Genomic DNA, 72,089 nt, shown 5'->3' with positions numbered 1-72,089 from the left:
TGCACAATACTTCATTTCAACATTCATTTCAGTATTTTTCTTTTACAATCTTTAAAAGTTGACAAATAAGACATATTTTGTTTTGGGATAAATTAAACACTATATTCAGTTTCTTTTTTTTTTTACTTAAATGAAAGTTTCAATAGGTTTTCACTGCAGGTTAATGTGGAAATCATCTGTCGTTGTTGCTGTATTTTCATGTTAACTATCCAGTTTTGTTGAGCAATTTCTAAATCTTTAGTTGTAGTTCTAACGGCATTACGTTTTAAAAATAGTATTAATTGGAATGCAGTCTTAAATTCCATAAACCCAGAGATTATTCATGGCCCTAAAGTAATACAACATTTGGTAGTTCAGGGGTTGTATAGGTTAGAGATAATTAATTTGACCACAATATCCGTGTTGGAATTCCAATAATAAGAAAATGTGATTTTTAGATGTCTAAACATTCTCTTCACTGTTCTAGTTTCTTTAAGGCAGTCAGAAAGACTAGCTATGTGAATCAAGTTGTTTAAAGGAAAATGACATTCTCTTTCTATAGACATTTTAAGATTTTCCAGTTGGCCTATAATTACAGTGAGAAGCAGAAGTGCTCTCTTTGTTCAGAGAAAATTCCAAAACCGTTAGCGTAACAAGAAGTGAAAGATGTTTCTATTTCTACTGAAAGAAAACATTTTAACATCTGAAGAGAATTTAGACTCAGTATTTCACAATATCTTTAACAACTCATATTGACATTTTAAGAAAAAATATTTGTATTTGGTGGCACATTTTTTAAATTCCTCTGGTTAGATTAATTTTAAAAAATAGAAAAATATCAGAACTGACATTTTCTAGTGTCTATTTTCATAATAACGTATATTCCAAATTTGTGTTCATGTGTGTTAAGAAATTTTGAACAGCTCTGTTACCTAACTATTAGGTACACACAGCATCTCTCGTTATCTTTTTTACACTGGACAAGGACAAACATTGCTTTGCATAGGTAGTATTTTCAGTGGTGATAACTTTTCTACCTTAACCATTTGGAGCAGAAAGGAAGGACTATAAAGGAAAACTGTGGTTAGAGTTTCTGTTTGCCCTAATATATGTGTTAAAAAATTGCCCAGATCGCTTCTTCAGATTGTACAGAAAATTTCTTCAAAGTTTAACACAGGGTAATTAAAATATTTAAAATCCTATTGGTGTTACAGGTTTGCCAGCCCAGTAGCTGCAACTGGAGGAAGGAAGAAGTCACTTGAGAGATTCTGAACCTGAGAAGCCTACTAAACTCTGCAGGTTTATCTGCAACCTGCTCAACAAACTTGCGCCTATCAGAGATGAGAAAATGTCATTTCGTGTTTATTCAGGGACGCCATGAAGGACAGAATACTGCACAGCCAGTTGAGGAATTCCAGCAACATCAAAGAGACAAGAAATGAGCAGCAATCATTTCCTTCAGTATGTTTCTTCTCTGCATGCTAGGCACTTCACTTTGAATGCAAAGAGCTTAGAGGTGGGACTTCTGGATAGATACCAAAGGTTATAAACCTTTTGATTAGAAGAGCTTTCAATTAAGCACTTCCTTTGCCTCCAATATGTGGCCTTTCATTTATTTTTATTTTGAAGGTCCATTTCATTTCATGAAATCAAATTAGTTACAGTGTAAGTGTTTTTTCAGGGACATATCATTCTTTTTTCACAAAAAGATAACTCATTGTCCCGGTTTGGCCCAAACCAGGCCAATTAGTCTTAGAGAAACCAAGGTCACTGCTAAATTCCTCACTGCTTATGAGTAAAGAGCCGAAAGGGGGTCGCACCTGCAGGGAGGAGCAGACAAGGCAGGTGACCCAAGATTGACCAACAAGGTATTCCATCCCATACATGTCATTCTCACTTTCCTATTTATCACTAACCCACCACCTCCTGGAGGTGGGGCCCAGGAGGGAGGGGCCCTCCTGTCTCCCACTGATTGGTACCAGCTTTGCCAATTCTCCAGTTAAAAGCCTGCAGGTGTGATGGCAGGGGGAGCTACTGCATTTTCCCCTCTGCCCATGCTGGGGGAGCAACTCTGCCTGAGGAGGATTTCCAAGCTCTTGATCTTGGTTCTGTATATATTTGTATATATTTGATTATTTTCTATTATTCTTACTATACTCTTTTTCATTACTATAGTTTATTAAAACTGTTTTAACTTTCCAACCCATAAGTCTCTCTCCCTTTTCCCTTTCCCTTAGGGTGGTGGGGGGGAGAGGGTTAACAGAGAGCGTCTGCCACCGAGTTAATAGCCGGCCCAGCTTTAAACCGTGACACTCATACAAAATACTACTGAGAAAATTAGATACAAAAGCAGTGAAATTGCATGTATTTGTCTGGTCTCAAAGACTACATACAATTATACATTTAAACCATATTCTAAATTATAGGTGAAAGAAAGAAAAAATAATAGGCAGTAAAATGAGAGTTTGAAATGAAAGATTGAGTTAAAAAGAAGAAATAATGAAAGGTTTATAGAAAATTTAAAAGGAAAATTATTTTTTCAGTGCTATGTAAGTATCTATTGAACAGTAAAAGCAATCATTATAGAAAGTGAAATTTCTTTAACACATAGAAAACATTGTGAAAACTGTTATTCTTTCAGGCACTTTTTTGTAGGTTACAAAGTAAAAAAAAAAACAAAAAAAAATTTAATAAAAAATCAAAACTCCATAAACAAAAAACCAAACCCCACCTTTGGCTAAAATAACCAAAAGCAGGCATTAAATTATTCTTTTCTTTTAACATTATATGGATGGATACTTCACTCAGAAATGAAGAAACTGAATAGCTAGCGTAGTCTGGCCTCGCATCCTCAGTGATCTGCAAATGAGGATTTATCTCTGTGAATAGAGTTAAAAGTTTTTTTTCTCCGTTTTTCTACCCAGAACTGTGGGAGAAATTCTGTACATAGACCAGTTTCAGTGTATTTTAAGCATAAAAGTGTCATGCTCTGGGTAACTCTCCTAGTATTTTCTTCAATATTATGAATCATAGAATCATTAGTTTGGAAAAGACCTTTAAGATCATCAAGTCCAACCATAAACGTAACACTGCCAAGTCCACCACTGAACAATGTTCCTGAACACAACATCTACACATCTTTTAAATGCCTCCAGGGATGGTGACTCCACCACTTCCCTGGGCAGCCTGTTCCACTGCTTGATAACCCTTTCCGTGAAGAAATGTTTCCTCATATCCAGTCTAAACCACACCTGATGCAACTTGAGGCCATTTCCTCTCATTCTATTGCTTGTTACTTGGGAGAAGAGACTGACACCCACCTCACTACAACCTCCTTTCAGGTAGTTGTAGACAGCGATGTCTCCCCTCAGCCTCCTTTACTCCAAACTAAACTACCCCAGTTCCCGCAGCTGCTCCTCATAAAACTTGTTCTCCAGACCCTTCACCAGCTTCATTGCCCTTCTTTGGACTTGCTTCAGCACCTTGATGTCTTTCTTGTAGTAAGGGCCCCAGAGCTGGACACAGTACTCGAGGTACGGCCTCACCAGTGCCGAGTACAGGGGAATGATCACTTCCCTAGTCCTGCTGGCCACGCTATTTCTGATACAAGCCAGGATGCTGCTGGCCTTTTTGGGCACCTGGGCACACTGCCCAGATGTATGATTTGGAAATATTTTTTTCTCAATATAGTTAGAAAGCCATAGAAACTGTACCGTGTTTTTCAAATACTTTGCAACATGCATATTTTCCCGATATATCACCCCTCAGTTGTGATTCTTGGCATGTGATATCCCTTTTCATTGTACCATATAGCATGATTTATGTCTATACTTCCTTTTCTCCTGAATTCTCTTGAAAGCTTTGTGTTTTTCCTAGGCTACAAAAAATGAAGCAAGTTCTTAGTGTCATACCTGCTGCAGATGAAGAAACATTACTTTGAACCCATTAATGAAAGCTACTTGAAGAATTTTGTGTTTCGATAGCGGCACATCTCCATTTGTCTTACACATTGTGTTGCAACAATCTGTTTGGTTCAGAACTTTACAGTAAGCCTCAGGCACAGAAGGACACTGGGCTTGAGGAAAGACAAGACAGTCTCTGCCTGTAATTTAAACTCTGGCACCTGGCACCCCCTTACATGCTAAATTAAAGCATTTTACAGTGATACATCAGGCAGATCCAAGGGCAGAATATGGCTCTGAGGAAGCAGCAGTTTTGAGAGATGGAAGATGCCATCTGCAATTGTTTCATTGTCTTAACGACAGAAACACTCTGTTTTCCCTTTACTCTCCACAATTTCCCAGCATTTTGTGTTTTTATGAAAGCTATCAGCATTAGATACATCAAACTCGATTCACTCCAAGCACCCCTGGATAACTTGCTTATTTCCCCAGCCTCCAGTCTGACTTGCTGGAGAAGGTCTGCCAGCCCAGCCTGTTCAATAGCCATCTCCATGAGTCATAACACAGCAGCTCCAGATGGAAGACAGGGCAAACATCTCCCTCCAGACTTATCACCAATTCAGTTTCCATCAATCAACCAGCAGCTGGAAGTGAAGAATCATTCTCTGCTTTGCCTGGCTCGCTCATGCCAAAGACTCAGCACATTAGAGCTGTGCTTTATTTCTCATCCAGTCCTTGGGGAAGGAAAAGCTTGTAGCCTCTCACAGATTTCCCACATGGCTACTCAGCCCACCACCTTCAAGCATCACGCCAAACTTACTGTATGAAGGGGATTTTGTCTAAGTACTTTGACTGGGTGTTTTTAATTCAGAGAATGAAGCCTTCTGGTTTGTCAAGCCAAGCATGTGGTTTACAGGTGAGATCAAGTCAGTCTCGCCTCCATCCAAAACACAGAGGATCATTACATGTATTATTCTAATGGCACAGACGCAAGTGATTGGCAAGCCAAAGGCACGTCTGGGTTAACATGTGGGAAGAAAGCACAGTGAATAAATGTGATTGCTCATGCCCGTTCTGCATTTGGTAGGAGTAGTAGGAGTTGGCTGGTGAACTGCAATAATGGTGAGAATCTAGTTTCTGCTCTGTAGTAGCAGACGTGGCAGGAGGTGACTGTTCCTTGAGCCAAGACAAAAATGGAAAGTGAACAGTTGGAGCACTCTGGCAGCAGAGTTTTGGCACAAAGCTGCACAGCAAATGCTACATCGTGCCAGCATGACCTGCTGAGCACCGCTCTCAGTCATCACCTGCATGTGTGGATGGCTGCAGAAGGCAATACCTTGGAGAATATGAAAGAAACAAAACTACGTGGAAAACAAACACATAGCCTGAATAGTATCTTCTAATCTGTTATAAACACAAGCAGTAAACACCAGAGAATAATTCTCTGCTCAGAATTACATGGGCTGGCAGATATAGCCCTTGGCTTCCTTTGAATTAATAACCCCCTGCACCCCAAACAGGGGTGTTTGCTTTTACAAGAGATCATGGGCCTGCCTAAGTGGGAATGGGGACCTGGTCTGCAGGGGAATGCCTGACTGGCATTGTCAGGAAGGACATTCAGTGCCCCAAATTTGCCCTTCCACTGTTAGCAGGCTTGGAAGATGGAAGTCTCCTTTATTGGGATTTTTTTTAAAGCATTTAACACAGGCGTTTCTGCCATGTATTCGACAACTAGAGGGAGCCGAAACAGATCTAAAACACACAAACTATTTCCATTTTAGGAGTCTCTATTTGAAAAAAACCTCAAAGATGTAGTTCTGATTCTTACTTTTGGCTAACTATGCAATGGTGTTATTTTCCTGTGCTGCCTGGGCAAAGTGGGCAGGATCACTTTGCACCACTTCAAATGTATTCATCTGTTAAAAATTTTATTCAAATATTATTGGCATTGTATATCTGGGGAAAAAGGAACAGTGAGCAGACAAAAAGAAAATAATACACTGCAGCACAGAGAGGAGCAAAAGATCAACCTGAGAGGGAAAACACCAGTAAAGAAAGAAATTCAGCTGGGAAATGAAATAGTATTGTATACAAATTATATATAGAAAGAAAAAGAGAAGAAGGAAATCTGCTTCTGTAGGATAGCCTTTTGTGAGCATCACTTTTATCCTTAGCTTCTATATAGGTAGCAGACCTTGCTGTTGCAGAAAACTGTGCATTAGGAAAAGAAAACTTGAATCACCTATGGGGAAAAAAAGAAGGACCATAGGGCTAAATCATAGGAGTCAAAGATTTGAAACATTGAACTAAACGTACAAAGCCAAAGAATACAATGACAAATTCATAAATTCTACATAGTTGCTCCATTCAATATAGACATTGTTCGCTGTTTCTAGTCCTGGGAGATGTTTTATTCACCTAGAAACCTCTCTTCAGTCTGTCCAAAATAGTATTTTAGTTCTAAGATACAGACATGTCATTAAATAGAGGGCATCTGACATTGCCGTAGGGCTTCCCGATTGAAAAAATGCTCTGTCAGATGAGGGAATTTGGCATCCTTGTATTCTTACTATCTACTGAAGTTAAATAAAAAATTATACCTTCTTTACAACTTTTGTACTTCAGAGTCTCCAGGGAAATCAGGCAGATCGCAACTGAGTTAAGATTCAAAATTGTCAATTGGAAGCAAAAGGGGTTTTCAACATTTTAAGCAGGACAAGTGGATCCGTCCCCAATTTTAACCAAGGGAGTAGAATAGCAAAGAAACCCAGCCAGACTCTGACCCTGACCCTCGTTCTGATTTCCCATAGCAGCACTGAACAGATTTTTTGTAACCTATTGACAAGACTATTTAAGATTTTAGTATCCCATCCTCGACCCCCATCTCCCTTTTTCCCAAACTCATACTCACTGGAAACCTGCATGCAAGTCAGTGATAAAGCAGGCTTGTTTGTAGTTTTTAAAATGTCTGTTTCCATAGAACAGTGTTCTGCTCTTTCTCAAGCTTTCTTCTCTCAACCCAGCTGCCACAACCCAAAAATGTCATGTTAATGTTTTATAGGCAGACTCCTCCTGGCTTCTTTGTAGAAACAGCAGCATCCTTGAATAATTTATACCAGTGTGTTTCTGCTCTCCTTTTTTGCTGGACTTCAATAAGCTTCCATGAAGGAGAGGGAGGAGGAATCGAACAAGCAAACGATACACAAGTATCCAGTGTTTGTCCTCCATCATCCTCCCCTGTCTGGAAAGACAGGAAAGGAAATTCTCTCAGAAATGTTAAAGGTTGAACTCAAGTTCAAGACCAGTAGGGCTTTCCAATAACATCTACAAGGATCACAGCAGGTAAAATCAGGTTGAGCAAACAGCTGCTTGTCAATATCGTGCTTAGCATCATAACTGAAAGATGTTTTAGTGAAATATGGGGTAAAGAGGGAGTTTGACCATGCAGGGGTCTCCACCCAGGGTCTTACATGGCCTCCTGAGCTGTTCTGTAGCATTAACCATTTACATCTTTGCTGAAGCAAATTTTAAAACAACAAAACAAAGCAAATCAAAACCGCACACATACAGAAACCACCACAAACTCCCCCTCAAAAAAAATAAGATTACTATAACCTACAAAGCCTTCAGGACTGCTGATATGTCCCTTCTTTAAGCTGAAACACAGAGCATAAGAAAAGGGTGAGGGAGGCCTGGTGGTGGCAGCCTGGCTGGAAACCCCCTTGGTATCAGCCTCTGACGGGGCAACTGTGCCCTCCTCCAGCTACCAGCCCTTCCTAGAAAGCAGATGCCTCCCTCCAGGGGGAGATGGCTGACCCCTGAGGGCAGCCCAGACCTGCCAGCCCACAGTGTACCACCACTAGCCTGCTGCCTGGTGCAAAGCCCCGTCATCAAGGGCGCTCTCCCAGCCAGGGCTGGTGTTTGACCCTGCCTGTTCCCTTAACCCCCAGTGTGCAGCCCTCATGCAAACGCCCCGGTTCGCAATAACTGTCCTACTTCTGCCAGGCATTTCTGCAAGGCTGCCATCAGCGTGTGCTGAGGACAAGTCATCTGATCTCGGCATTTTGGGTTTATGACTAAGTACGCTGAAGGAATGAGCTTCTTGGTCACACTTTCTAAATATAAGTATGAAAACCTGAACTACATTATTATTTCGTAACTTCCTATTTGTTATGGTAGAAACCAAGTGGTGAATGTAAGCTTCTAGGTGCCTAGAGATGTGGGTCTGCCCCTCAGCTCAGCCCTATGCCAAAGAGCCTGGTTGTTCAAAGTGGGGAGACAGAGGTGGCTGTTTCTAATGCCACACAGGGCATATCGCTGTGCTCGCTACAGAGACTGGTGTACCTAAGACTTGCTGACCTCATGCACCATGTAAACTTCGAAAAAGCCTTTTGTAAAGTTTGTGTCAGTACTTCTATCTCCTATGCCACACAAGGAAGGGTAGTCAAACAGCCAAAGGAATTCATGTCTTTGAAAAAAAGCTTTATGGGTTTTTTTGAATTATTTTTTCTAGCCAAAATCAACAAATGACATCTAAATCCTACTGGTGTCACATGGTATCACAAGAAGACCCAGCCTTTTAGCCTCGTTATCTTGGAAAAACCTCGAGGAGGACTCCAGGTATTTAGCTGTCACAAGTTCTTGACTGTAGTGCTGGTCTGTAGACCAGAACACTTTATCCTCATAGGCATTCTTCCTCTTTGCCTGTCTTTTCATCTTGCCTTCATTCACTTAAGGCAGAAAAATTATTTTCAGTGTTTTACACTGTTTTACACTGAAAATCAAAAGTAAGTCTGCAGTTTGTACAGGCCATTCCTAATCTATTAACTGAACCTGGTAGCAGCACATCACAGTAACACAGGGTAAAAGCTTTCAGCTGAACATTTGCCATATACTAAACTCTGGGTTACCTATGGTGGGTAAGATACAAAGGCATTTTAAAAGCTAGCCTAAAATACCACTCAAGAGACAAACTTTCATCTTTCATTTTTGAAACAAAAATACTGAACTTGGATGACTAGGTGATTTAGCCTTCTTCTTATCAATTTCTCAAAAGTACAGAGAATATATATCTCCATTGCAGTTGTTGAAACTTCTAATAATCTACAGTCTTTACCAGCTAGTGCAGGGGTTGCTAACAGTCAGGCCAAAACATTACAAAACTAACATCATGATACATTTTTCCAGCTTTCTCAGTGAGGGTAATAGATTCTAGTTTCCTACAACTATTTGGTAGTGGTACTTGAGTTATCTTGTAATGTAAAGCTTTCTCTGTTATATCTACGCAGAATGAAGTCACACCTTTGCCTGAAGCCTGGAAATACCATAAAGAAAATTGCTATTTCCTAATTTCAAAAAGCCTAAAGTACTAGAAGGTTTCTTAACTGCCTTCATAGACACAGAAATGTATTCATGTTGAGAGTATGCAACTCTAAATTTTAATTTTAGAGGGACAGAAGTTTAATTTTGCTCATAAAATATAAAAGAAAATAAAGTAAGGGGTCAGATGTTTTTAGCCTTAAGAAACAGCACCGTTATGATTTAGATATCAGTCATAAGTTATCTCCAAATCAATATTTGACACTTGTACTATATTTAAGTATATTGCTGCAAAGTACATTACGAATTCACTGTTGAGAATAGTTATTCCACAGATCAGGCTAAAGAAGGGCCAATGTAATAAACAGTTTATACTTGTAAGTATGTTTCCCGCAATAAAGTTCCAAAATCCATTCTAAATAAATCTTGTGTAATATCTCATTATAACTCATCATTTAGTTATATGAAGAATTAAAGAAATAAATTATGGTTATTCTCTAATACTGTGGATGTTTTATCTTTGCCCTTAAGAATCAGTTCACATGATAATTGATTGCTGGAGCCACATCTCTTATCTCAAGAGTGAATAAGAAAAATTCACAAAATTATTTTAGAGCTTTGGAACCTATAAGAGGATGTGATATGCACTTATCAGACCTCCAGAAACCACAAGTATAGTGAAATCTCTTATCACTGTATGAGGCAGGGATTAGCAAATACACTTCCTTTACGAGCATGACAACTGATTAGAGGAAAATCATAGCTGCATTCCATGCTCCCGAAGTGGAGCTGGTAAGTGTTTTCAGGAGTCAGGCATGCAGTAATAGGACCATGTACCACTGTGGTGCCAGGATGGGGAGAGCTATTGGATTACCCTGAAGTTGTTTTGTCCTAACACTGACCCTACATAGCAATCTGTGGCATTACTGGGCTATACAGGGCTAAAGCTACAAGCACGACAGGAAATGAGCTTGGAGTAGGAATTTTTCAAACTTTTGGCAAATTCAGTCAGTTCAGACACTAGAAGTTACCCTTGCCAAGCTAAATTAAAATTAGCTAGAATGTTCTGGACATTAGTAATGGCTTTGGTTAGGACTAGGTTTTTCTGTGAGGCCAAAAAAAGCTTAATAAACTTCAAAGTGGAAAGAGTAAAATGAAACATCCATACAAACCTAAAGTTGTAAATGGATAACTGATCCAAAAAATAACTCATTTATTGCTCTGAATTCTCTGCTTTCTTCCTCATCTCTTTCAGTTATACTCTCCTGAGAAATCGTGCTAACTTACCCAAGTCCTTCATCTCCTTCTGCTAATACAGAAAGTCAATGGCACTAGGAATTGACCTTCAGCTACTGCAACCTGAAGTCTTGTAAAATCTCTCATCTTGTGAGATCATGAGAAAGAAGCTGAGCAGGGGATAACCACTTGCCAAAACAAAGCTTTTCCCTGCAGAATTTCCAAGGCAAGAACATTGTCTTGGTTGTGTGTGAGCTTCAATGCGCACCAGTGGCATTTCAGGAATCAGAGGTCTCATCCACATCAAAAGTCAGAACAATCCCAATTAGGAGCTGCTATTTTCAAATCACAGAATCACAGAATCACAGAATCACAGAATCAATCAGGTTGGAAGAGACCTCTGGGATCATCGAGTCCAACCATTGCCCTGACACCACCCTGTCAACTAGACCATGGCACTAAGTGCCATGTCCAGTCTTTTCTTAAACACATCCAGAGATGGTGACTCCACCACCTCCCTGGGCAGCCCGTTCCAATGTCTAATGACTCTTTCTGAAAAGAAATTCTTCCTAATGTCCAACCTGAACCTCCCCTGGTGAAGCTTGAGGCTGTGTCCTCTTGTCCTATGGCTAGTTGCCTGGGAGAAGAGGCCGACTCCCACTTCACTACAACCTCCCTTCAGGTAGTTGTAGACTGCAATAAAGTCACCTCTGAGCCTCCTCTTCTCCAAGCTAAACAACCCCAGCTCCCTCAGCCATTCCTCATAGACCAGCTTGGTCACCCTCCTCTGGACTTGCTCCAACACCTCAACATCTTTCTTGAGGTGCGGGGCCCAGAACCGGACACAGTATTCAAGGTGCGGCCTCACCAGTGCCGAGTACAGAGGGATGATCACTTCCCTAGACCGGCTGGCTACACTATTCCTAACAGAGGCCAGGATGCCATTGGCCTTCTTGGCCACCTGGGCACACTGCTGGCTCATGTTTAGCCAGCTGTCGATCAGCACCCCCAGGTCTCTTTCCGCCGGGCCACTTTCTAACCACTCTTCCCCCAGCCTGTAGCTCTGCATGGGGTTGTTGTGGCCGAAGTGTAAGACCCAGCACTTGTTCTTGTTGAACCTCATGCCGTTGGTCTTGGCCCATCTATCTAACCTGTCCAGATCAAATGGCCATAGCCAGACAACAGCAGCTACCCCAGCTGGAAAGCCTGAAGCTGGTTGGGGTATTCCTACCCACAGCCACAATGTATAAACAAGTACTTAAAGTTTGTTACCAGTGTTTGCTTTGCAGGATTGTAAGCAAAGGCAGAGGTTTTCTTAAAGGCAACTGACAGTGATGAAATTTCCTCTCGGTTTTGGTCTGCGATGTGTGTTTGCTTTTTAAGGCAGACTGCCCAGGAACCAGATCCTCATGTAGTCACAGTATGGGTAGAAAAGGAGCATACCAGCCTGCCCACTGACTCAGCCACAGATGAAGATTTACACTTTGCTAACATCTTAGACTACAGTCTATATCACTGATTTTTCCTCCACTAAAAGTCTAGTCCATTTTCTATTTCTAGTCTCATGGGAAAATGCCAGATCAATTTTAAGACCCTGATGTCAGGGATTTAGGGAACCATCACACTCTCTTGTGCCCTACTATCAAGGAATTTCTCTTCCCACCCCGCCTTACTACAGAAACAGGCCTCTGTTTCTCTTTCAGGGAAGGCTGTTGTGAAGTTTGTGATGTAGCAGCTCTCATACCTCATTTCTTTCAGATTCCAGTACCTTATTAATGTGACTATAGTAATATTATTCATTCACAGTTGAGGGGTCCCAAAGATTTGTATCGAGCCATTCTCATTAACCTCAAAAGCAGTCTATCAACTGTGATAGAGTCTATCTTATTATCTTAATTCAGTGTATGTGTGTGTGGAAGAGCAACAGTTAAATAAGAGAAGACCTGTTGGCTTCTAACTTGTTACTGCATGTCTCTCTCTCTGTAATTGATCTGATATCTGGCAGGGATGGGAGTGTGGATGAGAGCCAGCTTGCTAAAGAGACAGGCAATGCTGATGATGGAACAACTGGAAGAGGAGACACAGTTATTATTGAAGTGTTGTGATGAGTGTGGCTTCAGGTGACTGCTGAATTTGGAGAACTGGTGCCTACATTTAGAAGATGAGGCAAAAGGAACAGTGAAATATACATTTCTGAAACTTTTGATTTTGGTGCAAAGTAACCCAGAGCCAAGGAGTTCTAGAAGAACTTGCAAGTTCTGTTTTCATTCTTCTAGCTTCTGAGAGGGATGTGGAACTGAGATGCTAGTGATGCCACAGAGTGGATAGGAATTTGTTTATAAAAAGCTGCTTCATAGGAAAAAAACCTCACTGAATGCATTGTGTTCTATTTTTGGTCATTTTAAATATTTGGCAGAGTAATGGAGCACTTTGGAATACAAACAGGGTTTGCTGTTTGCGAATGCAAATAAACTAATCTTAGTATAAAAACATCCAAGTAAATTTTTTAAAATATCAAGAACAGAAAAAAATAGTGAGAGAAAAAACAGTGCTGAAAACCATACGTGTCCAATAACAAAAACTTTACAGTGTTTTGATATCCTTCTAAGCAGAGAGATGTAACTGTCCAGCTACACAGACAGGAAATAAAAATAAAACTGGTTTGATATTGCTATTCAAATATATGTATTTGAATTCTCTAGTATATTAAAACACAGAAGTCAAATCAGTATACTCGGATATTTGTATCAAAGTAATTAGGGAAAAGAATGCAGTGCAATATGCTTTGCTTTTCTTTAATAGTGTAAATAGCACAAGCACCTTATCCAAAAAGTGTTTTTTACAAATTCAGCAGCAACTTTGTTTTTTCTGAAATGTTTTTCCATTGTCTTTTCTAAAGACATGAACAATTGTAAAAGTATGATAAACACTTCCTACATTTCTTCTTGTAGAAAAGCTGCTCAACTTTTTTTTTTTTTTTGCATTAGAAAGAAAAAACTCTTATCTCTCAGTGCAACTAAAAAGTCTTTTTACTCTGTGGGAGTTCTAATTGTCCTGTAATAATATTGCTAAAGAAGTGGGGGGAAGGAGAAGAAATAAAGATGTTTTTGTATACCTGTCTTCTCACATATCTGCATAGCTTTAGCAGAATTTATTTTGTTGAAAATAGTGGTGGGAACCAAGGTACAGTTTCTATCATGTTTTTCAATTCTAGTGATATTTAGATCCAGGAATTGGCTAAAATTAATTTCTAGGATACTGAATGCTTCAAATGTACGTTTTAATTTTCTCTATACCAAAATAAGGAAGGACTGAATTCTTCAGCACAATGTAGCTGTGAAGATTAAAATGCCAAAGTAGTTTTCCATGATTTACCCAGCTTGCTTATACATGTCATTTCTCATATTGATTTTTTTCTTTTGTATTAGTCATTCCTGAGAAGCCCGAGACTGAAAAAATAAATTGCATGGACCTGCTAATAGTAAACACAGAAAGAATTAAGTCTTTTTCATAGATCCCAGTTCAGTATTTTGTTCAAGCATATGCAGAGTTCTTCCGGGCAAATTTTTGCAGCAGGTGACTGAGGCAGGGGTCTGTCACACACTGGAGAACACATCTGGCCCAGATGTTGTTGGAACAGAATGGAAGCCACACAGCCTTCCATAGAAAAATACCACACTTCTGTATCTCTTTGAGCACAGTGGCACAACTCTTATGTGCAGCACTTTTACCTGCTCCAAGATCCATACGCTACAAATAGCTGACCAGTGAGTCGCAATGACCATGGGAGCACTGAGTGGACATGATACTGCAGCGCTTTTTAAAGGAGTGAAATAGAAGCACATAGGAAAGCATAAGGAGCAGTCACTTGAATGAGTCATGTGCTCCATTTTTATGCCCTGATAGTTTGCTGAGTCTGAACCACAATAAAATAATGCACTCTGCTGGTTCAGTTCGTTGCATGCTGTAAGCGACAAATCTACACAAAGAAAATTGCTGCTCATTGTCAAGTCATCAGAGAGCAAGTACAAAATACAATGGACAAAAAAAGAAAGAAGTACAAGTGATAGAAGGTTCCTTGTTACCCTATCCCATGTCTAGTATCCCTGTATATGTTCTTGAATGCAGATTAGGTGAGTAAAGGTTCTCCAATAGGAGTCAAAAATAAACACTAGGGACTCTCTAATACTTACAGTTCAATTGCATTGCTCCATAACTTCCTGAAGAATGGAGAGTTTAAGAAAAAATAGATGTTCTTTCTTTCTGGTTGGACATTTTTAAGTTATCTTTTGTAAGACCACATAAAATGATTTAGTTCTCAAAGAATAACTGAATTACATAAATAAAACATTACATAAAAGACATCTCAGTACAATTTATGTGAACCGAATTTCACAGGGACCGGTCTATTGTACAAAATTCAACTTATCTCTTCCTGATCCTTTTATTCTGTCTAAACATAGAAATTTATGTCAGTTCAAAAAAATCTATTACTGTTTCTCATAACTGAATCCATTATTTTCCCTCCATGATCCATCAGGTAAAAACAAGTGCAATAGATAGCTCTAGTAGAACCTTGAACATAAAAGGTCTCAAGAATAGAATGAGATAAGTTAAACCCATCTCCCTGTGCACTATAATGGGAAATGATAACCTTGATGTTTAATTTAAATCAAGTTATAGCAAAGACTTCTGACTATAATTTTTATCTGTCATATAAACAAAATTATTATAAAATGGAATGGGACTCGAAAAGGTATAGTTTTGCACGTTGCATTGACTGTAAACAAATGGAACTCTGAAGGTTTATCACCCTTTGCCGCGTTCTTCCTCCAGTCTTTCTCGGTAATGGATCCATTTGACTGCAAAAATATGGAGAGAAAGAGATGAAAACAAATGATTAATTTTCCACATCTTTATTTCCAGAGCTTTGCTGATTCCATTGCATTGCTGATTTTTCTCTCCTTTGTTCCACCGCCAGCCTAGGGAAAAAGAGATTCAAAATTAGAGCTCATATTAAAGGGGCAACATTTCACTGGTATAACAGCAGTTTACAGACAGGCAAAATAAGGGAGCAAGTGCAAATGCATAGATTTCAGCCAGAAAGAGCAACCACCGGATATCATAGCAGCATCTGTGGTTTCCAAGCTTGGCCTCAGCTCGATTGTTGACAGTGGCAAAGGGGGTCTACCAGGCACCAGACTTTCTCAGAGCAACCCAGTGCAAGAGAAAAATGAATGTCCTGGCCCCATAACGTACCTGCCTTCCTGCCTTTCCTTGCTTTCCAATTCTGCTAAGAAAAGAGGGTGCACTGGTTGCAGGACACACACCAACAGAGTGGAAATGGTGTTCAGGTTTGGAAGACAAAGACTGACCGCACCTCTTCACCTACAGTACATCACCTCGGGGAGGTCAAATATGCATGGGCTGCCCCAAAGATGAATACAAAATAAACAAATTTCTTTGATGCAGTGCCGATAATGAGACGCACCAAAGTGAACCTACCTCCTGCTTTCAGCCAGAGCTGCTGCTGGTCTCCCACCCTGCGCCAGCACATAGTAAAGGCAGCTGGCAGATCCAAACTCCATTAACAAGCTGCGGCCGCGCAAGCATACAGAGAAAGCACAATAGGTAAAATGGCAGGATGCAGCAGCAGGGGAACACGCCTGCTGGCAGCAGGCCAGCATGCCAGGCTGTATCACCTGGAGGCCATCATCGTGGGTGCCTGCTCCTCAGACAGCTCCGCAGGTTGCAGCTCACTTGCAGCTTCTGCTCCTTTCAGCTAAAGGTGATTCATGAGGCCACAGTTGGTAGAGGGAACTTGAAATAGCTAATTTCAGTTTACAACATGTGGGTTACTACACACACCCCTCAGCAAAGAGTCTCATCTCTCCTGGATACCTTTACAGCAGCAACTTGGACCAGTTGGTATAATCTGGAATTCTGAAAACGTTGCTATCTCCCTGCTGTTGATTTTTGGTTTTTTTTCCTGGTAACTCATCTCCTGTGAACTGCACACTTTTGTGCTTTTTAAGATTATATTTCTTTTATCAACAGTTTTTTTGAGTTGGGCAACTCAACTTTTATTTACAACATTCTTAATGTTTTAAGTCTGAAAAATCATGTTAGAAATAGTGCTTGAACATCACGACTGCAAAATTGATGCAGAAATCTTTCCGTATAACAGCATTCCTCTTCTTATTACATAAACCTACTCTGTGGGACTTGCTAACCTCATACCGTAACAGTGTTAAACACAGCTCCTAGCCAGGTGAGAGACGCATGGACTGATGGAGGATTGATAATCACAAAAAACATTTTATCGAGGCCATGAGCCAGTAGCTAGCATGAGTCTTAAAACAAACATGGACACAGGACAGCAGGAGACTTTGCCTGGGAGTCTCCCAGTTCCTTCCATGCCAATTTTTATCAGGATGGGTTTGGCAAAGCCATTTAACCTCTTCTTCTTTCAGAGTGGATGATTACTTTCCAAAATCGCATGGATGCTATGACAAGTAATTAATTATCGCTGTATTGTGCTTTACAAACGTAATTAGTATAAAGAGGGTTAGTAGGGACAAATACTGCACAGAAAATGAACGTGAACAGAGACAGAATGCTAGAGAGACTCTTAGTAAGACAGAAAGAGAAAAACAATAAATAAGGAAAGGAGTTTTGAATAGCAAGTACATAAGAGATGTATATGAAAGAAAAAAAAGTTGTGTTGCCTTCCAAAAGTAGAGGAGGGTAAAAGGAAATTAAAAATTAGAAGCAAGACACTGAGATGAATGGATTTGAAGCATAAAGAGAAGAAAAGAAAATGAAAAAGATGTAATAAAAGCCACCCAGCCTTTAAAGTAATGAATCTTTTCATTTATTTATACCCTTTTTTGATATTGGAGGAAAATGGTAGCATACTCATACTGAGCTCACACTATGTTAACACAGTACAGCTCTTAATTCCTGGATTATGTTGTTAAATAATTAACTGATGAATCATAAGTAAATAATTAAAACTTGGTTCTCTAAACCTCACAATTGAGAACATAAAACTACCACAGTGATATCAGATTTTAGCAGAACCGATATTGTAGTTAATTAGAAAAACTGCAAAAAAATTCTAAAATCTGTAGCTGTAAAGACTGCTAGCAGAAGCACCGGGGCTCCATTTCCCCATGGAACAAAATAAAATGGATCATCTATTATTTAAATCTCCTATATTAAAGTTGCATCTGGAGAAGATGAAATCATGGATTGCTAGTTCCTCTGCAAGACACCTAGTCCCGACTTGGGCCTTGTCCTGTTGGAGAGGATCCATGATTGAGTAGCAGGATGGGAAAGAGTGCTACTCTAAAAGGCTAAGACAGTCTTGAGTTCACGTTAAAATATCTTTTCCTTCAATATCTCTAAAATGAAGAACCATAAAACAAATCCTTACACTTCAATGGGCAATTACTCATCGGTTCCATGGGTCTATTTAACGACATTAAGAACAAACAGCTTCAAGAATCTTATAATAATTGTGTTTATTCTTGTAAAAGAGGAACAGTAGACAAACTAAAAAAAGATCACTCTTTGCATCCACAAAACAAAAGAATTCCTTTTCTCCCATGAACATCTGTTTTATTTTCTTATATAGCAAAAGCACACGTACTTCAAGTCTAAGCAAGGCAATTAATCTGGATTCTGCCATCATCACAGTCACGGGGTTATTTTTAATTTTTTTTACAATGAGAGGACACTGGAAGCACAGGTCCTGCTGTGCAGAGCCATCACGTTCCTTCATGAGAATCACCTGGCAGGAATGAAAAATCTAAAGAACAGCAAATAATTATTCCAGTAAATGACAAAACGCTACAATGGTTATTGAGCAACACTCATTTCATTTGTTCATTCTTGCAATGTTATTTAAAAAATAAATAGAAGACATTTTATTTTTTAGAGGCCCCCACCCCTCCAGCTTCCTGATGCCTTAGTCTTGCAAAACACTTGCCAGCAGCAAAAATTTTAAGTGTCTTTGAGTATCAGCGTGGGGATGAAAACGTACCAGAATTCCTCAGCACCCCGTGATAACCTCCACGCCTGAGGTTAGGCAGGTTTCACAGCCCATCCTTCAGCCATGTTGGCTAGCGTCTGTCCCTCAGCCCCCACCTCGGGATTCATTTCACCACGGCCTGGGCGTGAGTGTAGGACGAGGTGTCGGTCTCGAAGTAGCACTCCAGCTGCCCGCAGAGGGCCTCGAAGGTGGGCCGCCCGTCCGCCTCCGTGTTCCAGCACTGCAGCATCAGCTGGTAGAGCGGCGCCGGGCAGGTCTCCGGCTGAGGAAGTCTGTACCCCTTCTCCACCATCTGGATCACCTGGTGTCCTGGCATACCTGGGAGCCAAAAGGAGTTCGTCAGGCTACTCGGGGTCTACTTAGTGACACTGCATGTCCTTATCTATTCCTGAGACGAGGCAACAGGATGCCCCCGCATGAGGCACACGTGCACGCCAGGGGCAGAGCTGGCCTCAGCAGGTTCCCTTCAAAGGCAACAGGCCACAGGAGTCACTGGAGGATCCCAAACTAGCAGTTAAAAACCACCTCCAGCACTTCCCAGCACCCTCACCCTGACTGCGCCACCTGAGAGGCATAGCAAACGGGTTCGTCTGGGTGCGAGGCTTTTCCTCCACCACCTGGGTTTGCTGAAATTATTCTGACATCTATTTCGCTTAAACTGTTCCTAAATCCCTCTAGTCTCAGTGACTCCAAAATCTCCCAAGAAATATCTGCCCACTGCTAAATTTTCCTCACATTTAGAAAGTTTTCCCTAACGTCAGCCCTGTTTCCTCTGGTACTGCTATCTGCCTGCTCTGTCACCACGGGTCATGGAGAAGAAACCATTCCCCAACCTTTGCTATACCTTTAAATATTAAGACAATTGTCCCTTTCCCTTTCAATTTTGTACTCTTTAAATTACATCTTGAATTGCATAATCTTTACTTCTTTTCCCTAGATCTCTAAATGGTGTTTCCTCTGTACATTACCCACTGCCACCATGGATCAACATAACCTCTTCGGCTAACTGATTATTGAGGACAAACTCCTGAAAGTAATACCAAGCAAGCACATAGCCTTGGCAAAAGGACAATTTCTACTGTAAAGTTATAGGTAAACTATGCCTTTACAAAAGGATAATGCTGCACATATTTTCAAACAATAGTGAAAATCGTGGTGTTACATATCATTTACACTTGAATAGTTTATTTACATGTGTTTGTGCTTATGCACACACCTAAAGCTTATATAAGAAAGAGTTGAGGAATCTTGGCTTTGATTTTCCTTTTTTTTTTTTTTTTTTTTTCCCAGAACTGTTTCACAGGAGTTGAGGGTGGGAATCAAAAAGAAAAATCAATTTTTCCTTTTACAGGAAATACCAGTTTGGGATCCTGCGAAACATAGTTTATGGCAAACGCACCAGCCCTTGGGCCTGTACGGATGTAGCATAACTTTTTTTTTTGCTTTAGTCCTTCCTTTGTGTTCTCCTCATGAGCACAAAATGAGTCACAGTCAATCATTTCACTGATATCTTGTGTTATTGGAGCCACGGTTCCTTGAGCATTTCTCACAGTGCTAGGAATAATAGCTGCTTTCATACCATTAAATCTGCTTCTGAGGTTGGTGACATTTTATTCCTAATTCTTGTGGTCCTTCTCTTTATGAAGAATCTCCACTGCAATAGTCAAATATGAGGGAAGGTGGTAAAAGTACCCTGATTCATTTTTCAGACACCTTCTTCCTGAAGTGCCTGTGCAGCACTTCACACATAATAATCTATTCTTCCATGAAATATCCTCTAAAAAATAAATTAAAAAAAAACCACAAGGGCTGGATGGGGGACACAAAAACCTTCCCTTTTTCCACATTCCAAGAACTGGCATCTTTGGTTTGATGCTGGAGAGAAATAGCCAGTTGGCTTAGATGCCTGTGCAAAGCAGGTTGACTCCAGAGAGAGGAAGCTCAAATAGCTGCTAATCACAGCCTTTGGAAATCTTCCAGGCAGGCTGGGGCAGCCAGAAGGTCTGAGCCACTAAATGGGGCTCATCTGAACAGCCTTCTTTCTACATTTACAGTTTTAACCCTTTAACATGCCCATAGTACAGGCAGTCAACTTTTTTTTTGTGTCATTCTTAAAACAAGTAAACATTAGACATCATTCTTTCAGTAAAAGCACTTACCAGCATAAGGCATCTTCCCATAGGTGATTATTTCAAACAGAAGTATTCCAAATGACCAGACATCTGACTTAACGCTGAATTTACTGTAGCGGATTGCCTCTGGGGCTGTCCATTTCACTGGGAGTTTTGTTTCAGGCCTAGCTTCATATATGTTTTCATTTTCTACCTGTCATGGGTAAAATGAAGCAAGCCTTATTTCGGATCTGCTTCAGCAAAGCACTTAAGCACCTGACTAAGCTAAGCGTATGCTTAATCTTCTCCTCCTCTAGCTGAGCACTTGTCTTTCATGGCATTAAAGCGTGCACTTACTGAAGTCTATTGTTGAACTGGGCTTCACAGTTGAGAAATGCTACAGTTAATCGGAGGCTTTTCTGAAGCATTTATCATTTCAAGCGAGCACGTAGCATTGGAGTGGTTTGTGATTAATTATGACCTGCTACTGCGAATTCTGGACCTGGCACGCAAGATTTCAAAAGTCGGTCAGGAGCGGCAGTGTAAGCATCCTGCTGACACTAGAGACCAAATGGCTCCACGTCTGGTCCAGTAAAGAGAGAAGGCAAGAGCAAGAGCTAATGAATTTCGGAACCTTTCTTCTGTGATTTATTGCAGTGTTGAAGAGCCATTGACTTTTATAACAATCACTTAAGCAGGTTTCAGGGACCAAAGAACAAACTCCAGCTGATTCAAATTAACATATTAGCTTACAGTGGATCAAATTAATTAATGTAAAGTGAAGATGAAAGACACATAGAAAAAGGAAAATTATTTCTTTGCAAATTTGTAGAATCATGTCCTTAAAGATTTATAGAACAGACATCTGAGCTTTGTGAACATTTATTCTCTCTTTAATTCCTAAATGTAATTTAGTGTACATCAGTCACATCCAAGCCTTGGTCAGGTTTTTCACATGCAAATCCAAGCAAAAATGTACAAGATTTTGTTTGTTTGATCGTTTTTAATACAGAAGGCAAGTTTCCCAGCTGTAATGCCCTATAGTTTTGAAAAGACTGGTTGTTAGTGTTTTGTATCTACATACTGATAGAGTTGGCATCCTGACCATAATACTCTTCTCTAGAAACAAGAAGTTATTTTATTATTCTAATTAATGCATACAGAAACATAGATTTCATTGCTCACACCTACTCCTTTGGGATCTCTGCATGTGACCATGCTAGTGCTATGGCTTAGGAGACAGAATATTCCTAAGAAAGTCTGCCAAGATGACTCTATGACAGAGTATTTTAGTAAGGTTCAGTTTTAACCAGAAATGTCAACAGCTGTAAATTATTACCCTCTCTAGCGAGGACAGAGGAGAAATATCCATTGTAAGCATTGTTCATTTAAAAATATATTTTTTTCATGTTAAAAAATGTGCAATCTGAACTTATGCATAACTAGAAGAATCAAAATTAAGCAAAAAGCACTTTCAAAGTCCCTTGATGCCACTGTCAAGCCATTATTCTATACTTCAGTATGTAATAAATCCAACTCTGTTATGAACTTCAATTTCTGCTGCTTGAATGGAAAAAACAAATGAGAAACAGAGAGCTTTTTTCTCTGTTTTTCCTTCTCAGTGCAAGAATATAAATCAATAAAAACAATAAGACGACCTCAGAAATTATGGATTACATATTGAAATCCATAAAATATGGCAAATCAAATCTTTCCAACTCTGATCAAATCATTTTCAGAGGTAGGAAATCTCATTTCTAAACCACAGCTCTTTCCTAGGGTGATCTTGGTCAGCATTACTTGGCATTCCACATCCTCAAGGGCTAGAGAAAAAAAACATTGCAATGGCAAAGAACTTGAAAGTGCATCAGATTTAAAGCTCTGAAAGCTCATTTTATGAACTCCGCTGTTAATCATGGAGAGGAATAAGGTCCTTTTATGATTACTACCTGTACTCGTAAGCATCAAGGAGGCAGTGGGGAAGTGAACAAGGAGAGAATAGCTGTCAATACATTTTTATATGCCAATGTCCTGGTTTGGCCTTCCCTTACAGGCTCCGGAATACAATTTTGCCATCATTCCTGTGATCTCTCTCCATGTGGCAGGCACTAGTTTTGTGGATAAAGGTTGTGCAACAAATGGTATTTCTTGCCAGGCTCCTTCCTTGGTGGCTGAGTGGGAACCAGACACCTGGATGCCATCTTCAGACTGACACAAAGGCATGGGCCGGCTTCTAACCTTGCATGGGATAACACAGGTAGAGGATACAAGTGAACAAGTTAGGGGTCCTTTTCTCCCTGGGCATGCCTTTTGCCTGAAGCCAGCAATTCAGAAGCTACAGTTCATCCTTTAGTTGACTTCTTCCACCTTGTTCCCCAGAGTTAAAGTAGAGCCGATTCACCCTCTCACAACCCACCTTAAAAACTCTTGCCAGTCCAAAGTCTGCCACTTTGTAAACACTGTGTTCACCAACAAGAACATTTCTGGCTGCCAGATCCCGATGGATGTAGTTCTGGGATTCCAGGTAAGCCATCCCAGAAGCCACCTGAGCAGCCATGTCTACTTGATGTGGCAGGAAGATTTGGGAGCCTGCATCTTCTGTTTAAAAAGAAGACAAGAATAACATAATATTTATTGTATTCAGGTATAAATAACATAACAGCTGACTGGTTCAAATAACCAACACAAATCAACAAAGCCATGCAATACAATAAAGTAACAGCCTAACCAAATGACTGGACACTACTTAAAGTCATGCAGCTAATTTCACGATAACTGAGTAACAATGCCTGTCCCATCTTCTCTAACAAAATGGATATTAAATACAGCAGCTGATCGAGTCCTAGAAGGAGCTGTTGACAAAGTTCAAAGAAAAAGGCATTTATCTACCGATAGCAATGCAGATGTTTGCCTTTCTGACAAGTGCATAACCCATTCCAAACTGAGTAAGAGTTAATGTCAGTACTCACTGGATGTAGCCAAAGCTGACTAAAGATGGAAAAGCACAAAATTAGCCTTGTTCCCTGTTCTCCAATGATTCTTACTAGGAAATATACCATCTGCTGACAAGTGTAACTCTACTTTTCACTTTCCAGTCCACTTAACTTCACGCTCTTATCTCTGTTGCTGCTACTCAACAGTAGGGCTCCTTGAGCTGCTTCTCTTGTAGAACTTTCCAAAGCAATATGCATGCCATTCCCACCACTGTAACATGAGCAAGTCCCAGAAACAGAGATTTGGCAATCAAAGATTGGCTGTTGAAACAAAGTAGTAGAAGAACTTTGAGCAGAGCAACTTGTCTCTGCAAATGAAGGAAAGAGCCTTAGGCCATGAAAAAATGCAGCCAAAACCAGTAAGACAGGTACCCAAAAAAAAAGTAATTGGGGTATAACACATTAGAATTCAAATTCAGGGCCTTTGTGGCATTTTGGGTACAGCTCACCTCCTCATAGCAAAGAATTTATAGCCCAAGGTAATCTAGGTGAGCTAAATCAGTGTTATATTCAAGCATCACTGTCACCCAAGCCCAAACACTGCAGCACTGAAGCATGAGTGCCTACCTCTGTATCCTCTAATACTCAAAACAGCTTCAGCTTTGTGTTTCAGAGTCTTAACAATATCAAAAAGCTGAGTGTCTGCTGCTACATTTATTGGCAGTTCACATTTCTCATTGAGAATGATGATTTTTCCTGCCTGCCTCTGTGTTAAAGAAATAAAACATTTGTAGCTGGCACTTTTCTGTCGCTTATTTTGAATTGATTCATAGTTAAAGTGTGTCTTAGAATGGTTTTGCATAGCCTCCTCCAGTTCTGGCATTTTATCTGACCAAACCTTGCAATCACGCCTTACAAAGAGTGTGAAATTCCATTGTTTATTTATCTATTCTGCAATCTCCAGGCCTTGAATTTCCTGCTCATCTTCATGTTCTGAGATGAATAGGTAAAAGAAATTAATTTTAAATGATTTAATTTGCCCTGTATGTGTATTGTCCTACTTCCTTTTTGAGGCTAAACCCATTGTCATGATAATCCAGGACTAAGATTATTTACTTCTATTGTTGACTCAGAAAGTCTTTTCCTCTCCCACACATATGTTTAATAGCTGCCTTGACCTTTAAAAGAGAGAGGGAGAAAAATCAGGCTATGTGAAAATCTATGGCTTAACCACCAAGAAAATCCATCATCAGGCCACAGAATAATATAACACTCTGAAGTTTTGCAGTTCTGATAACTGGCAGACATTGACATTTATTACTCAGCTTGCTGGACAAAGATATAAATCTGCAAATGATGCTTATGTTGTATTTATTCAGAAAATAACTAAATATTACCTTGCACGAGTACCTGGGTTTGTAACTAGCTTATGTGTCTCAGTTTAAAATCCCTCTCTCCATGTTCCTTTTCACACTGCTCCCTTACCTGCACAGGCTGTGAACTACCCCCTGTTGAAAGCAGACAAGGATGCAGACAGACTTGAACACAGGTTTGTCATTGCTCTGCCGATGCTCCAGGCTGGCCTGACACAAGCTTGCTCCAAGAGGCAGAACATAACATAGCAACGTCATGGCAAAAGAGGGTGATTCGTATGTCTTGTGTTTAATGAGATGCTTCAGTGCAGAACAGGAGTTAGAGCTGTTAAACCCTGCCTGTCTTATTCTTTGCAGGACGCACAGGTGTAGCAGGTTAAAGGACAAGGATGAGATCCACTTAACGGTGGAGTTGAAGCTGAAAGACTATTTCTTCCATTAGGGCCTGTTTGGGATCCCAGACTAGGCTGACCTACTCCCTTTAGCATGTGGGCTGAGGGAGGGGAAGAGGCCACTGTTGCCCTGGTTGCTGCAGTATTTCTTGGAGGATTTTTCTCTGTGAGCTGGTTCTGTGCTGTTGCTGTTCTGGAGCTAAAGAAGGGAAAGCTGTAAGGAGGAGCCTCAGCTGATCAACAGCTGCAAACTGTGCACAAAGATAGAGAATGAAAGCACGTGTCTCTTTGAGATCTGAAGTGCAAATCATGTATGTTTGTCTCATAAAGATTTCTGACTATACCTCCAAAATCCCAGGCTGTGTCAGCCAAAGTGTGCAACTTCAAGCACAGCACTGCATTAGTACAACTACAGAGGTCTCCAGACCAGAGCCATCTCCCATCTGCCTGGTTCAGAGCAGGTCAGAAGAGTTTACAGCTGTATTCATATGGGTATACGTGTGCTTTACTTTGGTTTAAAGTGTTTTAAAGGAGGAAAAACTACAACAAAAAAACAAAGTTAATATAACTTCCACACTCCAAACGAGGCTCTACTGGTGAATTCATAAAACCTTCTCACGACTTATTCTTTATCCTATAAAGAAAATGTAGTGCCTCCCTGTCCTTTTTCACTAATATTTTTTTGACAAAACTATCGCCCTTATATGAAAAATTTATTAGAGAAAATATTAAAGAAGGCTTAAGGTCTGCACCCTGTTATAAGCAATCAATCACACTATCTCATATAGGAAAGACAGGAAAACATTCCCATTGACAGATGCCTGACAAGAAAGAAATAAATAAATAAGCAGCACTTTCCCCAGTTGAGAGCATTGCCTCTGTAATAATTCACTGAACTTCAAGACAAGCCCTAAGTCTATCAGAATTGATAAAAACACTCATACATTTACAACAATTTCATTCACATCCAATAACAAAGAAAGTTTTCAGTTGCATTTTTCTCATACTAGTGGTAGCTCAATAACTCTGCATAGCAGTGTTCATCAAGAAGTACTCCAAAGTACATTCACAGGGTGCACAGGGAATTCACATGCCTATTAAGTAGCTGTCATTATGGTGGAATGCGATAGTCACTATGCATGAAATATTAGGGATTTTTAAAGATGGAAAAACATATCATGCATTTCTAAGAGGGGAAACTTAACCAAAGAAGGATCTCTGGACTTTCCCTCTGTTCCAGTTTGCCATGTTTACCCATAGTGCACACAGAGGCATTTCCTTCTGGAAAAGTTTTCATGGTTCCTGCAGTGGCTGAGGCTCAAGAAAGCTTATCAGAAGCTGTGCACTGACCGCAAGCCAATACAGATCACTTCCAGTCACGGAGCTCTATGCAAGCTTCAAATCTCTTTCCTTATTATTCTCACCGATGACAATGACTTTTTTCTGACCAATACCTGTCAAAGCACCTGGTTCTCTGCCTCCACCTCTTAGTTCTGTTTATCCCCCTGTGCGTAGGCCATCAGGCAAGGAGAGAAACCACTAGCTTTTACAGTTATCTTGATGGCTGACGATGATTCTATGATTCTGTGACTTTCCACAGTCTCTCTGAAGCAGGGCTACAGGAATGAGTGCTTAGGCAAAGATCAGGCTGCATACACGCGCTGCCCACAGCAAGGGCAGCTGCTGTGCACATGCTGGCAACTGATCTACACCCAGGCTGCAGCGCTGATGTGTCCCGGACATGTTGTACTGCTTGCACAAACAGGCCAGTTTTCACCTCTGCAATAACTGTGACTCATCCTGGCTTTCTCAGAGCTATTTCTCCGGTGCAATAAATGTTTTCATGCACAGCAATCATTTCCTGATGCGCCAGGCTCTTTCAATCAGATAAGCAGCAATCTGCACACAAAGGCACCAACGATGAGAATTTAAAGGAAATTTGTGCCTCGATACCTCTGGCCACTAAATGCCTACAAAACTGTAGATGATCTGGCCCAAGCTCATTGCAGCCCCTCTCTGTGCAGTTCCTGGTGGGGTTGTCCCTCTACTAGAGATTTCTTTAGCTGTAATTGTCCCCGGACTGAGCCTCACTTAAAAATTGGTTCCACAGAGAAGATGGGGGAAGGCACGTGTCACGGTAAATACTGTCTGTGGTATTTCACAGAGCTTTGCCTTATGGGCTGGAGACAGAGAAGAAATTTAGCAAGACAATCACAGTGAACATTTTGTCTTCTCAAGATCATTACAGCTTCAGAGACATCGGCTAAACTGAAAATGGGTAACAACACTAGAATCAAGCATTTCTCAATAGCAGGGATGAACTTAGATTGCAATGATTATGCTAGTCTGTTCCAGGCTGTACAACTTTATTTTTAATTATTTGCCTTCAAAAGAGCACTTTGAAGTGCTGCTGAGATAAAAGCCCTGATGTGATAGGCAAGGCTGTCCCTCCCTAGTAATAGATTTCAAAGCTGTTAAGTACATTTTGTGGAAGTGACTCTATTTCATGTCAAATATGATAACCTTCTTTCTGGATGCTTATATTTTTATTCTGTCCATGTATGTTCCCATCTACTCACTGAACTGGGTGGAAAATGTGGATCATTATAAGGCAAGAATCAAACTGTGAATGTGATTCTCTCCTACTTCTCAAATACTTTGGCATGTCAAAAATTTATAAACCTCTCTCATTCCTCTTTTCCATCCCCACACACGACAAATAATGTAGCTTTTATATTAAACCACAGTGTTGTACTTCTATCTTTTATGTTAGTGCATTTACTAAACTGACAGCTGTGGCACCCCTTGAAATGAGTTTATAGTCATTTGCTTACTTTGAAGGTATTCTAAAAGACTTCCATATCTCATCAGCTCAGTAATAATATAAATTGGGTCCTCCAAAGTGCAGACAGCATAAAGCTGTATAAGCTTTGGATGTCTCAAGTTCTTCATTATTTGCGCTTCCCTCAGAAAGTCCTTTGGATCCATTGAACCTGAAACAAGAGCATATAACAAAATGTAAGCTGAGGTTATTAAAGGCCTTCCTACCAGCCTGTCAGTCTTAAGGGAATAACTGAGATTGTTTTCTGTCTTTCAAAGTATATTAGCATCTCAAATCTTCACAGTTCCCACAGAAAACAGACAGTGCAGCTGAAATAAACAGCTAATGAGTGAAACATGCCAGTTGCATCGGGACAGAGAACATATGTGCTCCAGCCACCAGAAATATAAAGGCTAAAATTAACTACCCCCAGGCCTCCCCCAAACAGAAAAAAGTGAGGCTAGAATGTTAACTGATATAATTTAACCAAACTATTATGTTGCAACTGGTTAACGAAATGGCCAGAAACTGAGGTAAGAGTGCCTAGGTAATGAACATAAAATTTCTGACAGACAAATAGTGCTGCAATAAGAATTTGTTGCACTATTTTCTCAACTTCAGCAATCAAAGCCTGAAAGCGTTGAAATCACTTTAGCGTATAAGGAGTAGATGTGTGCATTTTATATACATAAACACAAATAACTATTTATAATGTTCACATAATAGCAATCTTATTAGAAATACCAATGTATGCACAGATGTAACAGTTATTTTACACTCCCTTAAATGCAGAAGTATCCTAACAGCTAATGATCTCAACTTTTTAAGTGTTACACGAGGTCATAATATCTCTAGTTCTATTCATATGTATGGTGAGCCAATGCATAAACTATGTCAAAGACAGAATACAAAAATGGCACAGGGAGCTAAAGTCAGTGGTAAATATAGGATTAGAGCTCATATGTCCTGAATAGGGGATTGATTAGAAAAAACATGCACAAATAAAGAAGCAAAGCTTTCTCTGTGAATGATCCAGTAGTGATCAGATATTCTCAGATGTTTGAGGAAGATGGTAAATAACATCTACTTCACAATACTTGTACAAATAAATGTGAAATTATCCAACTACTCAAATGTTTCGTTCCTCCCAATAAAAATAGCTTCATTAAGAAAAGGTTACAGTGAAGGCTGGGGTAAAAAAAGTCTGCCCAAATCGAGTCTGCTCTATGCCATGTTTAAAAACAAACCCTTTTGTTAGTGTAAGCAGACTGAGTCATTTGAGAAACTAAGAATGCAAGAGTAAGAGTCTTTATTTTATGTTTTTTTAACATTTGGTAACCTACAAGGTTCATTTGGGAGTTTAGCTCTGTTCCAGACATGGCTGTTTAAATAAAGTGAAATACTGGAAGGGTGCTAAATGGCTCAGCAATAAAACTCCACCAGAAAATCTGTTCTGCAGAACGAACTGGCAAATCAGTGTGGGCCACCTTCGCCCGACACCTGTCTTTAATGCCACCACGTGAAGTTGCTCCAGGTCTATTTCCCAAAACATAGCAATGATGGTGTGATTTCATATCCTTGCATCAATGTGATGAGGAATAACTCAGAAATGCTTCTGACATAGACTTTATGAAAGAAGAGCCACTTGACATTGCAACTTGTGAGAGGAAAGATTGTTGCAAGGGACAGGTGCTCCTCTCCCCCGTGTCCTCAAACTTTCCTTGGCAGTCCCACGAGGTCCAATTTGACAATACTTTATAGGATGCAATTAGGAGGGATGGTGAAAGTTAATGGATTTCCATGCCATCAATGAATGGGTAGCAGCCAATAATACATCTCCTCAACAGGTACCAGCTATACTCATTTCCTTTTGTCACTGTCTGAAGAAAGTGAGGGCCTGCATGAAAAGTACATGACTCATGCTTGGTCTGGATAAAGCAGAGATTATGACAGTCAGGTGGAAAAAAATCAAACAACTGTAATGTTAACACTATGTCCTTTTCCTGTTTAGAGCAGCACAATCTTTACAGCCTTATTTGAACTTTCTACCAATCCTAGATTTCAGAAAAAGCCTGGGGTTTTCTTTATAGGGTTTGGACTTACTTTGATACTGATTTAATATTGTGGTCCATTTGCTTATTCTTTTCAAGATATATGCATTTGTCTTGGAAATCATCTTAAAGTCTGCAGAGAATCTGCATGGTATGAAGTATTCTGCCTCCAAAGCCAAGTGCATAAGCATGACTAGTGATTTAACATCAGTGCCAAAATTTGATGAGTTGATCCTAAAAAGGATAAAGTATTTGCTAACTCGGGGTCTACCAAATCACCTGCCCTCTATGGATCATTATACAGGATTTCCACACCATAGAAAATGACAGTCTGGTTTGTTCCCATTATCAAAGTTTGCCTACAAAGAATCTTTCAGTTTAATCATACTGTAAGCTTCTTCCAACAAACTGAAACCAAGCAACATGTTTTTCACATATGACAACTTCTAATAGATTGATCAGTAGGGAAGTATTCTATTAGCTGAATAGTAGCAAATCCTTTTTTATGCTGTAAAAATAATTAATAATAATAACAATAACAAACCAGTATCAAAGATCAGTAAGCATTTCCTGCATATTTTAAAGAGCATATGTAACCTTCAGTTTTACTTAGTTTGTATCTTTAAATTGCACAAGCAGCAGATAGTGCCCAAAACCACCCAGAGCCCTGTAGTTCTTATACTGTAGTTAGTAAGTGGATTGGATGCTAACTGAAAAAATTAAAAAGTGTCTTTAGCAGTGTTGTGTCTGAGATTAGGCTTTAGCAAATAGGTAAGCAAAGTAAAAATTGCCTCTAAAAACAAGCATATATGCTTGTTAAAGCCTGTTACAATAGTGGCAAAGAAGATAGAATACATTTCTTTGAGGAAGTTTATATAAATTAAATATATAAAATATATGCCACATGGAGTTTCAAATATCTGGGGGTTTTTTTGTAGTTGAATTATATGTGTTTTTAATTAAGCATATGTTTTCAGCTGTAAATGGTAAACACAGTATGAAGAGCAGATTACTGTAAGTAGAAATCACTTGATCAAAAAACAACTAGTTAACGAAAACCTTTACTAAAACAAGTATCCCTTGTGTAAGACACCAGTTTGGGAGTAGATTGACCAGTACCTGAAGAAAATATGGTTTTGATAATTTGTTTTTTTGAATAAAAAATGTTTTTGTAAATATCAAAGTCCTTCTTAAGAATAAAAAGTTGGAATATGTTTCTTTGATGTGTTCTACAATGTGCTCCTTTGCCAGAAATCACCTCTAATTTAAGCCTAGTTAAAGCAGGTATATCAGTTCTGATTACTTTCCTTCTTAAAATATTTTGTTCTAGAATTGAGGAAGCTTCACATTATAAGATAAACACTGATAATTTGGAAATTAGTTAGAGAGAAAGGTCAGTTATTTTTATGTAGTTTCCACTGGCCTAAATGTAAGTGGCCCTTAACCATTTGATAAGCCCCTCCGGAGACCCTTTGTTTGCAAATTTCAATAAACTTTCCCAAATTACGTCAAAGTAACCTTGTGCTTCAGAGCAACCTTGTCTTCTACATAAGTTTATACAAAAAGAACTTATGTACAGGGTTCATTGAGCATACACTGCAATCTTCTGAATAAGTTTATGCATAATAAAGAAATAACATTAAAAATACCAAGTTTGACTGAGTGTAAGCTATTCACATTAACAGGAGCATTATACAGGTATCTGACAATTGTCATCAGCTTTCTCACCATACAGAAGTGAACTTACAAGCTAGTGTAAGGTTATGTACTAAACTAAATGGAATAAAAGAATTTATTTTTTCAAGGAACTTGGAAGACTTTCTTGAATGCAAAGTTTTTACACTGCATATGCACTAAAGAGATGACATACTGAAGAACCAAAAATATTGTTATAATCTCCACTGTCAGTACCAACCCAGAGACTATTTTGAGAAAATCATGCTTGGGCAGCTTCTATGCAAAGAGAGAAGCTTGGGAGATGCTTTACAATATGATAATGACAAATGTATCTGTCAACTTGAACAGGCGTTAAGGAACTTTCTCAGATACGATTAATTAGTGATGATAGATGTCTGCTTTACGTGCTGACAGTTGGAGAAGCAAGCTAGGCCAGACAATAGGTTCTAGAGAATCCATCACACTCAGCATAGGACAAAGTGCAAATCCCTACTGCAATGATTTCCACTTAAATAGAAAAAACAATGTCTCAGTGAGGAAATAAAAACAGAAATGTGACATGACATGTTCAGGGACCTACAGCAAGACAGTGCTGTGCAGAGCCAAGAACAGAAATAGCAATTGCTGGCTTCTAGACCATTTTCCTATCTGCTGATCCCTACACCTCTTTGCTGACCGTGAGTCAACAACTCAAAAGTCAGAGATGTTCCTTAAGGTAAAGATCACAGAATCACAGAATCACAGAATGTTAGGGATTGGAAGGGACCTCGAAAGATCATCTAGTCCAATCCCCCTGCCGGAGCAGGATTACCTAGATCATATCACACAGGAACGTGTCCAGGCGGGTTTTGAATGTCTCCAGAGAAGGAGACTCCACAACCTCTCTGGGCAGCCTGTTCCAGTGTTCGGTCACCCTCACCGTAAAGAAGTTTTTCCTCATATTTATGTGGAACCTCCTGTGTTCCAGCTTGCACCCATTGCCCCTTGTCCTGTCAAGGGATGTCACTGAGAAGAGCCTGACTCCATCCTCATGACACTTGCCCTTTACATATTTATAAACATTAATGAGGTCACCCCTCAGTCTCCTCTTCTCCAAGCTAAAGAGACCCAGCTCCCTCAGCCTCTCCTCATAAGGGAGATGTTCCACTCCCTTAATCATCTTCGTGGCTCTGCGCTGGACTCTCTCTAGCAGTTCCCTGTCCTTCTTGAACTGAGGGGCCCAGAACTGGACACAATATTCCAGATGTGGCCTCACCAGGGCAGAGTAGAGGGGGAGGAGAACCTCTCTCGACCTACTAACCACACCCCTTCTAATACACCCCAGGATGCCATTGGCCTTCTTGGCCACAAGGGCACATTGCTGGCTTATGGTCATCCTGCTGTCCGCTAGGACCCCCAGGTCCCTTTGCCCTACGCTGCTCTCCAACAGGTCTGTCCCCAACTTGTACTCATACATGGGGTTGTTCTTGCCCAGATGAAGGACTCTACACTTGCCCTTGTTATATTTCATTAAATTTCTCCCCGCCCAACTCTCCAGCCTGTCTAGGTCTCTCTGAATGGCTGCGCAGCCTTCCGGTGTGTCAGCCACTCCTCCCAGTTTGGTGTCATCAGCGAACTTGCTGACAGTGCACTCTATTTCCTCATCCAAGTCATTAATTAATATATTGAATAGTACTGGTCCCAGTACCGACCCTTGAGGGACTACTCAAGGGATGTTCTTGTGTTTTGTTTTTTCATTCACACATCCATCACTATGGTTTTGGCTGGTAAAATGTCACAGATGTCTCCAAAGAAGAGTCAAACATCAGTGAACAAATAAGAGAATTACCTGAATGAAGGCATCACATTACTTCTGCTTTTTGTTTATAGTCACAGTGATCAACAGATTGTTTCAACAAGATCTATAGTTCCACAACTTCTAGCCTAGAAGCCATACATTTTAATCACTGTGGCCTAGAAATACTAATGTGCATCGAGCTTTTAAGCTGAAGTGTCTTCAGTGCACTGCTGAAACATTTAAGCAACTCACAGACAGAATCTTGAAGGCAGCTGCATTGGTTCATGCAATGCAGTTCTTCAACACAGGATGGATGGCTCATGATTATGCACCTGTATACTCCCTGTGGAAAATTTGGTCTTTATAGTACAGTGAACACAGTAACAAACCCACACTGATCAATTTTTTCACCTGATGCCTAAATTAATTGTGTACTCAGTCACACCCCTATAAAGCCAGGAACTTATGTTTCCTTTGATGCTAGGGTTACTGCATAAGATAAGGGGGTTTATAGAGATCTGAAAATGCATTCATGCGATTCGTCTCTGAAGGAGCATTATTTTTAATGTAAACACTAATCTGGCACAGCATATAGGAGAGTATTAAAACAAGACTGCATATTCAGAGGGCAAGCAGAGAAGGAAATCCATCATGGATATCCTGGGGAGCACCAACCAAAGTAAGAAAGTAGGAACTCCTCAGCTTGTCTGCAGCACAAAAAAAAAGTGCCTCCTGCTCCACTGATATTTTTCATCTGGACCAGGTCCTACCTTGGAGGGCGCAGGGAGCACAGCATGAACAATTGGACAGAAGATCAAGGAAGAGGGAAACTCAAATCATTGGATATTTAAGATTATTGCAGAGGGGATGTAGCCACAACCATGAATGATAGGCCGTCTTACTGGTGTTGGGGTCTTCTCTTCCCATGCCATTCTCCCTTGGATGTTTGTGGGAGGAACAATAAGAGGGTGAACTAAGATTGTCAGAAACAATGAGGGGAGAAGGGGAAGAGGAGAGAAGGGAAAAGAGAAACAAAGAAGAGTAGGAGAAGGAAGAATGTGACCACCATTTGTATCCTCTGCAATGGAAGGTACTGTCCCAGGGGACAAACTGCTACAGTACAACCTCTGAATATAACACCAGAAAGTGGTGAGAAGACACAGAAATCTGGTACTAATTAAAGGATAAAGATTTATTATTTTTAGCATAATGACAAACTATCTCACAAATGAGGTTTAAGATAACAAAAGTTCTAAATTTTGTTGTATTAAAGAATCACAGAATCAATCAGGTTGGAAGAGACCTCTGGGATCATCGAGTCCAACCATTGCCCTGACACTACCCTGTCAACTAGACCATGGCACTAAGTGCCATGTCCAGTCTTTTCTTAAACATATCCAGAGATGGTGACTGCACCACCTCCCTGGGCAGCCCATTCCAATGTCTAATAACCCTTTCTGAGAAGAAATTCTTCCTAATGTCCAACCTGAACCTCCCCTGGCGAAGCTTGAGGCTGTGTCCTCTTGTCCTATGGCTAGTTGCCTGGGAGAAGAGGCCGACTCCCACTTCACTACAACCTCCCTTCAGGTAGTTGTAGACTGCAATAAGGTCACCTCTGAGCCTCCTCTTCTGCAGGCTAAACAGCCCCAGCTCCCTCAGCCGTTCCTCATAGGTCATACCCTCCAGACCCTTCACCAGCTTGGGTGCCCTCCTCTGGACTCGCTCCAACTCCTCAACATCTTTCTTGAAGTGCATGGCCCAGAACTGGACACAGTATTCAAGGTGCGGCCTCACAATGAAAGATATTAAAGACATTTTACAAGACTTGGTATTACTTTAACCAAATGTGGTGGGTTGACCCTATCTGTACAACAGGTGCCAACCAAAGCTGCCCTATCACTCCCCTCCTCAGCTGGACAGGGGAGAGAAAATGTAACAGACGACTCGTGGGTTGAGATAAGGACAGGGAGAGATCATTCAGCAATTACTGTTATGGGCAAAACAGACTCAACTTGGGGAAATTAGTTTAATTTTATTACCAATCAAAAGCCAGAGCAGGATAATGAGAAATAAAAACTAAATCTTAAAACACCTTTCATCCACCCCTCCTTTCTTTCCGGGCTTTACTACTGAATTCTCTACCTCCTCCCATCCTGCGCCACTGATCAACCCACCACACCAAAAGACTCTAGTTTGATTATGAGTCTTGTTACTCTTTCTGCAAGGTTAATAGTAATCTAGTACAAATATAAAGATCACAGACTAATCATAAGGTCTTCATAATCCACTGCTGGCTCTGAAAAACATCTCCAAGAAGTCAGGGGAAAAAAAATGGTTCTGGATCAATAGATTTCATCTTCTGATGTTTTCGATAGTGAAGTATTGAACATTCTGTCAAGAGATGGACAGCAAACTGCTAGCAGAAACAGGAATTCATTGAAAAAGAATGGTTCATTAAATCTGAAAACATCTCTGGTTGAGCTCTTTTTCCTCTGAGCCCTGTTGTCCCATAGCCAGTGGACTGCAAACCCCAAACACTGAAGCTGGTTAAATTAGATACTCCATAATCATAAAGGCAGGGGGTGACATCCCACCAGGTTCAGTAGAAGATGGATATTTCCTGTGACCTCCTTAGGACCTCCAGTCCTTCTGCACTACTTGGTCAGAGGGCTCCCAGGCTGACCAGTTTAAGATCTTACAGGCTCCACCAGCTTGATATTTTCTTCAGTTTTGTTACTGCTGTAAATTCTGTGGAATTACAGAACACTGCTGGTAGCTGAATTCACTGTCTCCAACTGTAGGCAATTATTCAGGCACCTAGATCTTAGTTGTCCAGACTTTACAATCAATGGAAAGAAACATGCTTTAATAGCATGATATTCTCATATTGTAATGTACATTTCTAATCTATAGTAAATGCCTATCTATGCTCTACTGATTGCATTATGCTCTTCTATGTTATTTGCTATGTGATTACCTTACTTGATTAACCTGCTCCTGCTTGGAAATTAGAGCATGGTTCCACGTCACAATTTCACTGGTGGTAAAGCCATTTTAAGAGAACTCTCTCTATCTCAGTCCCCTATATTTGCCAGATTACTTCCAGTTTATCACACTACTCTGTTGTTCTGATGACTTTCTTTTCCAGTGGGTCTACACTGTAAAGCAGCTTAGTAAAAAGACTTTGATTTAAAATACGCCGCCTCCTCCCCAACTGTAAAGACAACTAATTTAGATCTTTGAGCCAAATAACAGGAGAGAATCATTTTACAGTGTGTTACACCTGAAGCCTGAAATATTGCCTATGTGAATATTGGAAGCTTCAATTGTCAACATATAACATGATGTATTTCTTGATTACTCATGAACTACTATGTTTTCCATTCACTTATCATCTATATATTATGATGAATGAAATTAACAGACCTAGACTTTGCTGTAATATTATTAGTACCAAGCTAAGCATTTTTTACTCAGACTAGGGTGAGGGTATTGGGGTTTTTCTTTAATTATTGAAAAGTTATTCTTCATGAGTAATGATGAGAACAAGCTATGGAAAACCAATGTGCTAACTCATCACAGTAAGGCACTCCAAATGGTGAAAAACATTGTGTGGAAGAGGATAATTCCCTAAAGAAGTATATGACAAGGTTAAATGCTTTCATTTGAGAGTGTTTGAACTGTTTTTGTAGAATGAGATAGTTCACAAAGTATAGCGATTGATAAGAGATTCAGTATTACCTATATAATTTATCAAGATGGCTCTAAGAATCAGAGTCTTCATTCTGAGCATCACTAAATGCAGTGCATGACTTCTTTATCACAGTATTAGATCACAAACTCCCTGCTATCCGAGCATTGCATATAGGTGGGGTTTATGTCTGCCCTAACTCAATATAACTGTGAAATCAATGAGACTCCTACTGTCGACCTTAACAGGAGTCAGAATACAGTGAAAAAAACAGAGGTGGAAAAAGTATTGATTAATCAAGCCCTTTTTCCCAGCCAAACTATGATGCTACAAAAAGTATCACAGTGGAAACAGTTTCTTCCACTAACTGTGCTAGTCTGTATGTAACAAGGACTTTGCAGTGAATATTAAGTTTATTCCAGTGTAAAATTTAATTTTTAGCTAACAAACCTATTGAACAAGTTTATGTGATCATTTTTTATTGTTTTATAGTCTTCTGTAAGTGCATTCTTAGGATACTCTATGATTATAGAAACTGAAAAAAACTTACTTTCCTGCTTACGTCACTCTGGAAGTATTGTGTTCTCTGTGTGCTTTATCGGCAAGACTTTGAAAGGACATAAAATTCAACAACAGTCAAAGAACCTATCTCCACAGATCAGTTTGGCCTTAAACTCATTAAAATCTGTTTCAGATATAGATACAAAATTAACTAATACTTCCTTTTCTTCAGGTGGAGTATTAGTAGCAGTTATTCAGCTGATCAACATCAAAAAGAAAAAAAAAGAAAAAAAAAGGCGTCAAATTGCAGCTAGAACTTGCCACTAGTATTTCACATATTTCTGGGTAGTCTTGTCATTCTGATTCAATCCATTATTCAAACAGAAGTTTGTTTCATGGAGAACTGATAATATGTACTGTCCCTATTATACAGAATGAAAAGTTGAATTACAGTTCTGAAATGAGTTATTAAGAGAAGGAGACGAAATACGACTAAGCTTCCCATTTTTGCATATACAATACTAGATAAATGTCAGCTCTACTTTCCCACTAAAGAAAATAAGTAGAAATGTATGCATTGCAATTTGTTCAAAATCTAATTATTTTGTTTGATGAGAAACAAGTCTTCTACTAGAATGTTAATTGCCACATATTTTCTTAAAGAGGAAAGAAAATTTCTAAAAGAAAACATAATATCACAAAAATTTAAGAAAGCTTAGTCTTGTTCTTCATTCCAGCTTCATTTATTTCCTTCTTTAAACATTATTTAAGAGATTTCACACTTTAGTGAGGACCCTTCAGTCTTCTGCAATAAAACAGACTTGTCCAAACGTTGCATTAAATTGTTAAAGGAAAGTAAACTTGGATGGACAAATTAAATTCTTGCCTTATGGAGAAGAAAGGGCAAACATCATACTGGACTGTTTAAACAGAGGTGTAGCATGTCAGAAATGTGAAGCAAATCACTCTCTTTACACATCTAGACTTGTTCTTCCTTTAGCATCATACTTGGAAAAAATATGGTTACCACCTCGAAACAGCCCAGTAAAGATCTTCTGAAAACAATGGGACATCTAAAACATCTGAGCTACACAAAGAATCTGGTTGAGATGTTTAACCTAAAGAAGAGAAAACCAAAGAAGAACTTCATAATAGTTTTCTAGTATGTACAACACTGCTGTGAAGAAGAAGAAAATAACAGGTGCTCTTCAGTCATGCTGTATAAGACAAGAGGTAATGGGCTTGTACTGCAGAATGAAAGATTCAGGTCAGACACAGGAGAAAAAGACTGGTTTCAAACTTTTAGTTTCCGAAGTCAATAAAAACAGGTGTATGGATCCCTGTCACAAAAGATATCGACTTAGTGGATACTGTCTTAGGAAAGCGAAAAAGACAAAGAGATTTCAAGACAGTTTTAATGAGGGTATGACCTATGAGGAACGGCTGAGGGAGCTGGGGTTGTTTAGCCTGCAGAAGAGGAGGCTCAGAGGTGACCTTATTGCAGTCTACAACTACCTGAAGGGAGGTTGTAGTGAAGTGGGAGTCGGCCTCTTCTCCCAGGCAACTAGCCATAGGACAAGAGGACACAGCCTCAAGCTTCGCCAGGGGAGGTTCAGGTTGGACATTAGGAAGAATTTCTTCTCAGAAAGGGTCATTAGACATTGGAATGGGCTGCCCAGGGAGGTGGTGGAGTCACCATCTCTGGATGTGTTTAAGAAAAGACTGGACATGGCGCTTAGTGCCATGGTCTAGTTGACAGGGTAGTGTCAGGGCAATGGTTGGACTCGATGATCCCAGAGGTCTCTTCCAACCTGATTGATTCTGTGATTCTGTGATTCTGTTTACTGGGTCACTAGGGAGATGCATCAGTTCACTGAAAAAAGTATGCTTTCATATGAATTATAGAGGGCCTTTAGTCTGAGCTGTTTTTCTAATTCCAGTTAAGCAGAGAAAAAAAAAGGTGCTTATTTGCTTTCAATTTGCAAGTCCCAAAACACAAACAATATCCTGATACAAGATAGCCCTAAAACACAAGGTTAAATTCCTCCCTGTTCAAGAGACCATTCAAGCAGGGCTCAAGCATATTGTTGTTATTCTGAATCAAAGATCTGAATCTATTCTACTTCCTGAAACATGATCATTCATGCCCAGCACAAGCTTTTTCAATTAACTACAACTCATTATATTGTTATCTCTTTTTAAAAAACATATATATCATCCAGGCTACCTTTCTTATCTATGTGGTTCTTGCCATCTGCTGACAGATATTTTATGTTGTCAATTTGATATGCACAAATTGAAGTTAATGAAAATTAATTAAGAAAAATGTTAAAAGCTGTATTAGTAACAGGCCTATATTATATGCAAATATTGGGTATTAATGTTGTGCATCAAAAACTTTGTGAAATCTTATTCAATCAATATTAAGATTGAAGCACTTCTTAAATACAAACTTAACATAGTACATATTGCATATTACCAAAGGAATCATTATAATATAGCATCTAATCACTAGAAGAAATTCTATAGATGACAAACTAGTAGTAAATTCATTACTTCACCTACAGAAAAAATGTAGTCATTCAATTCCATACAAGCAATATTGTACAAAAGAGATGGCCTTCCTGGCATTGCCTTTCTATGTAATACAGATGTTGAACGAGTTCGGCTCATATGGAAACAGAAAACTGCATAAGACTGTAATTCAAAATACCAAAGAATATCTGGACCTTGAGCTTTACTAGCCTTCATGTTTAAGTGTATAGGTTTTAAGAATGGTTGTATGTATGAATAGGCTCTCTTTTCAGCAGCATTTAAAAAATAAAGGAGCACCCTTGCTAACATTGCACATTATTAGCATTTAAGAATAATTCACATACCTGGTTTTAATGTTTTGATTGCCACTGGGGTGGTATTATTCCACAGTCCTTCCCATACCTCACCAAACTGACCAGATCCTAATTTTTTCAACAATTTCAGAGATTGTCGGTCTATCTCCCACTGATCGACAGTTTTGTATGACAAGTCAAAAGTAGTAGGAATTTGTACCTGGTAAAAGAAAATACATAATACAGTAATTGAGACTTCTAATATTTTTTCAACAGCATATACAAGTCATTGTTAACTATGTCATGTAAAGTGGCAACTGTTATAAATAATGTTTTCTTAGAGTACACACATGTGATAAAGTGAGCTGAGAACATAAAATACAGTCCACATCCTGGGTACTTTTTGTTAGAAATAAAAAATACTCTATAGAAAATATCCTGCCATTAAAAGTAAAAATTAGAAATCATCCCTCTAGCAAGCTTTTTGAACAGTGACTTATTGCCTGCCTGAACCTTATGGTTTTGTCTCAGTAATTACTTATGGACAGCTAGAGTTATGAAGTTGGAGATTTCATCTCCATATACATTTATAAAAAGGTATTCATAAATCATGATTTGGCATATTTTCTCCTCCAGCCACATGATGATTTGTTCAAAATGGCATGGTATTTTATTATTAACATGTCGGCTTCAAGAATGAAACTGTAGCACTACCCAGAACTTCCTGAAAATAAGCAGATCATCAACATTTTGAAATGGTAGAGGCAGATATGGGATTAACAGCTTCTGGCTGATGAGTTAGCTTACAAAACATACATTGCACAGTGTAGCACCCACTCTTACCTTAAGGCATGGCTTTCGAAGCACCACGCAGAGGCCATCACTGTTCTTACTATAATAGTCAACAAACTCATTCAGAGTTTTGAAAGTTTTCCTTTTGCTTAGGAAAAAGCCTCCTTCATCCAGCTTTCTGATCCTGTAGTGCTTCACAGATACACCATCAAAAACTAAGAAGATTTACATATAGTAAGTTTCTAAGAATTACAGCAGTGGTACAATACAGCTTATGGCCAAACCATCATAAGGTATGTATTTGTGAAGACCTTAAAATAAATTATTTTAGTTTCAAAGATGACAATTATAAAAAATCTCTTTCAAACCAAAGCCCACTTTTAGATAGCTTAACGGATCTAGTCTATCGGTCTTCAACCATTCCGTTTCAGAGATTCTTGCTTGCACCATAAGATCTAACACAAAAATACATAAATGCATCTTCTGTGAGGCAGCTCATATTTTCCATCTTTAGGACACCAGAACCAGCCAGGAGCATCTAATTCACAGTAAACATTTAATCAGTTTTTAATATTTCATTTATCAGTGTTAACATTCCAAATAGCAGCTGCTGGGCTGGCAGGCATTTTATAGTAAACAGATATACTTTCCACACAGCCATGATTCTCTGAAAAGCACTCACCATGGGCTTTATTGAGTTTTGTGCATGTTTGGAATATGCAAAAATCAGGCCAATAATGCTCTGTTTCAAGTAGCTGGTGACCCCCATTCCATTGAAACGTGTTCTATTCTAATCTGTTGTTTCCTAATCAATAAGACTTGTCTCTCCTTACCTTCTGTAGGTTATTTACCTGTATGTCATGAAACCCAAACTGTCCTTCTCTGTGACCATCAAAGCATTCTTTAGAGGAGTCAGAAAGAAGGCTGAGCTACTGCATGCTGGGGCTAGACCTGGACCAGTAGCAGACCAGAGATGGACAAAAAATGCACTGTCACTCACGTAGTGCTTTATTTTAGGAATATTAGGCTTGTAGTTGCCATTTCTGACATCTCGGTCATATATGGCTTAAAGCAGTGGTCTCCAAAGCAGAGTGCATGAAACCCAGGGAGTGGGGACAATCCATTGCAGTGTGGGGAAAAAAGTATTTTTTGTACCATTAATAAATAAAATAAATATTTTAAAAGTACTGTTTATTTAATCTTTATTTCATCTTTTTTTAATTTCTTTTTTGTGTATGTTCTATAATGTACATTATCTATCAGTGCAGTAGTACGTGTATATAATTTACAAATGAATAAATAAATAAATAAACATATATTGGGGGTGAATATTAAAAAATCTTTTACTGGTAGGGGTGCACACTCAAAAATTTTGGAGACCATTAGCTTGGAGATCTCCTTTATAAAGGAATATTAGTAGTAGCAACAGCGGGCTGAGCATCAGCAGAGGGGGCAGTTCTAAAGAGTTGGAAAGGGGGTTAGTTGCTTATTTGAAGTGTCATTTAGCATGACGTTCCATGACTGAGACATCACTGTCCATTTCCAATGGGAAATTGAGAGTTTATTTTACATACTGAAGGGTAACTGGTTTAGTTCCTATCAACGCCACGGCTGTTAGCTCTAATATTAACAGTGTTCCACAGTGAACCTAGCTGGTAATGAGGAATCCTGACCATATAAAGCATAACTTAAGAGGGAAGATGTTTAAGTAGTAGGATAAATTTTCTGCATCTCAAACAGAAGATAGATGCATCAGTGGAAGTAGGGTTTCTAATCCTAGGAATTTCAGGTGCAAAAATGCTCAGAGCTCAAGGAATGGTACCAAGCAGTAACGAGATTGAGAGACAAGTATTTGAAAGTGTGGACAGGTTTTTTGCCACCTGTTAGAGCTCGTGTGGGAGCAAGGTGAAGGGACATCGGATAGGGTGGGGGCCAGTGAGATTGAGAATCGAGCCAAAAAGGAGAATGGGAATCATCTAGTGAGTCTGGGGAATGGTCAGAAGGAGAAACACTGGAGCAGGACTAAATGTGAAGCAGGACATTTTGGAAAAAGACAAGTAGCTACAGGTAAAAAAAGGGGAGAAAAATCAGAGGGGTATCCCACCCTGTGTTTAATGAAACAACACAGTGCTTTTCCACGATGAGTGGAGAAAGAGCTCTCAAGGGAGAGGATGCTCCAGTTGCCATTCTGGTCCTCATCACCCAACATTACACCTTTCCAATAGGCCAGGTGGCTCCTTCCACACCCATCGATTTGGGAGATTACCTTTGTCCCCTTCTCAGGCCCTCACACAAGACAAAAGTCTGAAAAGCAGAAGGGAGGCTTAGGGGAACAGCCTTCTGCTTTTTTTACCTCCAGTATACTTTTTAGTAGCCAAAACTCCAGCAAACATATTCAATTCAGTCATGTTGACTAGTGGGTCCTCTTAGTTAAATATATTAATGGAAATATTTTTCAATCCTAGAAGCAGCCTCAGTCTGGTACATTTGAAAATCTAATTGTTAGAAAAATTCTTATTTCTCTCCTCTGGCGATATTATAGCTGACAGATCCTTGATACTACAACACTGCATGAATTTTGCCAATCACTTTGGTTATAATAACAGAAGAATACACAGCTACATATTGTATATAGAAAAAATTATAGAAAATTATTGGTTGCATGCAATTAACAAAGCTGAGATAAAGTATAATTTCTCTGATCATTTAAGTGACTAAGTTAAAAAAGGAAAATCTTTCCTTCCTTAAGAACTATCATATATGATCAAATATTTTTCTACTGTACTGTGCGATTGTCATCCCAGGCCACCAGAGGGCATATAGGAGCTGCTGGAAATATCAGGGGATTTTATATCTGCCATAGGTAATATTTTTAGAGACCTGAGAACGTACAATTCTGCATGAGGACCAGAAATGAGAATGTTTGTAAATATAACTCCAGAGTGTGAAGCTAATTACATCACACTTTTCAAATGCCATTTATTTTTAATTTAACAACCACAATTAGTATTTTTTAATTATAAAATGCATGCATATTTTTCTGATGCATCATTTGGAAATGGGGCTGAAGCAAAATGAAGGAAAGGTTACTTCAGTAACAACAGACTGAAAATGTAATGACTTTTCCAAAGTTCACAGGAAAGTGCATCTGGCCAAATGAATTGCTATTTATGATGCATTGAATAAAAGGCCAGCAGGATGACTGTGTTAATCCAGTCTCAGTTGTATATCACAAGTGATAGTCGCTTGACTACCTGCTTTATTTATTAGCAGTATTATAATTATTACTTGCGAAGCAGCTAATGTTAATGCAAGAGTTGATTTGAAGGTTGGGCTCTAATTTCTTAAATGAGCCTTGTATGAAGCCTTATGATCGGCAGTATCCAGGTCAGGTGGTGATGTGTGTGGAGAAGCTGGAGAAAATTTCTGTGCTGATACCATCTCTTCTTGTGATAAGCAGCTGAGATTAGTGCAGTATTTGACAGGGGGCTGTTTACTTGTATCCCAGGGCTGAGTCTGGGTGTACAAGTACTGCACTGCATGCTCACAGTGCTGCAGCATGGTGCAGCTTCTCTGCCCAACACGACACAGAGCACTTCTCAGTCAGGGAAGAGCTGGCCATAACCCCTCAGTTCTTCCAGTCATCCCTACATCCATGCCAGACTGCTAAACAGGAAAGGATCACAACTTCAGCTTCACACAGCTTGACAGCATCTGGGTTTAAAGACTGCAGTGGTTTTCTCCTCAACTTGCCCTTCCCAAAAGAATCACAGCTCCCCATTAGATTTCTTCACGGTTCCAGTTTAACAGAAGCATTCTCCTCTCCCTGCTTCCCATCTTCAGAAGGCTAAACCATGCAGAAGTAGCTTTTGCCACTCTAAGGATGAGAATAAAATAATTTGAAACTCTTCCCCAGCGCAGCAAAATTTATGGTGACATCAGCAGAGTCAACATCTTCAGCAAATGAATCATGGAGATAGATACTAAGGCAGCACCACTGCCAGTGTCCCAGCATCTATCCTGTCAGGAGACTGGCAGTGCAGCGCTGCCGGCAGGAGCTGTGCTCAGTCTCCATGCCCAGGGTAGATGTGGGAGGAGGGTGGCTTAGAAGATGACCCTCATCAGCACAGAACGGATGCGGGGACTAATCCAAAATCATTCTGCTGCTATGGTCATGATTTTGCCACACCTATCAGTCTGCTACCTTAAATAATTACCTGTTTTTCCCTATGCTGAAAGCCAATCTGGCCTAGAGGAAACCACACAACCTTTTTTACCAGCATGGAAAAAAAAATGGAAGGAAACACAAACCATTTACATTGTCATTTAATGCAATCAGTCTTTCAGACACCATCATTCAGTGAGGGGGGAAATAGAGAGTCTCCTGCTATCTTTGGCAACGACACTCAATTAAGCTGAGCACTTCTAAATTATGGCTTTTAATTAAAAAGAGGCAATGTCTAAGATGGCACCAACATGTTTAAAATTTAGTACATTTCACACCAGATGCTGGAGTCATCAACATAAAAATCTGTCGACAACATGTGCATTTTTAAAATGGGAAAACCTATTTTTAAAATATCAAACACTTTAAAATGACAGCAACACATCTCAGTGGCCTATCTGATTTGATGAGCTTTCTGTTTAACCATTAACAGATGAGAAAAATCTTTCTGAATATGACTTTTGGTTTTTAATTTAAATAGTCATTTATCACCTAATTCTTACAAATTGTGAGTTTTCCCATTAAGACAAGTTAGAAGTTAAAAGTGTCATTTTAATTAAAGGTAGGGTTTATTTCTTTTTCTTTTTTTTTTCCTAAGGAGATCCATTCGTCTCCCTCATTAACGTTAAGTGTCTTATACATCGCCCATATGAGCATGAAATCAAGCATGAAAGTCATAAAATCAGTTTATGGGTGCTTGGGTAAAAATCTCTCTTCCTTTTCTACTTCTTTTCCTTTTTAGCTTTATTACACTTCAATGTTAGGCTGGACAGAGAATAACAATATTTTCTTTAAGACCTTAATTCTGAAAGGTCACTCTTCTAGCCATTATCATCTACTCTGGAATGAAACCAAAACATCAACAAAAGGTAGAGCAAACCCAACCAGACCTACAGAGGATGGGAGTTTGGGGGTCTATTCTTTCTGCACTGAAAAAATCAGAAGCAGAAATTAGGGACATATTCTAAAATATCAGGTTGTGACTTCTCCCCTGTCAGTGTATCAGCTACCATGGATACAGAAGCCATCCAAGACCTTTTAAAAGAAATAGTTCTGAACCACTATTCCTCAAGAAAACACTGCTTTTCCACCTCAGCTTTGAGTGTCTTACAACTCCTTCTGATGCAACAAAGAAAGTCAGAAAAAGTGCCTTCTCCATAGCATCTGGTGGACTAAACAACCTTCCTTCCAATTAATACTGCCCACAGTACAATCCACTTCACCATTTGCTTTAGAATGCGCTAGCTCTCCTAAAAGTAGACATAAGTAATGAGATTATGGACATACAATGTCTGGATCATTATGTATACTATTCGGTTGGAAGCAAAAAATCTTGCACAACACAAACAGATGCCACTCAGTCAAGCCTATTCAGTAAGCAGCAAATAATATTTAGCTCTTAAAGACAAAGTAGCATGTCAAGGCTAAATTACGCTCAAGTCTGGGAACTTTTCAATGAAATAAGACTGATTCTAAATTACAGCTTTTAAGATCTTCCTATCATTTTTCCCCTGAAAATAAATAAATATAAACCTAAGGGAGTGCTCTAGCAGAAATCTCATTTTCTTAAACTGCAGATATCTTCCAACGTGGTTTAATTTTTATTTTTTGTACTAATCAGAGGAGTAGTGCACAACTGTAATGTATTTTTTGGCATTTTAATAATGAAAATAGCTTCTTTTTTAAGGCAGCTGGAGCACTGGAAGTACTGAGCATAAGAAAGTTAATTTCTGTTCTGAGCATATTAATAAACAAAGCCTATAAAACAAATGTTAATAAAAACTCAAATGACTCTTGCCAAGTTTTCTTTATATACCTCCTGGGAAAGAAATATTATTACAAACAATTTCATTTTCATGCCCAGAGTTATCGTTCTTAAAAATGAAAAAGTCCAGATCACCTGAGAAATTTTTAAAACATTGCTTAAGATGAAAAACTAGAATATACCTGAAAGTGAGTATTCGCCTTTTAGACTTTCGCTTTCTCGGATTAGGAAGGCTCCTGCCTGGTTTCCAGGGTATGACAGTTGTCTCTCGGCATCTGCTCGTTTGATTGGGCCAAAAAACCATCTGAACAAATAAAAAACATTAATTTTACCAGTCAGTGAAACATACCAGGAAGACAATTTAGCTTTTATAAACATGCTGCATATTTACTAAAAGATAATCTGTTATGTTAATTAAATTCCAATAGCATGGGGGGGAAAAGCCAGCAAGAACTAAACAACAAATTTATTGCAAGAAAATATTGCTTACACATTTGAGTGAAATCTGGATTTTACTGCTGATGGAAAGTCCTACTGATTTCAAGGGAATGAGAATTCAGAAGTGACAGACTGGTCTTCTCGCAGGAAAAATTCACCAAGAAATTTTGCCAAGGCTACTGTGGCAGAAATCGATGCCAAGTCAATTGATGCCACTATGCAGAGGTGCAGGTATGTGCTAATATCCCAGCATCTTAAAAATCAAAAGATCCCCAAAACTGCAGAAGGGCTCTCAGGTTCCAAGATGTAAACCACCCTGCAACCTTTCCCATTCCACTGCCACGTCAATATCTCAAACGAGTTACTGGCAATTTTTCAGCTCTGCTGCTATTAGACAAACAAAACTAGTATGTCCCTGAAGTCACTGCAAACATCTCAACATCCATGTTCTGTGAAAATCTACTCCTATCTATGCCTTTTAAAACATATTTTTCCTCTCTCACTGAACACTGTAGTTTACAAGGACTTGTTCAAGCAATAGTTTTAGTTTGCTCCTCTGAAGGTACTATTTAACTCTTTTGCTGTTTTGTGCTGTGTGTAAATTAAATGGAAATAAGACTGAGATGAGTCAGCATTTTCAACTGGGGCTGCATTCAGCTTCCATCCAACAAGCATACAAAGCTCTTTCCAAAATTAGCTCCACCCCTTATTTGAAGCAAATGGTGATAAATATTTATCAGAAATATGCCATATACTCATAGGAGAACTCCTTTTAAATTAATCATAGCTAAACCTATTATGCAAACTTTTAAGATAAATCAATGTATTGCACCACACGTAAGTTGCCTATTCAGTTAACTACTTGATTTGTCAATTACTAGTGAAAAGTACAGAAGGAGTCGTCAACAAACTACTTTAGTATCTGTAATGCTTGCGATCATCATGAGGAATGAAGGAAATAAATGAGAACATTGGGTGACACCTTGGCTGAGCAAGCATGAGGAATGAAAAATGGTTCTGTATGAATAAAGAGGAAATAAAAATGAGGCAAATACAGACGGTGCTAACCCACGCTCAATATGTTTTGTTAACAAAAGTAAATGAAATTAGATATTCCAGACCGCATTCCTGTCCTCTGACTTGAAGATGATTTGGATAAAATAGGCCTTGATACATATTTGGCAAGGAAAGGAATCTCATTAGAGAGCCGGAATGTGTTAATAATAATTTTAATTAGTTAAATGTGTTCATTAATTCAACTAATTAATTACATTAATTTGTTAATTAGACTGTAGAAAACTAAGTAATCAATAAATGTTCAAATCCTTGACTGAGGTTCCTGTCAAAGGAATGAGAAGACAGAGCAAAAGTTCAACTCTATTCAAGTCCCGAAGAAAATTTGACTGCCCTGAAAACTGAATTAGAATCTTTCTGAAATGTCTAAATACACCTGCTCTGAGAATAACATCTGAAAACTAACAAACTATATGACCTGAAAAAAAATTTGAACTGCTATTTTTCTCCTTGAACTATAATATATCTCTTAGTAATGTCCAAAGTGACTGATTCTCACAAGAGTGTATAAGAAGAGGCATTTAATTTTGTGTCTCCTTTCTTCATGGATTAAGAGGATAGCATCTGTTCAAAAAGATTTCATTTTGTACCAAAGTCAAAAGAGCTTCCAATGCATTGTTAACAAGGTTGTATTTTATGTTCAGGATAGTCAAAAGTACGGTCTTTACATGACCCAGTATTTGTACATACACTGCTAGTAACTGAAATTGCTAAAGCTGAAAACATGAGAAGTATTATAATGTATGCAATAAGAGGAAATTGTTGGTTTATTTGAGAAATACAATTTAAAATAGTATTACAATTGTGTGTGTAAAATCATGTTTACAATATAGACTACGATTTTGGAAAAAAAAATTCGTAAGTGCATATTGTATTTAAGCATATGTTCCTTTGACTTGAAAATATTTCAAATTATATGTTTATTTTTATTAGGTTGGAAAAACTTAATTGAAATCTATACAAACCTACCATTGAAGGTTATATGGAGGGTATGTAATATGTAGGTTCTGACTCCAGATAAACTTAGAAGTTAAAAAGATCCTGACTTGCAAAATAAGATCATTAGAGCAACAGTATTTGACAAGGTAACTGTAACTGAAGCAATTATTACAGAGAGTGAAAAGTGGACACATATCATATATTACCTCATCTGCCTGGCTTTATATGATCTGATTAAAATGTTTCAGAAAAATATAATGAGAATTACTTTTAATAGCACTTGAATATGGGATTCTTAGTTCAAAGTCATTTGGTTTGCAATAATAATCATACAGTACCAAAAGCAATACTGGTTGTGAAAAAATAACCCCTTAACCTCAAAGCAAATAATTTAATTTGTTATTCACTTTTTTTAACAAAAGCACATCTGAATTTAAAGTACTATTTTCATTATAAATGGAAGTTTAAATTACTTTTATAAAGCGTGAAGGGCTTATTTCAATTTCTAGTGATTGAACTTATGCTTCAAAAGGCCTAATATTTTACTTCATCCAAAAATGTGTCTTAGAGGAAAAAGTACTCTAAAGACTAATAATGAATCAAAGTAATTGCTCACCATGAGATATTGTTCTGTGGTATAGGAAGGTCAAACTAAAACAACACCCAATCCTTAGTAAATCTATTTGTGTTTTATAGCTCAAAGATAGATGAAGGTTTTGAAACTGAACACTTGGAAAAACGGAGCTAAACCATCAAGCACTATCCGTTGCACAAGTTACTTAACCAGCACTTTCTCTGACTTCAGTGTGCTATATTTCCACCAGACAGTTCAGGAGAAGGTTGCATTAGCAATTCATACACAGTTTCATTCTGAACTTCAGCTCACAGCCCTATCACTTTGGGGCACAATTGTCAATGCAGGATCAGTAGATTATCAGGTATGGCACAAATGAGTGCATTCAGACTTGGGCATAAGTTTCCATTTCTAGCAGGAGCTGTCTGGTTAGAACAGCAATAGTGCTCTCCTGTCATTGAGACCCAGGAACATACTTTCTTGGCCAGCATTATGTCCAACACCCCAACTCCCTTTTCAGTGTAGGATGCCAGATCAGCTTTTTGGGGATTCTTTCTAGCAGCTTCCTCAAAATCCCTTGTTTTCATCATCATTCATAGATCTCAGGAATCCATTCATTAAAAATTCCAGGCTACTTCCAGGTCACTTCTGGCCGCCATATATATGAGGACTTTGTGGACAGAAAAGATGACGTTCAAGCAGGTCCATAACAAACACAGTCCTTACTTTGTGCCGATGATACCCAATACTAGAATACCAGTGAGGTTTGTTGTGGTTATTCAGGACGTAATAATCTTATGTCTATTGGCCATCAATTCCACTAGCAGGTTTTTGATCAGAGGATCATCATGATGGATCATAGCAGGCTTCATCATGGGATGTTCCCTGACTGTGACAGTATCACTGATGAGATCCATACTCCTATTCTATGATCCTTTTCTTTCAGCAAAGAAGAATACTGGTGGTTATACTTGAAGGGCAAATTTTTTAAGAAACAGAGATCATGTCACCTATACTCACTCCTGCCTCCCCATTCAGTCCGGCTTGAATTAAAATGGAGTCATGAGTTCAACAGAAGTTGATGGGGTTAACAGGCTCCATCACCACCTTTGATCAGAAGCCCTCTGACCTCCAGGGTACAATGCACTGCTGATCTCTGTCTTAATGTCAAAGCCCCATTTACTTGGCTCTGCTTTGTGTCTTCCTGTGCTTTGCTACATAAAAGTCCACTAAAATAAAAATAGTTCCTTTTACTTCTGCCCTTTTTTCTTATAGCAGGCAGATATGGCAGGATCTTTTAAGCTGGAAAGTGGAAGAGAGGAAGAGAAATGTGGACCAAGGACTATCAATCATGCCGCAAAACTGTTGACAGAATCACTAAAGCAAAGATAAGGAAGCAAAGTTCTGCTATGTTATACCTCTAGTAAAGTTTCCAGTGCCTGGCAACATGCCTAGAAGAAGACAAAACTTCAGTGGAAAAGCAAAAAAAACACAAATACCCCCATCCAAAAAAGAGTATGCAAAATGGGTTTTCTTCCCTCTGTTCCCTCTCATTAATGAAATATCCTCTTCTGATCATACCAGTGCAATGCACTCATTTGAGGTAGAGATTGAAGATTTAACAGAAGACCTTAACTAATCTGGGAATTACAGGCTCTTTTTCTCTCCTGAAATTAACTCTATCCAACACCCAAAGTTAAACACAAACAAAAGGTTTCCCAGTCATGGTCCAGATGAAAAAGCTCTGGGGGAAACACTTTTTTGGCAGCCTACCATTCCTTGGACAGCCCTTTTACAGCCTTCCACCCCTTACACTGTAGCTCTATGCTTGGTCTCTCCTAAATCCCTAACATTCTAACTCCTGACTCTAATGCAAGGTGTGTGCTGAGCCTTAGCCAACACTAACCAGTCATAGGCCAGACAAAACACTTCTTGGGAGACAAGTCTTTTTTTGGGCAGACCCTTGCAGATTTATTCAAACTGGAGCTCTGGGGTTTGTCACCCTCCTAACCCTAAAACTAATCCAAGCCCTAACACTAATCCTAGACCTGGTTTGAGCCTTAGCCTAAAAGCTGCTTTCTGCAGCTTTGATCTTCCTTGGGCAGTCCCTTAACAGCTGTAGTCATACTGGAACTCTAGTGTTCATCTCTTTCCTAATCCTAACCTTAGGCACGGGTTGACCTCTGCCAAAGATCCTCCTCAGTTATGCCAAATGAACAAGCAACAAGGCATGGGCCAAGTGCCATGGAGGACGACCCCTTGGCATGGGCCAGACACAAAAGTCCTAAGGGGACAAACCTTTCTGCAGCCTCAACCTTCTTGTGTGACCACTGTGCCACCCTGCTCCAGCAGGAGCTCTAGTATTTTCCTTTCTCCAAATCCAACCTCTTCATTTTGCATTGGAGGAACCACAGCCAAAGGCCCCAGCCATGGTCCAGGTGAAAATTTGTTACTGGAGAAACTTTTCAACAGCATACCCTGTCCTTGGGCAGCCCCTTTGCAGCCGTACTCCAACAGAAACTCTAAACTCATGATTAAGTACTCTGTGTGCATCCCCCTTTGGGATATGGGTAAGATCTTCATCACTAACCCAAATACCAACTATGAATTAACAGCCACAATCTTTGGCTTTCTTGGAAATTTCAGCAGATCCCTCACTGCTCTTTTGTTATCCACACTGAAGACCAGCAGAGAAAATGATGTGGAAGTTCTGACTATGTATGTCATCCATTTCCATCAGGGCTCACCGGAGCACAGCTTCCCACTTTTATCCTCTACCTTTACTTAGATTTAACATGTATAGGAGCAAAGTCAGAATTAGCTCCACAATGTAATCTCTGAAGTCACTGCATTTCCTTTAATAACTAGCTGTAGCTTGGATAAGGGCCGATTATTTCAGTTTCTTGTTCAAGTTGCAGGACACTGGAGGTAAGATAAGGCTAAAGGCAGAGGTCTGTGACATACTCTGAATTTTGTGAATGTCCAACTGAAAGGGAAAATCCTGAGGGCTGAGTCAGCAGTAAGGTACAGCCACACATAAAAACCGTGATCATTACAATAGGAATGAAGGGGGAGGAAAGGGGAGAAAAATTGCTGAGAAGGACTACATGGCAAGGTCATTCAAAGAGTGTGGAGGCATAACAGAAGAAACAGCAGGAAATCAGTCACATGAAATTTATTTTCAAAAATATTTGAAGATGTTAAAATGGATGACATGATCCTATCCCAGATCAGCACTTTGTGGCATGAGGGCACCTCAGTTCTCATTTTCCATAAGTGCTTGCAACTAGGATATGCCCTCTCATGTTACGGTAAATCTCATGAGACCATCAAATCTTAGCAGCTGGGAGGGTTTGTTGTGATTCCTGTGGTTCCCAACCTGAAGTCTCCATTACGGAAGAAATGATGATGACAAACATGTTCGCCAGCCCTCCAGAAGATTAACTGGAGTGTGTTAACTGTGTCTGTAGTACTAGGCTATGAGGAGAAGAAAAGGTTTCTTAGACTGAGAAGAGCAAAGAATTACTGCTATTAGAGCAAAAGACTTGGGTGAAGACAGTAAAAAATAGATACTATACATATTGAAATCAAATATATCCCAGTTTCTTCTGAAATGCAGAAAGCTTGTGCAATAGCTAAAACAAATAAATAAAAGCTTCAACAGTATATAAAGTTTACATTTTAAATGCCTCAAAATCTACAGTCATAGAAAGCTGTAACTGCAAAGTCAAGAACTCCAAAGTTAGGAGATGGCAGTATTAATATTGCTTTCATGGCATCAACTCGGCCACTTTCAGGAAAATCCAGTATGATACCATCTTTAATTACATGGCCACATCCAGTGCTTCCTACAGTGTTAATATGAATGCTGCTCACTGAATAGTCACCCTCTATTTTGTTTTGTCATTGCATAGATAGAGTTTATTTGCTATATACTGTTTAGTCTCTGCTCTCAATACAAGTTATAAAATTACACGAATGGCTCATTTCCTAGTAGCCTCTGTTATAGTGTTCATGACTATAATATCTGAATGCTTACGAACATTCATTAATGTCTTTTTGCGGCACTTCTGTTTGTAAAATATTTTTTACAGTGAGGAAACATCACTGAAAGGGACTAAGGCAATAAGAAGTTAATATAAGCATTTTCTACTAATTTTGGATGTCCAATTTGAAATGCCTAGGGCCCACCTTTCAGGGAATTCAGCATTGTGCAGTATGTAGTAGTTTATTTAGAGAGCAATAGCTGCTGACTTCTGTGTCACAGAAGACGAGGAGAGATGCATAGAAAGCTAAAGAGACAGAGAAAGAGCAACAGAGAGATCCTCCAGGGTCTTATTCAATTACTTTCATCATATGACCATCCTGTGATCACTGTCCTTACTCAGCACATGTAAACCTGAACAGGCTTGCACGCGCCACTCTTCACTGCCATCACCCGTGCAGGACAAAGAGGGCTGCTGAGACAGCTTTCACTCCATGCCAAGTTTGCAGTCTGCTGTGGCTAAACAGTAGTGCAGAAGCAGGGGCAGAAGTTTACCAAGGGTGCCACTGGCACGTCCTCTCTGCGCTGAGAGGAAGGCTCCAAGCACTTGCTGGGTTTTCCCAAAATATCAAAAATACAGAATGCAGCTGCCAAATTCTAATGCATCTGTTCAGTTACCACATATAAAGTGTAATTTTATATTCAAAGTCTTGGTTAGTTTGAAGTTTTCTCAGATAGCAGATAAGCACGTATTCCTAATATAGCAGTCTCCCCTACCAAATATGAAGCCCTTCCTCCAAAGTACATGCACAAAGGATTTCTCATATTGTTCTGAGTCACATTTTTTGCTTTCGGGGAGAGAAAGAGGCAGTCTGTGCCTGGTACCAACCCTGGAAAATTCACATTCAGTCAGGTAAAACCTGGAAAAATTATAAGCGACTAAACAGGCTCTTCTGATAGAAAATATTACGCTGCCTTAATTATAAGACTAATGAAGTAATATCATTTCTCCAAGAGCTGACATTTCAAGAAATTAGGAAATATCACTGCAAAGATGAAAGCCTTCCAGATATAACATAGTTAAGAAACAGATGTGCTTTACAAATGATGAACTGCGTGCGTGAAGGAGAGCGTGGGAGATGAGCACTGGCTGCTTCAATTTTCCCTTTATAGTCTACAGTGAATTTGATGACAGTGCTGGGAAAAAAAAAAAAAAACACAACAGAAAAATCTGTAGTCAGGCTAAACCATGAAGATGAAAATTTGCAAAAGATTCCTTTCTTGAGCACGCTCGAAAACATAAGCCTTCCCAGATATAGCACACGTACCATGCCATATCTACATACTGAAAGGTCCAGGTTTACCCTAGGGCTTGCAGACTTTCACTGTGCAGAGGCTGGAAAACCTAAGACTGGGTTTCACCTCTTTCAGACACAGAGCCCATCCTTCTCGCTTCCTTCTACAAGCTTGCTTGGGATTGTTTTTAATGCTGCCTATCCCTCATTACCATTTATTATCAGAAACTGTAGGATGCATGGGACAAGGACAAAATTTAAGAAGAAGGAATTTAAAGCTAATGATAAAGGAACGCATAGGACACTGCAGGAGGTAGGGAGGAAACAGGATAGTAAAATTTCAAAGCAGAGAGGACTGCAGAGTATTATTGGGGGGTAGAGGAAGAGAAGGAGAAAGTCTGAGCTAACAGGAAATGAGGAAGAGAAAATAAGGACAAGACAAAAACAATGACTGCATTTATTGCTCAAGGGCTATAACCTGCTGCTGCCTGAGCAGCTGCACCTGCTCAGCAAATGCTGGTTTCCAGCTTATCTTACTTCTGCAGGGCATGTGTCTTTGGCAGCGATTTCAGCCCTACTTGGGGAAAAAAAATTCACAGAGTATCTCATGAACCAATTTCACAGATTAACATTCACTGTAAGGATTGCTCTCTACAGATCTTTTCCCTTTCCCTTTCTTACTTTATCACACCTCTCACGTTTTTACTGCCAAGAGAACATTTTAACATTCATTTTCATCATGTATTTGTTGAGTAGATGCCACTGCTAAACGTACTGGTTTAAACCTTACTCACCAAAGTACCATCAGCGACAAGTGAGTCAGACAAAGTCTTTAAAAAAATGTTTAGATAACAACAGCCATCTATATCTACCTAAGTAAATCAGTTAAAATCTTAACACACTGCAGAAAGTACCTGACTTGGACAACACTTGAAACAAAAAATCATTTAAAACATAGATATACAGTGACACAGCTCAGTTCTGATTACTTATTTACCATAATCAGAAACTAGTTTCCTCCAAGTGAAACTAGAAATTCAGGTTTTCGGGGATGGTTATGTAGGGCAGCACACTTAACCTTTCGCAATCACAATGAATTTGCTTCATACGTAAACGATGTGAGTCATGTATATTGCTCAGATCCTTGTTGAATAACTTATCACAAACTAAAATGGAGACTATCCGTATGCACTCTGTGTGGGACCTGGAGCTTCTGAGTCTCTTCACAATGACAGTGGGTGGAATAAGCCTGGTTTTCTTTCCACGGGGGAAAACATAGAACATGTGAATAGTTGTGAAAAACTAAATGTAGGTATGTAGAAGTCTGTCTGTATGTTGGAAAGTGACAGTCTTTCCTTAGCAGCACACTGTAAGTTCCACTGTATTTTCGATATTTCTAGATCAACATTTTTCTTTAAATAACCGTTACAATGAGAAACACACAGTTTTGGAAAATAACAGATCCCATTTTGCCCGTGGCTTTTGGATAACATTTTGCTAATGTTCTTGTCAACAGAAAAAAAAAAAGGGGAAACAAAATTAAGTTACACATCTCTATACACTTCCTTAACAAAATATTATAGCTTAACTTGTGAAGGTGCTCAATTTGAAAAATTTTCAAATGTGAAGGTTTTTTTATTTCTGTTTTCAAATGCAGTTTCCTCAAAATATAAGCAGTTTTTCTTTTAATTTTGTTCAGAAAAGATTGAGTTATCTGAAAACAAGACACAACCAAACAATATCTTTCATTCTGTTTAAGGCCAGGTTAAATGTTTTGATTTGATACAAAACTGAAATGAAGGACTCTTCTTTTTAGCAAAAATAAAGCTAAAAGAAATAACAGCTCCCTTCTCCTGGAAGAAAGAAGCAGCAATGTGTCTCGTTATTTCATTCTCTCCTTCCGTACTTGTTTGGTCATAAGTGTTGGCATTAGGACACAAGTGATCATACATTCATCCACCAAACAGGAGATCTTTACTGAAAATGACACAATTTAAACCTATTTATCTAACAAACCGTAGTCACTATTTTGCTGGCATACACAAGGTGCACAGATGCTTACATACAGTAATTTGGAGAATGTACCACTGTTACAACAGAGGTAATCCTTTTGGGACTGAATGTATATGAGCTACCACCAAAAGCAGGCAGAAACTTTGCTACCATTTCTTTTTTAGCAAGATAGCAAATTGTAGATTATTGCCAGGAAAAAAAAAAAAAGCTTTATACATCTAAACTCAAGGACTAGATTTGCCACACTTATATTGCTTAGTGCCTTTAAAAAAAAAAAAAGTGTTTTAATTTTACTACTCGCCAAAAACTTGACTCTAACACTGAATAGTATGTTACTCCACACAATCCCAATGACTGCAATGTAAGCGTATGAAACGTGAAACATCCACCTACCCCGGCAGACTGACCTTGTGTATATCTGAGACCCAAAAGGAGATCCCCAGTGTGCACTAACAAATCACTGGGGGAACCTAGCTGAAGAAACTGAAGCAGATTATTAGCTCGTGAGAAGAGGGCAGCAGATGTGTCAAAAAGGACTCTGAGCCTCTAAAGTCTGTTTTGGTCTAAAAGATCTTTGTTTTGTGTTACTCCACTGTTTTTGTTAGAAATAATAACCTGTGCCCTAAAGAAAGGGCCTGCCAGGACTATAGGGAGTTTTACGGTAAGTAACTGCGTGGGATTGTTTGGATAAGGTACATTCAACAGCCAGTGTGGTAAAACCCACCACAGAGGCAGACATTTCCTCTTCCAGTCTACAACAAATTCACTTTTAAATGTAAACACAAAGATTATTTGAACATTAGTCTAAAAAATCCTTGACATGTTGTTTATAAACCTGTTTGGTAAGTACTTCAATAGGCCATAACCGTACTGTCGTATGATTCTGTTGCAAGAGATTATGCATAATACTACATTAATTTTTCAATAGTTGATAATAGCAGTTGACTGTGCTGCAAACATGGAAATGAATTTGCTCTGAGTCTGCTTCAGGATGACAAACCATCACACCTTTGGCTATTCTTGCACACAGTAATGACTGGGAAATGACTATTTCTCCTGTAGGGATAGTACTAGAGGGCCAAGTGTGTGAGCTCTGTAAATTAGTGTAGCTCACCCAATACTAGTTGCACTGCACAATAGGAACAAAAGTTAATAAACCAGTAACCAAATCACAATCTGATAAGAGTTAATTTGCAGAAATCTCCATAAATAAATCTCACCCCGTGAGCCCCCACTTCACTCTTGCATTATTAATTTGAACATTTCCATTCATTCTCCACAATATTGGTCATTTGCATGCTGTATTACTTCATCTGCTCTGAAGTTCTACATGAGAAAATAAATGGTAGATGAAAGGGATATCATATTACCTTTTCTGTGGTGTTTTAGTTACGTAAGTCCCTGGTATTTCTCCAATTTAAGAGACTGAAGTCAATCATCAAAGTTTGTTCCCAGTAGTGGTTCTGTACCTGGACAAGGACTTCATTGCATTTAAAATTGGTTCTAAAACAACTTGTCTTTGGAGTCAATGAAAGGCTACCATTGGCTTTAATGGGCATTGCTTTGGGACATTGGGTGTGAATACAGCCATATAGTCACCTCTTTTTAAAAAAACTTAAAATGTGTTCCTCAGACCCTATTTCTGCTACACAGAGTCTTCCAGTGTTGTAAAATCTTGCATCAATGCTAGTAGGACCTGTATGCATTGTTAACAGGTATATGAACAAAAGTACTGATACACTGACGTAATACACTCTAAAAGCAGCAATAACTCCGCTATTCATAACAACTGAGGAACAAAGTTGAAACCTTGAGGTAGCCTTAACGTTATCATGGTAGGGAGATCACTAATAACATCAATTGATTTAACATTAAGGGCAACTCAAAAGGACAAGAGAAATGTTCAATCATACATTCACTTAAACCATTACAGCTTCCAAAAGCACTCAATTGATTTTCTTGAGAAAAACATTCCTGAGAAATTATTTTCTTTTCTCATAGGGAAACTCACCTCAGTACAGAAGTAATACAGAAACTCTCAGAAGCAAAAAGCTCCCCTTGCCTGCACAGGATGCTGGTGGCAGAGCAGATCTCTCCATCCATTTTGTGAATGTATCTCTTGGACATTCACTTGGGCACGTGCTTCCTCAGCCTATTGCCAGCAGTCTGAGCAGACTCATGACCTCTCTCAAGTCAACTTTCAGTGGAGAACAACCAGTTCACTCTGTCACCAGAGGGACTCAGAAAGGAACTGTGTAGACTGGCACCCCCAGGTGACCCTGAGCCAAAGGACAGAACGGTTCTTTCACATGGTGACAGATGGGAAAGGTGACACAGTAAAGACACCTTTGACTTCCAGAAGTAAAGCTGGAGCACATCAAACTCCATATCAGTCTGTATATTATCAGCCCAAGACCCATACACATGGTTTCTTTCGTAAGAAATCACAGCACCATTGTCAGAAAGCTATGTCAGCATCAAAGGAAGTTTCTGCATGATTTTTCAAACATTTTAGCTCTGTAAAAAGAACAGGAATTCATTTTCTCTTTTCTTTCCTTGTGGGTATTCAGAAAAATAATAATTATCTTTCCAAGTTACTCAAGTTGTCATTCTGGAACAGCAAAACAATCAGGTGACTTTCTATGGATAAAAATTATACTGGTTCATCTATGTCAGTGGCTGAGAATACATACACACTTCTAAACATCCGTAAATCTGTAGGAGTTTGGGAAAAGTATACAATAAACGGAACAGAAAGCCAAGACTCTTTTTTGAAGTAAAGGTAAAGGAGACCACTAAGTGGACTTAGGAGTAGCTGCCTCCTCCAGCCACTTCAGCCCAGGGACCTCCTGCCTGTCTGCTGGAGCCCAGCCCGGGGACACAGGGTCTCTGCCCATGCTGAGGGATATGGCTGTCGCTTTCCCATTTACTGGTTCAACCAGCGGCGAAGCTGAGCCCGTATCTCAGAGACACACAGACAGGACACTGACGCAGCCGGTCACACAGACTGCCACAGACAAGGCACTGCCTTCAACGGCACCCATGTACAGGACTCACATAAAACACAAGCACAGTCCCCTCCTCCTTTTCGGCGGGCAGAGCCAGAATGTCACTAGTGATGGCACACACACACACACACTCTCTCTCTCTCTAGATTCACTAGCACACACACATTTCTAGATCCCCTCCTCAAATATTGGCACAGCCTGTCTCTCCAGCCAACAACGCTGCCCTGATCCCAGCCTCTCCTACCCACATGCGCCTCGTGCACACCTGTTCCCCAGCAGCTGGTTTCAAGACTCTCCCCAGTGCTGGTGGCTGGGACCCCCACCCACTCCAGCATCTGGCACTGAGACCCTACTTGCTCCAGCAGCTGACACCACAAGCCACGGTCACTTACACCCCAACTCTGACCCCAGTTGCTGGCTCAGTACCCAGTCACACCAGACCCCCCAGTAGCTGGCACTTAGTCCTTGCAGCACTCACACATGGGACAGAGGGTAAGGTTACACAGAGAGATAGTCAAGAAAGGATTCAATGAGAAGACAGGACAGAGTGTGGTGAGAAGGCGCAGGGCTCAGCCAGACAAGTGTGCTGACCGGCCCCATTTTACATATCAACAGCCCCTTTTATACGCCTTTCTGTCTACCTCCTCTGTGCTCCTCCCTGATCCCTTTTCCCCAGACCTTGCTTCATCACTTGACATAGCCCCACATATGCCCCTCCACCATACTGGGCGCCCAGGTTTGCATCGTTATCAGTTGCAAACTCCGGGTTTGCCTGACGTTTCTTGATAGACCATCAGTTAGTGCAACTGACCGTGTTTGTTTCCGGTTATTATCTTCGTTAATGTTAATCAGTCAGGTTTGGTGTCTCTGTGTGTTTGTCTCCCTCCCTTTCCTTATTGGCAAGGTCCTCAGTCAGATAACCTTACTGAAAAACAAACATTCCCACACTCCACATACCCTTATCAGTGAGTGTGGCTGGGCAGGCTTGTCCTGATCGCTGCTCCCTTCTCACATGTCCCTCAGGTTGGTCTCTGCATGTTCTTGTGTATGCCTCTTTTGACCAGATACCTTTAGAGGAGCAGAGACTCCTTCCATATATCCTTACAGAGACTTCCACTAACTGAAAAATAGTTTCAAGAGGAAGATTGAGTTTTGTGAGTTCTAATCCTTCCTGAAATTCATGCTATATATTCGTTCCCACATGTGAGTCTCAGGTATTTTTTTTCTCTTCTTTTTCAATGAGGTTTGAAAAGTGTGCTACAAAATCATTTGTGCCACAAATACAGAAAAATGTTATTAATTTTTTAGGAAACTAGCAATATATCTCCTTAGTGAGAGAAAGCTAAGGGAAAATGTTCACCAATGTTACTGCAGATAAATTTATAATGTAAAATACTATAGATTATAGAGTAGTCTTCATAGAAGTAATGAAAATGTCAATTAGTGGAATCCTTTCTGGAACCATCAATTATTATTTAATTCACTGCTTTGTTTTTCATACTTTATGTATGTGCTTTTGTTTGTGCGTGCACACGTACACACATGCACATAAAGTTTAGAATGCTGGTACTTGTAAGACCATGTAAAACAGCCCTGTGAGACAGGGTGTGTATTGCAAGGGCAGAAGATTGTTTTTCCAGTTTTCATTGATTAAGATAAGTGTACCAGCATGGAAAAACTGTATATATTTCTATTTGGGTTAAGTGACAAAGAAAAGGAATGCATTTGTGGTCAACATTTTGTTTGATCTGTGATTCTGTGATCTTCTGAAAAGCTATTTCCAGATGAATTCTAGGCATGTCTGGAGAACTGAAAACTGCAAAGATGTAGATTTCCATTCCAATTTCTTGTAACTCTTATGGTTTTCTTAGGCAGTTAGGAGATGCAAACCTGAATGTCAACATTTAAGAAAACTCCCATGAAGAATAAGCTTCTTAACTAAGAAGTTTAATCTTAGTTTAATCTAAGATTTAACTACGTTTAATCTAAACTTCTAAACTTAATTTAACTACGTTTAATCTAAAGTTCTAATGCAATAAGGGTCTTCAAATATGTCCCACATAATACTATTAAAAAGTTACCAAAAATTGTTTTTCCTCTTAGATGGAGCAGTAAATATGTAATAATATTTTGTCTGTTTTTAAATATCACCTAATAAATTATATTCTTCCTTTGCTATGCATACTTTGCTTGCCTAACTTGAAAAGGAACAAAACATTTTATTACAGAAAAAACATCTGAATCCCGTTTAAGCATATTTTCATTACTAATCTATTTTAAAATTAAAGTGCAGGTAAATTTTGTGTTGTCTAAACTAGGCTACTGGAAGGCTGTATCATTATTATAATGTTTGCACGAGGCATCTCTGCTATTGCCTCATGTTGGAAGATAATATCTGTAAGATAATGACAAGACATATCCTGGGTTTAGTTCTGCATCTTTGGTAGGAAGCAAAGTGAATTGATGGGTAAATCTGTGAGGGTAAAGTCACTGAGGTCTGCAGCCCAGGCTGACCCAGGTGCTTTAGGGTAGATGGGGCGGACAGGTGTGGTCTCTAAAGGACCGGTCGCTGAATATCACAGGGACCTGTGTAGCGCTACCATTTCCTTTTGTGACTATTTATTTTGAGCGTGGTTTTTTTTGAGTTTTTTTTGCCTACAGACAGAAATAAAGAATTGTGCAGTGTCAACACCTATGCTTTTGCTAAACAGACTTGACAATAGGTCCGTAATTAGACATGGCAGTCATGTACCATCTGACATTGCTTACACAACAGTTCCAGCCTCTGGTGAAGTACAAAGGGAACAGATCAAAGAAAGTGGGTGGGCATGTGCCCACAGAATAATGGGGCTAGAGGGGCCATAGGTTTGACCTCGTAGGGTCTCTCTTATGTTTTATGACTTAGTCTCTCCAGTACAGATACGATCCTACACAAAGAAAGTCCCAAAGCCTTCTATAACCAACAGTGCTTTTTACATGTTACAAAATAATTCTTCACAGAGGTACCTGACCTAGTTTGTTTAAAATCAGCCCCGCTTTAGGACTTCTTAGCCTGGCTGAACTGTTGGTTACTGTTTTTCAGTTCTAAACCTGCTCAGAGATCACTCAGCTCTGCATGGCTCTGCATTGTGCTGCGCAGAGAGCCATCAAATACAACCATTGAGGAAACAGTAACCACTGTACAATACCTGGCAAATGTTTTTGCCAACAACATTGCTCCAAACCAACTAATCTAGGCTTATTCCTACTGAGTCTGAAGAAAAAACATCAAACAGGTCTATTGAGTTATTCTGACCAGTATATGGTTTTTGTTTTTGTAAGAGGCATGGTTAAATGCCACCTGGGTTTCATGGCGCTGTAAGAAAAGCTAACTGGCTATGTTTGCAGGTTTTAAGGATATTGTTTCTGGCCTTCACATGATTCACTGACAAATCTTTAGCAACAGTGTAATGGAAACTAGTATATAATGATTATAATGTATAAGGTACACACTAATTTCAAATAAAGACGAGGTAAGAAGAAATTTCTTCATTTCTCAGAGTTTGAATGGACAATATTGTATATTTAGAAAACCACAATGCCAGAAAATATGTGACCTAAATTAGACAAGTTTGCATGAACTTGCATTGCTCATCTACAATGCCATAATTCCTTCCACCTTTCTGAGCAGACACACACATTTTCTGGACATGAGTATACACATGGATGTCTAAATACTGCTGGCACTTGACAAAATCTGACATTTCACAGTTCTGTAAACCATGTCCTTTTGTGTTCAGTGTATCTTTGCATATTTAAGAAATAAGCAAAAATTAAGACAAAGTTTGAGATGTGCTTGAAGACAGCACTGGAATGCTCAACCACAACTAAAGAAGTTAAGTGATTAAATTCATGGTCTTTTTCTAGTATTCACAGAAACACAGAATCACAGAATGGATAGGGTTGGAAGGGACCTCTGGAGATCATCTAGTCCAACCCCCTGCCAAAGCAGGTTCCCCTGGACCATGTTGCACAGGGTCGTGTCCAGGCAGGTTTTGAATATCTCCAGAGAAGGAAACTCAATCATTTAAATTCAAGAGAGGTACTCCAAAACACAAATGGTAGTTCCAGACTTTGGGTACTTGAGATGTTATGAACACAAGGTCAAAAAAACAACAAAAGTTGATCTTCTGCCCTTGCAATACACACCCTGTCTCACAGGGCTGTTTTACATGGTCTTACAAGTACCAGCATTCTAAACTTTATGTGCATGTGTGTACGTGTGCACGCACAAACAAAAGCACATACATAAAGTATATTTATGTACATACATAAAGTATATTCATTGAAAAAATAATTGAATTTTATATGAGTTCGTATACAGGTATTTCAGTGATTTCCAATAAATACATATTTTGGTGATAAAGAAACCTTTTCTACCAGAAACTGTATGAGAATAGCTTTTGTACTTAAGTTCCAAGAATGTGAGAACAACCTACTGCTACTTTGTGTAGTAATGTTAGCAATGAACAGTTTTTACAAGTTCATTTCGGTACGAGCGTTACTGCTGATTCTGGTGGTGTCCTCAGGAGTTTGTACTGTAATAGAGGGAGGACACAGAAACCACAGCAGATTACATTCAGTTTTCTGAGGTGTTCAGCAGAATCTAAAAGTTTTCACTTTAAAAAGAGCCTCTAGAAATTTTGGCTCTAAATACCACTTTGAAAAATGACCCACATGCACCAAAGAAAACCCACAAGCCTGACTTTGCAGAAAGTCTGAAACAGAATCACAGAATCACAGAATCAATCAGGTTGGAAGAGACCTCTGGGATCATCAAGTCCAACCATTGCCCTGACACCACCATGGCAACTAGACCATGGCACTAAGTGCCATGTCCAGTCTTTTCTTAAACATATCCAGAGACGGTGACTCCACCACCTCCCTGGGCAGCCCATTCCAATGTCTAATGACCCTTTCTGAGAAGTAATTCTTCCTAATGTCCAACCTGAACCTCCCCTGGCAAAGCTTCAGGCTATGTCCTCTTGTCCTATCGCTAGTTGCCTGGGAGAAACAACTCAGCCCAGGGAATGCTTTGTTGTTCATATATAGTAACTCAGATTCAGTCAATGTATGAAAGAGTTAAAGCTGAGTCAGGCCACAGAAGGTGAAGGAATTATGGAGATCGACAAAAATAACCTACAAGTCACTTCTGCTTTCAAAGAGTTGTTTAAAAAGGTCATCATGGAATTGACTGGTGAAGATTTATTGATTAGGGCTGGGGCTCGGTTTCTATCAGCTGGGAAATACCTACATAAGAAATCTCTCTGAAATAAGGAACGTTTCTGAAACCGGCAAAAGTAATTGCTGTGATCTTCTTTGACCTAATCTGCTAGGAATTTGCATGGATTTACTTCCCTCAGCACAGCAGTCCTGTGTCAATAATGTTGGGATAAACACATGGAATGAAGTTGACTTTCAATAAACAGCCAACAGGTCCATCAAGATGGCAGGCGAGAGCCCCCTCTAAGTACGCTCCAACTTCCCAACTTTCCTCTAGAAAAAAAGATTTCATGTCACTCCAACAGTGGAGGTTTTTTTTATTTTTGCTTCATTAAAATTAACTGTACAGCTGGGCTGTATTTGTTGTCCATAACAATTTGCACTATCTTGCTTTTTTGTTTAGTTAAAACAATTGGCAGTAATAAAATAAGGGCAGGTTGATGCGTTACTATGGTTCCTGTTTATAGTGCAGAATAACAGGCATAGAAAGAGCACAGAGACAGGAAGGTCACATTCCTTGGCAAGGAAGTTTATATATTTTAATCCAGATTTTGGTGTTAGTCGAATTGCTGTTTCTGATCATCCTGTGCTGGACATACGAGGTAAATTATGTGACTGTGTCTCCGTGTGACTGTCTCTCTTTTTCTAAATGTTATATGTCTAAATCCAGAAAGAAGAGCATTCCAAAATCATGGGATGTGGCAGATACAACCTCACTCAAACTTGCTTAGAAATGAAAAATCTGTCTGGCTTGTGAATTTGACTGCTACTTGTGGTGCGAAGTGAAGAAAAGAACCAAGTGTTCTTACAGTTGCTAATTTATCATTAACGTAGCATGTGTCTGCTTTTGGTCAGAGATTAAGTAAAACAACATTTTTGTAGTTACAGATTTAATTCCTCAGGAAGTGAATGTTCACTGTGCGACTACAGTTTGCTAGACAAAAGCTTTCACCCCCCAGCTGCCTTGTCCCACCTATCCCAGGTAGGGCCAGGAGCACACACCTGTCTCCGAAGACACTAGGCATAATCCCTTCACCCTGACAGGTTGTTGATAGTATAAGGAGTACTGCAGGTGCTAGAAAAGATCAGCAATGAGAAGATGCTTTACTGGTAAACAGAAAAATGAAGGTCCTTGTTTACTCAGTCTGTACAAAACAGGTAGCAGGTGTGCATTTCTTGGACATATCTAACCTTATGCAGTACACATTAAGACTACAGTGATGCAGCAGGCAGAACACAAGCCATGGATTTACCTTTTTCCCCCCCTTTTCCTATTCACACAGAATGTTACTGCTTTCATCCAAGTCATTCACACTGGAAGGGATCATTCAAGCCAAAGGAAGCAAGAGAAACTTTTTTTGAGATATTATGCGCAAATAAGAAGTGTTTACTCTTGGTATAAGTTAGTTACATTATATAATATAAATACAATGTAAATATATTTGCAAAATATAATATAAGTGAAGTCTCCCTTCAATTTTAGCGTACAATTTCTTCCAATAAACTTTGGTCTGAGGAAAGCAACACAGTAAAGAAATGTCGTTCTTCCTCTGTTCAGCTTGAACATTCTGATAGCCAAGGATACACAAAAAATCCCTTAGTTATAAATAGTATTTAATTTTTGTTTTCCCCAGACTGGAGACATTGCAAATCCTTTCTGCCCTTTTATCCAGGTATTGATCCACCTTATCAGCACTATCTCAGTTATATTGGATGGAGTCAAACAGACTTCCAGCAAGAAAAACTGTTATCTAAATGAGGACAAGAAAAGTTTCTCGCTTTCCTTCTTACTTTACTTCATTCTCTTTCTTACTAAAGAAAAGTTCAAAAAAGCCTTTCTCTCTGAAAAAACTCACAGACACTTCAGCAAGGAGACAAAATGGTCTGCTGCAGCACTTGCAGAGAACAAGCAATTACCTAACATTATCATCTGCCAGAATAGACAGATGGACTTACCGATCTCTATCTAACTGGCTCTGCAATACAGCCCATGTCAAAATGTTGATTATAAAAGGCCCAGATATATTTTGTTGTTAATAATCTTGAAGGCTACAGGCAAAACGGAAATGATTAGCAGAAGGAATTTGACTGCTCTGTGTGCAGCTTTCAAGCATATATTGGCTAAAGTTACATTGTGGCCCTGTCATCTCTGAGTCATTCCATGACATATAGAATATTTCATGCCTCTCTGTCCCTTTATTTAAGTGAATTTATGGAGTATCCATGTATATATATGAATGACAATATTTTAAAACGTTTATATACAATCTCGCTGAAATCAACTGCTAAAGAATATGGCCAGTTTGGTTTTCTTCCCAAGCTTCCTAAGAGTCGTACCTTTTCCCAGAACAGTTTAGACAGTTTGTCTTGACCTAATAAGATGGAGATACAGTCTAGAAATAAGCTAAAACTCCCACTTTCTCTGCAGACATACAGAAGCTAGCTGGTGCTATGGAATGTGCCTTCAACTAGCTCAAAGACTGTTGATCAGCTCTGACTGGCAAAGCATAAACAACAACAAACATGTATCTTGGCAGGTTGACATGTGATAGAGATTGTGAGTCTTCCATTCTTTGTCAGTTCTGTGCTGGGACCATAAGGACTGGTATAAAGGATGGAAGGATGCAACAAAAACTTTTCCTGTTACCACAAATGTCTGTATCATGGCCATGAGCAATTGGTCAACACCAAAGGAGAGAGCTAATTAAAATCAAAATGGAAAGATGGAGGAAGTTAAATTTAAAGTTTAGGCAGAGAATATGATTAAAGCACTGAATTTTAATTAGAGAGACATTAACATAACTTTTTTCACCCTCATTCTTTTACTCTAGGGAAAACAAGGGTTAGTTCTTTAAAACACCAGCATTCCTGTTGCTCTTACTGTTTCAGTTTGATAACAGAGGTGTGAAATGTGGAGGGTGGGTGAAAGGGAAATCTTGGAGGAAATGGTGGCAAGGAATATTCCAATTGGATACAAGGGAAAAAAAATCTCACCATGAGGGTGAAAAGCTTAATGGGAAATGGCCCTAAGCAAATAGGTATAACTTTATTTTGGCCATGTTTTGGTTGGGACAACTGGTTCAACTGTCCTTCAGAGGTCCTTTCCAACCTGAGTTAGTCTATGGTTACATGAAAGGATTTCTGTGTGGCCTGAAAGCAGAAAGTCTTGAATACCTATTTTTGTTGAAGATCACTAAAGCCAACTGACTTAGGAGGAAATCTGAGGAAAGACAACATGTTTAACCAGGTTAGTTTTGGTACGAAACTAAAAACTTGTCAAACATTTAGGAGGAATGACTTCATTTGAGCTTTATAAGCTCTCCATTTCCTCATCTGTTAACAATCTATAAAGAAAAATCTTTTGCCAAACTTAGTATATATTAGTAAAGGGAGAGAGGTATATAAAAAGAGTAAAATAAAATAAAATCGATTCTGTAGCCAGAGAAAACCAGAGGTTATGCAACAATGCACTTTGTCAAAGTTAACTCAGTATTTGATGTTATAGGTATAGAAAGATAAAAGGGACTTTTAAGAGCTGAGACTTTGTTGTATAACGGAGAAAAACTACTTTCAAAGTGTTAACAGCAAGCAGAAATCTTAGATGACTTGTAATAAAACTAGTTCTTGAAAGAGAGCAAAGGCCAAGCTGAGTTGAATTAGACCCCACCACCATTTCTCTTGTGGTTCAGAAAATGCCTTCCCTGCAGATTAATTTCAGCAATTGGAAGAATTCTTTTGAACATGACCATTGAAAGGGTTGTCTGCTGGAATACAGAAATAGAAACAGCTGGTTAGACTCCGGAAATTAAGGTCTTCAGGTTAGAGAGGAATCTTACAGTTGCCCTAAGATGCCTCTAGCACAAATCCTACAGCTGATAAAAGACTGGCATAATCATATCTGAGCCAATTTTCCTAGCCCTGGGCAGTCTGGTGGGCAGATCAGATCTGAGATGATGTTTCAGGTCCAAATGAGATTTAACTGAAAAGCTGCAACATCATCCCTCTAAAGTCAAAATTAATTCTGAGACTAATAATGAACGCCATTTCTGCTGTCTCTTTCCACACTGTTCATTTTTGCCAAAATACACCTCTGGAACTGCAGTCAGACCTATTTCAGCAAAGGCTGTCTCTGATTGCAACACACATAAATAACTGTGTCCCAGGCTGACTCAGACCTTACTCATCCTCACTAGGGAGCCAAGTTACTGATTTGTGTGATTTCTGCTCTAGTTCTGAATAGTAAATAAGATTGGACTTGTTTTGAAGGGGCAGGAAAACATGGGCTGCATAATTAGTCTCTGTGAAAGTTTAACAAATTCAATTTGTTGCTATATCCACTCTTTTGCCCTTTGCAGTACTTACTCCAGTTAAGTTTGTCTTGAGAGTAGATATTTGCTTCCAGAGAAGAAATAAATATTTTAGAGGAAACCATAAAAATCTTCTCTGTTAGAGACTCACCTATCATTTGTAAGAAGATGCAAAGGTGTAAAGGTAGCTTCCTGAAACTCTGGTTAATTGATAACTTTGCAGCTGGCTAGGCTGAATGCAGTTTGGGGCAGGGGTCATATCTTTTCACTCTCTGGGAAGCATCTGACACACACTTACTGTTATACAAATAAAAATAATGAACCATTACAGTAGTAACCAACCTGGTATTCCCAGATGCTTCTTAAACAGGTGATTAGGGTATATCAGAGGGAAATGACTTAAACCTAAACAAAACCCTCAACACTCTGCCTTTGGCAATTGATTTTCTTGTGACCACGGTGTCTCTTCCTTGTACACACAAACTAGTGCTATTATTGGTAGGACCACTGGAGGTTGTGTGTGGTAGGGTACTACTCAGCAAGAGAAAAGATGGTCACCTCCTGCCCCAAACCCATTTAACCTAACAGGAAAGAGACTGTGATGTGCATTACGTGGGTTACTCACGGCTCAGCTTCAATGCTCTGGTCAGCAGCTATGTAGTTGGCGGGGATGTAGCCCTGGAGCTTGTAGCCAGGACAGACTGACCCTGCTGGCAGGAGGAGCCTAGCGTACCACCAGCCCTCGTGGGACGCATCCAGCACTTCAAGTTTATCGCCGGCTCGGAAGCTCAAGTCCTCCTCAGTGCGAGCCTCGTAGTCGAAAAGTGCCACAAATCTGCAAATATTCACCAGATGCTGGCCCGGCAGTGGAGGTAAAGGTCTCTCTTTTATCTTACTGTCTCCATCTTTCTGTCCTGCTTGAAAGTCATGCCTTACCACAGCAAGGTTTGCGAAGACTTGGCCGACTTTCTCATCCTGCTCACCATCTCTCCCTGAGAATAAGCACGGGATGTAGGGCTCCAAACAGGCACAATGCTTCTGACAAAAGTTTCCCATCCTGTTTCCTTGTGCTTTCCTCTGCTTCTGCTTTTCTTTCACTTTTCCCAGTTGTGATACCCTTAGACCAATTTTTGCACCATCGACTTTTTAGCTTTTTGCAGGATTTCCTCTCCCCCTCCTTCTTTGGCACAAAATGAAACAACTCTTGGCACAGCTGGAAGCTCCTCTCTGAGCCCCACTGAGAGCTCATTACAGTCGGCTCCTGGATCGGGAGTGAAACCTGAGTATCCAAGTGCAGGAGCACATGTGGAGGGAATTTCTCACTTCCTCTTCGGAACAGGAAAGCAACACAACAGCTGTGCTGGGCTGAGCTCCGGGAACAACGGGGGAGCGTGGAGTCTCTTCTCCCACAGCAAAACAATACAGTCAGACCATCTAAGCAGGGAAGGCTTCTCAACTCTTACTGCTTGGGATGGGTGTTTTCTTATCGCATATGAGGTCCTGTCATATGATCAGCAGTGAATGTCTGTGAAGTCTGTCTTGGTAATGATTAACCAAGCTGACCTGCCTGTTCCCTTAGCAGTCTCCGACGTGGACAGCTTGAATATTTCTTTTCATTTCCTGGTTTGAGCAGGTTTCAGTTCCAGGTAGGAAGCCTTTTCTTGCCCGAGGCTGGCAGACGCCCTCACCTGGAGTGCACCTGCAGCTTCTGCTCTCCCTCACTCCCAGGTGCTTTCCCCCGCTGAGAGCCCACCCTTCAAACCAG

At 39.5% G+C, this 72,089-nt stretch overlaps 1 protein-coding gene across 1 annotated transcript; it reads right to left on the bottom strand.

The window, feature by feature from the left end:
- Positions 1-18,595: 18,595 nt before the first annotated feature.
- FRK (fyn related Src family tyrosine kinase) lies at positions 18,596-71,380 on the bottom strand. Its single transcript, XM_068396259.1, has 8 exons — positions 70,950-71,380; positions 47,612-47,733; positions 41,491-41,654; positions 40,699-40,867; positions 28,136-28,294; positions 23,020-23,201; positions 20,652-20,817; positions 18,596-18,810 (listed from the first exon to the last, which is right to left on the bottom strand). Exons 1-8 carry the CDS (start codon positions 71,378-71,380, stop codon positions 18,596-18,598), a joined length of 1,608 nt encoding a protein of 535 aa, XP_068252360.1.
- Between the last annotated feature and the right edge of the window lie 709 nt (positions 71,381-72,089).

This window comes from Nyctibius grandis, chromosome 1 (genome assembly GCF_013368605.1).
Source record: "Nyctibius grandis isolate bNycGra1 chromosome 1, bNycGra1.pri, whole genome shotgun sequence".
NCBI lineage: Eukaryota > Metazoa > Chordata > Aves > Nyctibiiformes > Nyctibiidae > Nyctibius > Nyctibius grandis.
Note: the sequence above shows the minus strand (reverse complement) of the source record. Positions and strands in the feature narration are given on the sequence as shown.

What these genes read in the sequence shown, in the direction of transcription:
- FRK (XM_068396259.1), bottom strand. Translation starts at nt 71,380, where the DNA reads ATGGGAAACTTTTGTCAGAAGCATTGTGCCTGTTTGGAGCCCTACATC. An exon ending in AATCAAAACATTAAAACCAG is followed by an intron (nt 28,295 to 40,698) that starts GTATGTGAATTA and finishes CTCTTGTTTCAG; the next exon opens with GTTCAATGGATCCAAAGGAC. An exon ending in TCTTTTAGAATACCTTCAAA is followed by an intron (nt 23,202 to 28,135) that starts GTAAGCAAATGA and finishes CTTTTTAAACAG; the next exon opens with AAGATGCAGGCTCCCAAATC.